At 38.2% G+C, this 72,089-nt stretch overlaps 3 protein-coding genes and 1 non-coding gene across 12 annotated transcripts; 1 reads left to right on the top strand and 3 right to left on the bottom strand.

The window, feature by feature from the left end:
• The first annotated feature begins 39,677 nt into the window (after positions 1 to 39,677).
• On the top strand, positions 39,678 to 47,829 carry LOC107821256 (sucrose nonfermenting 4-like protein). Of its 6 annotated transcripts, none has more exons than XM_075256567.1 (14): positions 39,678 to 40,095; positions 40,219 to 40,306; positions 41,125 to 41,268; positions 41,453 to 41,563; positions 41,664 to 41,723; positions 43,061 to 43,150; positions 43,960 to 44,097; positions 45,687 to 45,828; positions 45,933 to 46,109; positions 46,188 to 46,251; positions 46,365 to 46,434; positions 46,905 to 47,001; positions 47,079 to 47,194; positions 47,406 to 47,829. In XM_075256567.1, the coding sequence occupies exons 1-13, from the start codon at positions 40,028 to 40,030 to the stop codon at positions 47,168 to 47,170; spliced, it is 1,341 nt and encodes a 446-aa protein (XP_075112668.1). In that variant the 5' UTR covers positions 39,678 to 40,027; the 3' UTR covers positions 47,171 to 47,194; positions 47,406 to 47,829. The 6 variants fall into 6 exon arrangements, 5 of the variants coding, with proteins under 5 accessions (XP_075112668.1, XP_075112666.1, XP_075112669.1 ...); XR_012711144.1 differs by having other exon boundaries at positions 39,679 to 40,095; positions 41,086 to 41,268; positions 41,429 to 41,563; positions 46,188 to 46,272; positions 47,406 to 47,732; XM_075256565.1 differs by having other exon boundaries at positions 39,679 to 40,095; positions 41,086 to 41,268.
• LOC107815124 (pentatricopeptide repeat-containing protein At5g61800) lies at positions 47,719 to 49,563 on the bottom strand. Its single transcript, XM_016640643.2, has one exon. The coding sequence runs from the start codon at positions 49,540 to 49,542 to the stop codon at positions 47,719 to 47,721; it is 1,824 nt and encodes a 607-aa protein (XP_016496129.2). The 5' UTR covers positions 49,543 to 49,563.
• TRNAS-AGA (transfer RNA serine (anticodon AGA)) lies at positions 49,455 to 49,536 on the bottom strand. The gene has a single exon. It is a non-coding gene; the product is annotated as a tRNA-Ser (tRNA).
• A 9,498-nt stretch (positions 49,564 to 59,061) lies between the features above and the next one.
• Positions 59,062 to 70,713, bottom strand: LOC107815125 (calcium-dependent mitochondrial ATP-magnesium/phosphate carrier protein 2). Of its 4 annotated transcripts, XM_075256560.1 has the most exons (10): positions 70,543 to 70,713; positions 69,814 to 70,223; positions 66,186 to 66,971; positions 66,014 to 66,104; positions 64,156 to 65,900; positions 61,781 to 62,022; positions 61,472 to 61,684; positions 61,294 to 61,386; positions 61,096 to 61,197; positions 59,062 to 59,431 (listed from the first exon to the last, which is right to left on the bottom strand). In XM_075256560.1, exons 2-5 carry the CDS (start codon positions 70,211 to 70,213, stop codon positions 65,708 to 65,710), a joined length of 1,470 nt encoding a protein of 489 aa, XP_075112661.1. In that variant the 5' UTR covers positions 70,214 to 70,223; positions 70,543 to 70,713; the 3' UTR covers positions 59,062 to 59,431; positions 61,096 to 61,197; positions 61,294 to 61,386; positions 61,472 to 61,684; positions 61,781 to 62,022; positions 64,156 to 65,707. The 4 variants fall into 4 exon arrangements, with proteins under 4 accessions (XP_075112661.1, XP_075112662.1, XP_075112663.1 ...); XM_075256561.1 differs by having other exon boundaries at positions 59,062 to 59,423; positions 69,814 to 70,712; XM_075256562.1 differs by lacking the exon at positions 61,781 to 62,022 and having other exon boundaries at positions 69,814 to 70,712.
• Between the last annotated feature and the right edge of the window lie 1,376 nt (positions 70,714 to 72,089).

The following is a 72,089-nucleotide window of genomic DNA, read 5'->3' as shown; positions in this document are numbered from 1 at the left end:
AATTAAATCAGGACAAACTAGTTTTCAGGGAAACAAGTAAAGGAAAGCAGTAAGTCTTGTAAAATAGGCCACAGTGCAGTCAAGAAGAGAATATTATTATGAGAGAGTATGAGTTCAGAAGGATTCTGATGTTGTAGTGTGTAAAGAGGGTTGTGCCTTTTATAGTGTAAAAATCAGGCAGAAATAAGGCAAGAAAAACAGTTAAGGAACTGATTGCCAATCAATTACATAAGGCTTCCCTTAATTAAGGGATTTAGATTCAAGCGGGTGAAAACCATTTAAGGAAAGAAATTGAGTAAGCACTTTGTGCACAACATGCAATCAGAGGCAAATACATCAAAAGTTATTTAAGGACAAGGTTTTGAAATACACAGTTTGTGCAAATAAGGTAAGAAAATCAATTAACAAACAGTAAATCAAAAGAGTCTGAGATTTTGCATGAATGAACCGAGTCAGAAAAGATGAAGAAAGGCTTTAACTTAGGCCAAGTAATAGGGAGATTCAGCAAACAATGGAAAGAAATCAATCAAGCCATATTCAGAAGGAAGTTTGGACTAATTGCAAATTTGAAAACCATTTAGAGGAAAATTCATCATATATAAGGAGCATGTGAGCATGAAAGAAGACTGTCGTGTAAATCAGTAGAAAAAATCCAGTATAGAAGAGTTTAGCAAAACGTTCAGCATTGTATGAAAACAAAGATGTCCAAACTCAGTTCAGAGACTCAAAGTCAGTCTGAAAGAGTTAAGGGTTCTAAAATAAAACCCTAGTTCAATCAAACCTCGGCAGAACCCCCCAAATTCTAGGATTTCCTCCTTGAATCAAGTACAGAGATGATGAGGCAAACAGTCGAATCGAAATATATTTAGAGGTTTCAGAAAAGAACTGAAACTTCTACCATGCTTCTTCCAGCAACAGAACTCATGAATAGCATGTAAATACAATAGAGGGGTTCAAGGCAAACAGAGTAAATAAACTAATTCGAAACATGATGAGAAAAGACTGATAAGAACAGTAGAAGAAAGCATGCTTAAGAAGATCCTTTTAAAAGAAACTTAAACAAAGTTCAATAGAATAAAAATAGTAAGAACGCTTAAGAACACTGTAGAAGAATACAGTAGGTGAAACATACCTGAACATAGTAGAAGAAAATAGCAGGACATAGTAGAAAATCATACAAGAACATAGTATAGAAATCACAGTAGAAGAACATACAAGAACGAAACATAGAAAGCACAATAGAAGAACATATATGGTAGAAGGAAAACATAGAACACAGTAGAGGCAAATACACATAAAATAAAAGGAAAAGAAAGTCAAAGAAACACTTAAGCATTTTCAGAAAACCCTAAATCGTAAAAGGAAGACTTTGAAAAGTAATTTTCGAAAGAAAATTTAGGGAAATCGTTTGAAAACTCAAAGAGAGCACAGATACACAACGGATCTAAAGAGATCGGAGAAAACCTCGAAGGGTTAGGGTTTCAGAAGAACCCTAGAAATGAGAAAGGCTTTGAAAAGTTCACCGATTCTGAGTTGGAGAGGAGAGAACTAGGCTCAAAACACTATAGTATGCCAGAGCAAGGTCGGCGATGACTCTGGAACCTTGAATCGGTAGAGGTATGGGTGAAAACCTTCAAGGTGAGGCCTTGAATCTTCAGAGATCAGGTGTGTAAGAGCAACAGGAGGTAGGTATAAGATTCCTATAGCCCTGGAAGACATGGATTCCGGTGGCTTTCAGGGTGGAAGCGGTGAGAGGTGGCTAGGGTTATGAGAAAGCTCGAGAGAGTTTGAGAGATTGCAAGGTTTCGTAGGAGGCTGGTGTTGTGAAATGGTTAGGGTTAGGGGGTAGGTAGGGATTAAAAAAGAAAAGGGTATTTGGTGGTCGTTGATCATTTTATCAACGGCCTGGATTAATTGAGTAGGTAGTGCAGTTTAACAGGGTTGGGTTTGGGTCATTTCAAATAGGTATTGGGTCAAGGTAATTGGGTTTAAAATTGGGTTCAATTGGAGGTTCAAAAAAGGCTAAATTGAAATAAACGGGGCTAACGTTTAAATAGCCATTTATTTTATAAAAATAGTAAAATAATTTCTGGAAATAAATTAAAGGTACTAAAATGATTAATAATACATAATTATCAAATTAAAAATACTGGAGTCAATTTTATAATTATGAAAACAATTAAATCTTAAAATAGGCTAATATCGTAATTATACGCAATTTAGCTTTAAAAATACTAAACAAATTTGTAAAAAATATGCAAAATATGCCAGCTATATTTTAATATAAATATGGGAATCCGATAAGTGAATCACCCAAAATGATAATTTTGGGGATAATTATTGGATTTTTCTTGATAAAATAGGGCAATAAATAGATTTAAAAATCTATAAAAATTAAGAGAAAAAATAGTAAAACCTTGGGACATACTTATATATGTATATACCTACTATTTTGAAAGTATTTTGCATATAAAAATATACAGGAAAAAATTGGATATCAACAGTTGTCCATCTTTACCCATGAAGGATGAAAGAGTTATCGGGTAAAGATATGATGGCCAATTTTGATCAAAAGGAATGGTTTGAAGAATTTGACCGAGCTCTGGCTCCTTAGATACCTACATGTCCCTGGTCTTACAGGAATCAGGCCATATGTAGTCAAGGATCCATCGGCGGAATATGCCGATGGAGACTTTCCAAGACGGACGCGATATTTAGGTTAAGATGGATGGTTAAAGTCTAATAGGGCTGCAGGAACTGGAGCGGGATTGATCCTGCTGAGATGGCCATTGCTCGTCGGTTTACCTACAAATGAACCATATGTTGTGCGGAAATTTAAACATGATGCAAGTTCCCGTCGGACCATGAAATGTTGTCTTTGGACGATTAGGATGACGTCCTGGGCCATGAAGCGTATAATAAGGATTCGCAAGCCATGAAATGGTGCTCTCGGGCTATGAGACTGATGCCTCCGAACTATGACGCCTTTGAATAATGATATGCAAAAGATAAAAGGGGTCCTCAGGCCATGGCATGGCATTCTCGGGCTATGAAAATGGTGCCTCCGAACAATGACGCCTTCGAATGATTTGGCGATCTTTCAGCCTATGAGATGTAGTAGGTGGCGATATTTCAGCCAGTGCAAATGTAAATAAGGTGGCGATCTTTCAGCCAATGCAAATGTAAATAATGTGGCGATCTTTCAGCTAGTGCAAATGTAAATAAGGTGGTGATCTTTCAGCCGATGCAATGTGTAAATGAAGTTGCAATCTTTCAGCCATGCAAGATGTAAATGAAGTGGCGATCTTTCAACCGATGCAAGATGTAAATGAAGTGGTGATCTTTCAGCCATGCAAGATGTAAATGAAGTGGCGATCTTTCAGCCATGCAAGATATAAATGAAGTGACGATCTTTCAGCCATGCAAGATATAAATGAAGTGGTGATCTTTTAGCCATGAAAGATGGAGGTAGAGCTTAACCTCGGAAGGTAAATGAAGTGGCGATATTTCAGCCATGCAGATGGAGGTAGAGCTTAACCTCGAAAGTTAGAATGGTAGCCTTATGCGATGTAGAGAATGCAGATGGAGGTAGAGCTTAACCTCGGAAGGCAGAATGGTAGCCTTATGCAATGCAGAGAATGCAGATGGAGGTAGAGCTTAACCTCGAAAGGCAGAATGGTAGCCTTATGCAATGTAGAGAATGAAGATGGAGACAGAGCTTAGTCTTGGAAGGCAGAATGGTAGCCTTATGTAATGCAGAGAATGCAGATGGAGGTAGAGTTTAACCTTGGAAGGCAGAATGGTAGCCTTATGCAATGTAGAGAATGCAGATGGAGGTAGAGCTTAACCTCGGAAGGCAGAATGGTAGCCTTATGCAATGTAGAGAATGCAAATGGAGATAGAGCTTAGTCTCGAAAGGCAGAATGATAGCCTTATGCAGGAAGTAAAAATGGAAAATGGCAATAGAGTTTTCTTAGCTGATAGCGGATTGTGGTATCGTGATTGCTGGGGATATTGTGCCTGCTGGGGACATTGTTGTGCGGATAGCAATTGCGAGCAAGTTCAACGGTTCGGAGAGTTGTATTCCTGAACTTTGTGAGTGAGTGTATAGTATATTTGATGATTTTTCAACTCAAGTGCCTGCATCCAAAGAAAAATCGTGAGTTTGTAAAGGGGGAAAAGTTAGTTCGTATACCCGCTGGCTTTGCTTGACCTGTTCGGCTTTGATCTGGTGATATTGTACGTATTATTGGGGTAGCGTTGCTAAACAAGGCAATTTTTAGTAATAAACATGCACGATTTAGTAAAAGCATAACATGAGTGCATAATTAAGAATAATTTTCTTTAGATGAACCGACAACTGCGACGTGGTTCAAAACATTGCAACTTCACTTGCTCTGGAATTTTGAGGGTCCTCCTCAAAATTTTGCCCCAGTTTACTGGGTTGCTACTCCTGACAGCTATTAACGATAAATGGCTGGAATCGACTTCGGAATTTTGAGGGTCCTCCTCAAAATTCTGCCCCAGTTTCCAATAGCGGGGGAAATGGAAATTTTATAGAATTGTGACTGAACCCATAGGGCTACCTACGTATCCCCTCTTAAACAGGAATTAGTTCAGGCATAGTTCAAATTACATCATAAAAAATCATAAATGTTACACATAGAATCGCTTGACTGCGTCTAAATTGATCGGCTTTGGCCAGATTTCTCCGTCCATTTCTGCAAGTATGAGGGCTCCTCCTGTTAGAACCCGGTGAACCATGTACGGACCCTGCAAGTTGGGAGAGAATTTCCCTTTGGCTTCATCTTGATGTGGAAAGATTTTCTTTAACACTAGCTGCCCCGATGTGAACTGTCTCGACTTGACTCTTTTGTTGAAGGCTCTGGACATCCTGTTCTGATAAAGTTGACCATGACAAACTACATTCATTCTCTTTCCATCTATAAGAGCTAGCTTCTTGTAACGATTCTTCACCCATTCTGCATCGTCTAGCTTTGCTTCTTGTATGATTCCTAATGAGGGAATTTCCACCTCGGCGGGAATGACTGCCTCTGTACCGTAAACCAGCATATAGGGGGTTGCTCCTATTGATGCGTGGACTGTGGTACGGTATCCCAATGAGAGCTTCTCGTGCCACTGCTTATGCTTGTCTATCATTTTCCTTAGTATCTTCTTGATATTCTTGTTGGCAGCCTCTACGGCTCCGTTCATCTGAGGTCTGTAAGCTGTAGAATTCTTGTGTTTGATCTTGAAGGTTTCACACATGGATTTCATCAAATCACTGTTGAGGTTGGAGCCATTATCAGTAATGATTGACTCTAGAATTCCAAACCGACACATGATACGGTCACGGACGAAATCTGCCACGACTTTCTTAGTCACTGCCCTGTAAGATGCTGCTTCAACCCATTTAGTGAAATAATCAATTGCTACTAGGATAAATCTGTGCTCGTTTGATGCATCGGGTTCGATTGGTCTGATAACATCCATTCCCTAGGCGGCTAACGGCCACGGCGAGCTTGTTGCATTAAGCTCATTTGGAGGCACCTTTATCATGTTTGCATGTATCTGGTAGTGGTGGCAACTTCGGACATATTGGATGCAACCTGTTTCCATAGTCATCCAAAAGTAACCAGCTCGGAGTATTTTCTTTGCTAAAACAAAGCCATTCATATGTGGACCGCAGGTCCCTGCATGAATTTCCTCTAATAGCTTGGATGCTTCCTTTACATCGACACACCTAAATAATCCCAAATCAAGAGTCCTCCTGTACAGGATTCCTCCGCTGTGAAAGAAATTGTTGGATAATCTCCGAAGCGTGCGCTTCTGAATAGCGTTTGCGAGCTCTGGGTATTCTCCTTTTGCCAAGTATTCCTTGATATCATGAAACCAAGGCTTTTCGTCTGCTTCTTCTTCGACATGAGCATAGTAAGCTGGCTGATCATGGATCTTTACCGAAATGGGATCAACGAAATTTTTGTCTGGATGTTGTATCGTGGATGATAGTGTAGCCAGTGCATCGACAAATTCATTCTAGACCCTGGGAACATGCTGGAATTCTGTCTTTGTGAACCTCTTTCTCAACTCTTGCACATGATGCAGATAAGGAATATCTTGGAGTTCTTGGTCGCCCATTCTTCTCGGACCTGATGTATAAGCAAGTCTGAATCCCCAATTACTAGTAACTTTTGGATGCTCATGTCAATGGCCATCTTGATCCCTAAGATGTAGGCTTCATACTCGGCCATATTGTTGGTGTAGGGGAACCTGAGTTTGGCAGACACTAGATAATGCTAACCGGTTTCTTATACTAGGACCGCTCCTACGCCAACTCCTTTGAAAGTTGTTGCTCCATCGAAAAACATTCTCCAACCGTCATAGGATTCTGCAATGTCTTCTCATATGAATGATACCTCTTCATCAGGAAAATATGTTTTTAGGGGTTCGTATTCTCCGTCCACGGGATTTTCAGCAAGGTGATCTACTAGTGCCTGTCCTTTGATTGCTTTCTGAGTCACGTAGACAATGCCAAATCCACTCAACAGGATTTGCCATTTGGCCAGCTTGTTAGTGGGCATGGGCTTCTGAAAGATGTACTTCAAGGGATCTATCCTTGATATGAGATATGTAGTATAGGCACAGAAATAGTGCCTCAACTTCTAAGCTACCCAAGTCAAAGCACAACAGGTGCACTCTAACAGAGAATATCGAGCCTCATACAGGGTGAACTTCTTACTGAGGTAATAGATGGCTTGATCCTTCCTACTTGTTTCATCATGCTACTCCAGAACACAACCGAACGCTCCATCCAATACTATAAGGTAGAGTAATAGAGGTTTACCCAGCTCAGGCGAAACTAAGATTGGTGGTGTTGATAGGTATTCCTTGATTCTGTCGAAAGCTTTTTGGAAATCATCAGTCCATGTGGTAGCGGCATCCTTCTTCAACATCTTAAAGATCGGCTCACAGATGACCGTAGATTATGCTATGAACCGGCTGCTACAGTTAAGTCTTCCTGGGAAGCTCCTTACGTCCTTATTGCTCTTTGGCGGTGGCTGTTCTTGAATAGCTTTGACCTTAGATGGATCCAGTTCTATCCCTCGGTGACTCACAATGAACCCAAGTAGTTTTTCGATAGGAACCCCAAATGCACATTTCGCGGGATTCAGTTTTAGGTTGTATCTTCTTATTCTGTTGAAGAACTTTCTCAAATATTCCATGTGGTCAGTGGCTTTCTTGGACTTTATGATGACATCATCTACATACACCTCAATCTCTTTGTGTATCATATCATGGAAGATAGTAGTCATGGCCCTCATGTAGGTGGCCCTTGCATTCTTTAACCCGAATGGCATCATCTTGTAGCAGTACATCCCCCACGGCGTAATGAAAGCCGTTTTCTCAGCATCTTCTTCGTCCATCCAGATCTAATGATATCCAGCGAAGCAATCTACAAATTATTGTAGCTCATGCTTGGTGCAATTGTCGATCAGGATGTGTATGTTCGGCAAAGGAAAGTCGTCCTTTGGACTGGCGCCCGATTGAGATCCCAATAGTCAACACAGACTCTGACCTTCCCATCCTTCTTTGGCACCGGCACAATATTGGCTAACCATGTCGGATATTCTACTACCCTGAGGACCTTAGCTTTGACCTGCTTAGTGACTTCTTCCTTGATTTTCAGACTCATGTCGGGTTTTAACTTTCTGCGCTTCTGTTTTACCGGTGGACATGTCGGATCAGTTGGCAGTTTGTGGTCCACAATAGATGTTCTCAAACCAGTTATCTCATCATATGACCAGGCGAATATGTCCTCATATTCCTTCAGAAATTCTATATATTCTTCCTTTTCTGACGGTGACAAATGAACGTTGATCCAAGTTTCTTTGATATTTTATGCATCTCCCAAGTTAACAATCTCGGTCTTGTCTAGGTTGGACTTAGGTCTATTCTCAAAATTCTTGACTTCTTTAACAATCTCTTTCGGTATGTCATCTTCTTCTGAATCTGTATCCATTTGTTGCATTGTCTCGTTACATGTCACAGCCATTAGTTCATCAAGATAGGTAATAGTAATGTTGTATAAGTAAAGTAATGAGAGAAAATAATAAGAGTAAGATTTGTAAGAACACCGAAATGCTTTGATAAATTTCATAACTATTTTGAACATTGGAAGATCTTATTGCGAAAATTCAAATATGCGAAAGGAAAATCAACTAGTAAAAATAAAAGATAGTGCATGATGCTTTATTCGGCCTTGCTACCCCGAGGCTTTTCGGGCTCTAATGGTTCTAATGGTCCAATTGTTGAGGCATGCTCCTCAGCTTACGACCTGTATGGAAGGGCCTTCCTCCCCCTCCTCCTCAAAAATGACACAACAATCCATGTCATCATCTTTTAAGAACAAATTCCTTACTGCTGCCAGTGCTTCCTCTTCTTCCGACCCATAGATAACATCGGCCGGCTAGAAAGTCTGCTCCAAATATGGTATTGGCTACTCCAGTAGGCAGTATGGACCGTGCCATGGTGGCGACTAGTTGTTGAATTTCTCCCAAGTATACTTATATCCCAGACCAAAAGTGGTGCCATGTTTCTTCAGTTTGATAGGCTTGGCGATTCCTTGGAGGTTCTTGCCAAGTCCTTTGCCAGGTTTATATCCGCACCAATTTAGTATGCTCTCAATTTTATTGCCCCGCCATTTCTCCTTGTCGATGGCATTGACTCGCTTGATATAGTGATAGGTTTCCCCACCTATCTTTATTTTTCCTCCGATTGCTGGGATGGTTTGGCGACTATATATGGGATTGCTACCGTCGCCGTGAATGATCACCTCTTGGTGATTCCACTCAAACTTTACTGCCTGATATAGTGTTGACGCTACATCCCCAGCGGCATGAATCCACGGCCGTCCCAATAGCAAGTTGTAAGATGTCGGCATATCTATTACTTGGAATTCGACATCGAACCAAGTAGGCCCCATTTGCAAGCACAAAATAGTTTCCCAATAGTGGACCTTTGGGAACCGTCTAAAGCTTTGACGTTGATGGCCCCATCCTTGATCTCATGCAGCCCCTTCCCCAATGTTCTGAGTGTTACCAACGGACAAATATTGAGGCTGGACCCTCCATCAATCAGGATCTTAGTGATAAAATAATCTTCGTATTGCACGGTGATGTGCAATGCTTTGTTGTGACGCAACCCTTCTGGTGGCAGCTCATCTTCATGAAAAGTGATCTTGTGACTTTCCAATACCTGCCCTACCATGTTTACCATTTCTCCTCCGATGATTTTGCTTGATACATATGCCTCACTCAACACCTTGAACAAGGCATTCTTAAGTGCATCGGAACTTTGCAACAAAACTAGGATAGAAATCTGTACCGGTGTTTTGTTCAGATGATCAATGACTGAGTATTCCTTGGCTTGTATCTTTCTCCAGAGATCATCGGGCTCAATTTCAGTGTTGGTCAAACAACCAGAGGCCTGCTTACTCGACTCAGCTAAATGCTCCGGAGTATAAACCCTGCCGGTTCTTGTCATGCGCTCGGTCGCAACTATCTCCCCGAATTTAGCTTTCCCTTTCCTTCTTGCCTCGGCTGTGTAATCCTAAGGTATGGCATTTGTATGGAACAGTGTTACGACCAACATTGCTACTAGGATGGGCACCTTTACATCGAACGGAGCATGTGTTTTGGAGGGTAAAAGTGCAACTTCAAACGGTGCGTGTGCGTTTGCTGGAGACCCAAATTTGACTTCAATTGGTGTTGGCGTCTTTGTAGGGGTGGTGCTTCCAATTCAAGTGGTACAGACATGTTTACCTCGACATCCCCAGAAGGCTGAGTCTGGACTACGATCGGATTGAGGGTGACTATCGGCTTCTTTGGTTCGTCACCTTCTGTGATCAAACCGATCGATCCTTTGGGATCCCAATCATCCTTTATTTCAATCATGTGAACACCTCCACCCTTATGGTCCGGCAGAGGGTTGTTGCGGATATTCGAAGTAGGCTCCTTAGCTACAATGATCTTGTTATCGATCAGAGTCTTGATCTTATCTTTTAGAGAGCGGCATTCATCAATGGTATGTCCCTTCATGCTGGAATGGTATGCATAGGATTTATTTGGATTGACCCACTGAGAAGGGTTTTCAGGGGTTATAGCAGGGATAGGGGTGATATAACCAGCAGCTTTAAGCCTTTCGTACAGCTGGTCAATCAGTTCAGCAATAGTGGTATACTGTTTGGAGGGTTTGCGGTCGAAATTTGGTCGAGGTCTAGGAAAGTTTTGACGTGTGGGAGGTGATTGATAGTGAGATGGCTGAGCATTGTAGGCTTGGTAGACATGTGCAGGTTGGGAATATCTGGGTGAAGTAGGTTGATATGTAGGAAGTGGGGTGATTGGTAAGTAGGTGATGGAGCTTGGTAAGAGGGTGAGGGTGCTTGGTAATTCGGGGTAGGCTGATATGTGAGTAGAGGTATCAGATAAGCTTGGTATTTGATAGGGGATTTGGCTCTTTGTGCAACCATTACGGCACTTACGTCCCTTTTCTTGGACGTACCACCAGACTGTAAAGCCTTATTGGTAGCTTGAAAAGCTTCAAAGTTTGTAACCATACCACTTTTGATGCCTTCCTCGATCCTTTCCCCTAGTGAGAAGAGAAATGAGAGAGGTCAATTGGCGAAAACCCGCAAAGGGACCGTTGATCAAAAAGAAGAAATCCCTCACCACTATTGGTATCGAAAGAGTCCTGGCAAGGTTTCTCAGTTTAAAAACACGGGTCGCTGATACGCTCAAATTACACTTTAATAAATAGTGTAAGGCGGTCGGTGTCAAATATAATAACCCAACAAGGTTGGGGTCGAATCCCACAGGGAATAGGTGTGAAAAGGTTACTCTTATAGTGTGTTGCTCGACTAAAGTCGTATCTCTATTCGGTTAACAGTAACAAGAGAATGGTTTTATAGTAACAAGAGTATGAATTGAGTTTGTTTGGAAGTATCAACTAATTGGAATATTTATAGAGTAATTAATTGGATTAAAGAAACCAAGGTTGTGTCCCCTTTAATGGAGTGTAATGCTTATCGGTGTTAATATGATATATTTCTAATGGAAGGTTCTTTTGATATGCAAATGATGTCTAAGTGACTACCCAATATTTCCCAATAGTTGAGTAGTATTTCCTCTTTATAATTTTCCCAAATATAAAAGAGTTGCAATTTAGAACCATCAATATATGCCAAGTAAAACCCACTTATTCCTAAGCGATTCTATTAAACAAGGTTTAAAGCCTTGAGTCATTGATATTTACTTCTACCAAATTCTAACCCACTTTCCCAAGCAAAGCAAGAATTTAATGGCACTTGTTAATATTTGCAACCACCAACAATAAATGAAGAATGAGAAGTAAACAAATATCAACCAACCATTATATATATTCAATGTTAAACATCCATTAGCATAACACCCATTTAGGGTCCACAACCTTAGTATTTAAAGTTAGCTACTCATACTACAATACAAAAATCAAAGAGTATTTAATGTCATAAAAGCTTACAAAGTAGAGAATCTTCACCCAAAAGCTTCCAAAAGTGAAGAATATTAATGTCTTGGAATGTGGTTCAAAGACTAGACAAGATGAGCCCACAAAGACATCATAAAACTTTTATAGCGGACTCAAAATCGGGACAGAAAATGGACAAAATGCCCTTTTAGGTCTGATATGCCATCGCATTCTTGTCGCAGAGCACGTATGCGGTCCGCATCTTGAACATCCTCATCGCAGACTGGAACCCTAGTTTACATTCTTCGCATTCCAATTATGCGGATCGCATTGCAAAAATGCGATCGCATTTTGTATTGCATCTTCGTCCTTCAGTGACCTTCATGCTTGGTTTGCGGTTCACTCTGCGGCTCACATGTTGGTTCTGCGGTCGCATAATGGACCGCATTCTTGAATTGATATTTAACCCAGTTCTCTGCTTTAGTCTGCGATTTGACGTGCATTTTGCGGCTCGCATGTCTGATCTGCGATCGCATAGTGTATCGCAGACCAACATTTTTGCTACATTTTGCTTTTTTCTTGTCTTTTTGCTTCCATTTCCATGTTCTTGGGTTCTCAATCCTTATGTACCGTAGAAACAACAAAACTACATAAGTAACGGATATAATTGCATTAAAACAAGCTAAAATCTAAGCAATTAGTATTGAAATATGCCGAAATTCTCCGGCACATCACATATTCCTCGAATGTTTCCGTGGGCTTCTTCTTTAAGTTTTGAATGTAGAACACATCTGCTGTATTTTCTATGTTGAACCTGAACCTGTCCATAAAGTTGGACGTCATACTCACCCTGTTCAACCATTTCTTCGGGTCTTGGCTAATGTACCAAGACAGAGCATCTCCTTTCAGACTCCTCATGAAAAGCTTCATATGAATCCTTTCGTCTTTCCCTACTCCGACCAGCTTGGCTCAGTATGTTCTCAAGTGGACTCTTGGATCCCCTGTACCATCAAACATCTCGAACTTAGGAGGTTTGTACCCCTTGGGCAGTTCGACATTCGGTTGTATGCAAAGATCTTCAAAGTTCAACCCTTCAATCCCCTTACTTCCTTCGACACCCTGAATTTGACTAGTCAATTTCTTGAGTTCCGCAGCTAGGTTCCTGATGAGTGAGTCTTTATCATCAGACTCGGGTGTGCTTGAGACAGGTTGGGTGGAGGGTGGCATGGTTTCCACATATATGGGGGTGTTATGGTGGGCGTGGAAATGATCATTTGTGGAATTCAGAGGTTCTAGAATGAGTAGTGAAGTGTGGCAAGTATTGCAGTGGTGGTGAGGAGCGGGATGGTTTGTGGTTTTAGGATGTATTGTAGAGGCGTGGGGTTCTGAGCGTTTGGAAAATTGATATCGGGAGTGGTGAGGGAAAATGATAAGTTTGCCAAATTCCGAACCTGATCAAGTTCCTCCTGAAATTTCAATAGTTTCTGCTCGAGTTGGGACGCACTTTCTTTGGAGACCTGAGCACCATGAGTGACCTCTACCCGTTCAGTTGAGTTTTCCTTTCTGGTGTTGTTCAAATCTTCCATCTTTCCTTTGTTCCTGCTTCTGATAGGACTAAGAGGAGGAGTGGGTAGAGGGCCCTTTGATCTTGTGAAATATGATAACGAAGCCAAAGTGCACGAACTAACCTTTGGGGAGGGGAGTAAATAAAAAAGTAAAAACAAAAAGGTAATAACTCAGTAGGGATTATAAGAAAGTGTTGCGATATTTAAACACATAGTGCAAGAATGTAAATCACGTCCTAATTTGGGGAGCCTTGTTGTGCCTGAGATAGGCCTAGCGATAAATTGATTTGGAGAACTTAGAATGTTAAATGCCTCCTTCGATTGATAAAAGTAGACGATACTAAATAACAAGGAATAAAATGTCACTAGTCGCCATTGGCCTTATTACATTTCATAAAGTAAAAGAAAACTCCTATCTATTTGGTCTCAGAAGGACCTTCCCCAGACTCGGCATCTTTGGCTCCATCGAACAGCTTCACCAGCTCGCGAAGTCCCAGCAGCAGGTAGGCTCTAGCCAGGTGTCCACCCTCGTTTCCTTCAGTATTTTGGCAGTCCTCGATCCTCTTGAGAAACTTCCTTTCCAGCTCCACTAAACCTCGTTCTAGGTATCCTAATCGCTTGTTGGCACCGACAACCATGTCTTTCCACTCTTCAATCAGTTTTTGGTGGGCTTCTTGAATCTCATGGTGCTCTCTTTCACATTCCCAAATCCTCTTGCACAGTTGGTTGTATTTGACTTGTGCTTCAGCCCTTTCATTGATGATTCTGTGACCTCGAACAAACTCGGGTTGGCCCAGACCATTGTGATTATCCTCCAGCCAGCCTGAATAGTATGGGGTGCAGCCAGCATGGTATCTGTCTGGTTCGATAGTATCTCTTCCCATGATGATCTTGCAATGCCACATATGCTGAGCTTGGCACTTATAAGGATTGTCATTAGCTTGGAATTCAGCCCGAAAGTGACTTATCTTGTCGACCCTTGGTATAACCTGCTTCCTACCAGCCTGTCTTATAACTCGGAGATGGACATAAGGGTAGGTTCCTCTCAAACCGATCAGTATCAAAAATGGTGCATCCCTGGATCGGGCGATGAACTCTTCAGTAGGGAACCACTCGAACATCCATTGTATTTGATCCTTAGTTAGATTTTCAAACAGCTTCACCCACCCCTTGGCATCTTCTGACTGAGCAAACATGTTGGGTATGTAGTTTATTCGCCTTGGTTGATGGAAGGCTATATGATCGTCCCAGTCTCTATGCGGAATCTCTTGCCGATATTCACCCCTTTGAAGATGCTCTATGAGCCAGAGCTGGAGTAGCAAGTTGCAGCCCTCGAAGTGTGGGGCTTCTTGTTGACACTTTTCCAAGGCTCGGTATATCTCTGTGATGATCATGGGCACTATGCTAAATGGTTGTCCACCAATTCCCTCCATCAAATTTTTGGTGACCATGGCTATCCTGGTGTGGATCCTTGCTTTCTTCATTGGAAACACTATCATCCCCAAGAAGCAGAACATGAAGACAAAGACCCTTCAGTGAATATGCCCCAACAATGTAAGGGTGAACTCATCCGGATATGTACGGTAGGAATTGCTGTGACCGTACCTCTCGTACAAATAATCAAAGGGAATGTAGGACTCCTTCAAACATATCAAGTCTGGATTCTTCTTTAGGCCCATCATTTTGAGAAAACCTCTACCCTTGCGATTTTCTGGCATTAACAAACCCAGGGTCTCCCATGGTATACCAGCCAATCCTCTTATTTCCTCTAGTAGAGGTATCATCTCTATCTCTTCGAAGCGAAACATAGACCTATCGCAATCCCAGAACAGAGTAGAAACTTCTACGATTTTGTTGTTGGGTTGGACCTCCAGGAGGGAAGGTATATTTACTAGGTATTTCCGGACAAGAGTCTGATCACTCGAATGAAGATCCTCCCACCAGCTTAGCAACCTTGGGTTGATGTTTGTGACCATGCCAAATCTGGGGACTTCGTGCCTTATGTTTCTGCAAGACAAAAGGGTTAGCCCCTTACCCCCACCAGACTCAACTATTAAATACCAATAATTGGCATAAAAGCATTTAGTTCTCCAAATAAATGCACAAAACGTGATAGTGACCGTTTGGGTTTTTGGGAAACCCACTGGACTTTGGACAAGGCTATCTTAAAGAGTCATTATGCGGAAAACATAACTGACTCGACTAGGTTTGACCATGATGCATGCACAATTTAAATAGAGTAAGGTTTCTATGGGGTTTTAGACTAGTACCCTTGAGCGGACAACTCAAGAGGGAAAGGCACAGAACCGTCGACTACACCGTTGATTGACAGGTTTTACCGCAAATACGCATTTGCCGTATTTAAAGGGTGATAATATCGTAAGAGCGCAACCACTCATTATAAGTGTTGCTATGGTATTTGTTTGGCACGAGTAGAATATGATGTTGGAAACATGCATATGCAATAATTAAAACAAGTTGTCATGTATTTGCACGTTCATAAAGTAATAACTACAATAATTTAAAACAGTAATAAAGGAGTGCAGTAAAGGAAAACAGTGAAAGAAACAAGGGAAAAAACAACAGACAAGTTAGTTTTTTATGCAGTAGAAGAGGTAATTAAATGCTTAAAGGTATTAAACAAATAAGGCACATAAGAAATGTAAAGTCATAGTAATAGCTTGAAATGGTATAAGCCTAAAATATATCCCCAGCAGAGTCGCCACGCTATCGCGCCCCCCTTTTTCTCGCGAAAATCGGGTTTGTGACATTTGGGAGACAACTCGTTCCCTTTCAGGAATTGGGTTTGAAATGAAGAGTCGCCACCTAATGATTTAAGTGCATTAGGACACTAAGAAAGGTTTGGTTTGAACAACCAGAGATTCGGTAAGGGCTTGAAATTATCCCAAAGGGAAGGTGTTAGGCACCCCTTAGGATCCACTAGTGTGGTTCCCGGCCAATCTATTGTTGTGACTTAAGTGCAAATAACACATAGGCAAATAAAGACTTCAAATAAGAGGGGATTTTCACGTAATGGTTACAAATAAACAAAAGTAATAAAAATGAACTAAAAGGAGTTGATTTTCTTAAAAGAAATGGTTTAAAAAGATTTAAAAGAAACAAAGAAAACAAAGGAAAAGGGTGTCCTAGGTTTATTAATAATATGGATCACCCCACACAACATCCGGTAATCACTCCTCAATGAGGGGCTACACGAGATGTTATCCTGTGGTCATCATATCCATATCTAACCTTTCCCACCCCGTTGAGATATTAAAGTGCGGAATGGTCTCGCTTACTTATTGCATGCTATTACCCATCCCCATCTTATCAGCCCCGGAGGCATTTGGGATAACTAATCCTAAAGGGAGGAGGTATTGGGCTTATTTGTGGTTTCAAAAGGTAAAATACTAAGGGGACAATCAAAACACGTATGGCAAGTATGGGGAAGTATATAAACAAATGAAAAGACTCAAACATACCTCTTTTAAGCAGAGAAAAGCAAGTAGTTAGCCAACTTACACATACTATTTATGGTCTGATTAAACTTAAAGGATTGAGGCAGTTTGTTTTATTACATCAGATAAGAAGCCCGAATCTGGCATGCCTGCTAGTTGTAGCATATTAAATCTGATTCAGTTTATAAACTTTCATCATATGGCTTGCCTAAGTGTTAGACGAAGACCCCTATAGGCATGATATCTACTGATTCCAAAAATAATGAAACAAACATGAATACATACTGATTTAAGAAAATCGTCTGTTATTGAAGAAAGGCGGGTTTTAGCAAAAGAGCATGTGTCATTGTTACTGGTTTTAGACCTATAAGAGAGTGAAACGATTCAGATTCGATTAGGCTCCTATAGGCATGCTTTCTATGTGTTGTCGATTTTGGACACTTTTATAAATGTAGTAAAAAAGCAGAAACTTTATAGGCATGACATCTAGATGCTGAATTTCGTTTAAAGCCTATGAACATGATATCTAATTGCAGTTGATTATTTAAGACCTACAAACATGTTTGTCTGATGAAGAATGCATATGCAAGATTCAGAAAGAACCTATTGGCAGGGTATCTACATGATGTGCAGAAATTCAGAAATTCCTATAGGCAGGATATCTATATGCTATGCAGAAGTTCAGAAATAAACTATAGGCATGGTACCTACATGAGAATGCAAGATTCCTATAAATATGGTATCTATATGAGAATGCAGAAATTCTTATAGACATAGTACCTATATGAGAATGCAAGATTCATATAAACATGGTATCTATACATGAAAATGCAGAAATTCTTATAGATATGGTATCTAGACGCGAATGCAAGATTCCTATAGACATGGTATCTATATGAGAATACAAAAATTCATAAACTCCTATAGGTATGTTATCTACCCCTTTTGCATACATAGTTACCCTCCCTCTTCACTGACCATTTCCAAGAGTTTTGTTACAAAATTATTACAACTTAGAAAAAGTAAAGTAAAGGAAAAATACATCAGAAATTAAAAAGTACAACCAAGGAGAGCCTGATTCAGACTTTCTATCTGAAGTATGAAGTAAATCAACTCCAAGATATCATATTTCAAAGCATTTCTTTTATTTGGGGTGTGTCAGAGTTCCCTAAGAGTCTCATATGAACTCCGGGCAGTGCTTACACCTAAATGTATCACGGATTAAGCCATAGTGTAGTGTGGAAAGGCTATCCCTCAGGTGTCTAAGTTTAGAGGGAGCTCGAGGTCCCAAGGCAAGGCTCACAAGAGGGGGCAGAACTTAAGGACTAAGAGAGAGTGCAAGTGCAGAAGTAGGATTCTGAAAGGGGAAAAGGGAAAAGGGAAGCAGCTCACATCATTACACACAAGGGTATAGGGGAATGGGAAGTTGCAAGAGGCAACAGAAAAGAGGGCTGAAGGGCATACCCAGCAATGGGAGATGCTGGCACACCCTCTGACATCTTTGCTTAGAGGTCAAGACCCCAGTTGTTCAAACTTAATTCATGGACAATAACTTACATTGCCATGCCTTAAGTCACCACTCAAAACACATAGTGGTGATAGAAGAATGGGGGTTCATAACAAAACACACATAAGGAAATCAACATGCTAATTTAAGTGCTAAGATCTACAAAAATAGCAGATGAACATGGATACAAAAGCAGTAAGTACACATTGTTATGGTCCTAAGAATTAAATCAGGACATACCAATTTTCAGGGAAACAAGTAAAGGAAAGAAGTAAGTCTTGTAAAACAGGCAACAGTGCAGTCAATAAGAGAATATTATTATGAAAGAGTATGAGTTCAGAAGGATTCTGATGTTGTAGTGTGTGAAGAGGGTCGTGCCTTTTATAGTGTAAAAATCAGGCAGAAATAAGGCAAGAAAAACAGTTAAGGAACTGATTGTCAATCAATTACATAAGGCTTCCCTTAATTAAGGGATTCAGATTCAAGCGGGTGAAAACCATTTAAGGAAACAAATTGAGTAAGCACTTTGTGCACAACATACAATCAAGGGCAAATACATAAAAAGTTATTTAAGGATAAGGTTTTGAAATACTCGGTTTGTGCAAATAAGGTAAGCAAATCAATTAACAAACAGTAAATCAAAAGAGTCTGAGATTTTGCATGAATGAACCGAGTCAGAAAAGATGAAGAAGGGTTTTAACTTAGGCCGAGTAACAGGGAGAATCAGCAAACAATTGAAAGAAATCAATCAAGCCATATTCAGAAGGAAGTTTCCACTAATTGTAAATTTGAAAACCATTTAGAGGAAAATTTATCATATATAAGGAGCATGTGAGCATGAAAGAAGACTGTCGTGTAAATCAGTAGAAAAAATCCAGTGTAGAAGAGTTTAGCAAAAAGTTCAGCATTGTATGAAAACAAAGATGTCCAAACTCAGTTCAGAGACTCAAAGTCAGTCTGAAAGAGTTAAGGGTTCTAAAATAAAACCCTAGTTCAATAAAACCTCGGCAGAACCCCCCAAATTCTAGGCTTTCCTCTTTGAATCAAGTACAGAGATGAGGAGGCAAGCAGTCGAATCAAAATATGTTTAGAGGTTTCAGAAAAGAACTGAAACTTCTAACATGCTTCTTCCAGCAACAGAACTCATGAATAGCATGTAAATACAGTAGAGGGGTTCGAGGCAAACAGAGTAAAGAAACTAATTCGAAACATGATGAGAAAAGACTGATAAGAACAGTAGAAGAAAGCATGCTTAAGAAGATCCTTTTAAAAGGAACTTAAACAAAGTTCAATAGAAGAAAAATAGTAAGAACATGGTAGAAGAATACAGTAGGCAAAACATACCAGAACATAGTAGAAGAAAATGGTAGGACATAGTAGAAAAGCATACAAGAACATAGTATAGAAAGCACAGTAGAAGAACATACAAGAACGGAACATAGAAAGCACAGTAGAAGAACATACATGGTAGAAGGAAAACATAGAACACAGTAGAGGCAAATACACACAAAAGAAAAGAAAAAGAAAGTCAGAGAAACACTTAAGCATTTTCAGAAAACCCTAAATCGTAAAAGAAAGACTTTGAAAAGTAATTTTCGAAAGAAAAGTTAGGGAGATCGTTTGAAAACTCAAAGAGAGCACAGATACACAACGGATATAAAGAGATCGGAGAAAACCTCGAAGGGTTAGGGTTTCAGAAGAACCCTAGAAATGAGAAAGGCTTTGAAAAGGTCACTGATCTGAGTCAGAGAGGTCAGAACCAGGCTCAAAACACCATGGTAGGCCGGAGCAAGGCCGGCGATGACTCTGGAACCTTAAATTAGAATAGTCATGTCGCAAATACACTTATAACATTACCATCAAGATATCACAAGTAATCAAATCACTTCAAAAAATATTGAGCTTAGACCCATATAAGCATCTTTCTCAAAATATCTTTCACACTAAGCCTAACAGTCTAGAGGTATTTAAGATATTGTTACCTTACACTTTATACTTCTGCGTCAAATTCTTTTCTACTCCAAATCAAACTCATAACATGGAGTTGTATCCACAACTTCAAATATTGAATATGTCGCTCCAAGGAAAAATCGAATCCTTAGATCACTTTACAATTCACACAGATTTTCAACATTCAAAAATTTGACTAACTCTCAAACCCCCCCCCCCCCCTTTCTAGTTCCACTTCCTTAGATTGAATTTTATATCACTCTCGTTATAAACACATAAAAAAACAAGGTGTATAGTTGAAAGTCTTAAGGACACAGCAAGTCTATATGCCACTAATCTAATCTCATTCAAAATCTCATAACTCCTTTCATGATAAAATCTTCTAAAAGATTTGTTTTTTTCACCTCAAGATCACAAGTATGGGTGTCTACATACCCATGAGCAAGACTCTATTAAACACCGCTCCATGACCCAGGACTTAAAGTCTAAGATCTGATACCAACTTTGTCATGACTCAAACTACCCCCTAGACGTGATTGACACCCAGCTAACACCACCTGCCAGGCGACCCCCTTTTTCAAACGTTTAACCATTTACACAAATACTGAGAGAAAAAGTGCAGGCCTAAAGTATTATTAAAACCAACAATCACTCATATAATAAAACTTTAGCCCAAATCACACACTAAGACCGTGGATCATCTAACAGAGTAATATGAGTTTTATTGACGGGTATGCAAACCCCAAAAAAAGGAAATAACTAACACGAACTAAGCAAGTCTGAAATGAAAGCCTCCACAAACAATGCGGTAGCTCACCTCAAAAATAGGATCCACTAGAACAAACTCGTTAGTCACTAGTTCTATCTCTCACAACGGTATCTGCATTGAGATGCAGGTAAGGAGTGAGTTATACGTAAATATAACCAGTAAGATCCTCGACCAGCCACTTTAAATACCTCTGGAACAAGTATTAGAAAATACGAACACACTACATCACGAATGATATAGTATATATGATAATTATATAATAACTCAATATATGTGTATCAACAGAGTTATTAAGAATTAACTAACAAGGATACACACTAAGGATGTATCATAATTGTAGTGAAAGAAATTTACCAACACACCTCGAGTCCATAACGGCACCACAATGCCTCAAATATGTAACAGAGCATACACAATGCTCGGGTGATGTACAAAGGCTTACACAATGCCCCAACATTATGGCGCACAGCCGTATCAAACTCAACATCATGGCGCACAGTCGTATAAAACTCAATATCATGGCACATAGCCGTATCAAACTCAACATCATGGCGCACAGCCGTATCAAACTCAATATCATGGTGCACAGTCGTATCAAACTCAACACCATGGTGCACAACCGAATCAAACTATAAAACTCAACCTCATGAGGCACAACCGTATCACACTATCAAACAACTTATAAAATAATATTTTTTTCATAAAATAATATATTTGTGGCTAGTGTAAGACCACAGACTCTGCCAAGCGCACGCTTGTCCCAACACATGGACCAGGCAGAGAAAATACACTTTCAAAACGATTTTTAGAAAAGCAAGTGTCAAACCTTAAAGTCTCACTTACTTCGAATTTCACAATCCAAGTACTCTTTCCGATAACTTAGAACTATACTCTCAGGAATCCGGATCACCTCAAACTGAGCAAAGGAAATTTCCTTTCTTTGTTGGATAAAGAGAGGAAGAAACAAGCAATTTGCTTCTAGATAAACTCTTATTAGTGTTGTCAATGGAAAAATAATTCCAAGCATCTACATCTCTTAATGTACCGCCGCCAATTCCGATCCCGAAACCTCTTTTTTTTTTGTTTACTCCTCTAATGAATAAAAACCCTAAGTACCTATTTTCTATCTTACACGTGAGATTCACAAGGTGGGGCTAGGCCCATCAGTTTCTCTTTTTTGTTTATTCATTTATTCATTAAACACCTAACTAAGTTAATTAATTTATCAACAATAATATGTGATACTTATAAATTTGGTCTACTAGCAAGGTACTAGTTTACTATTTTATATAAATATATAATAACTTTCACTTAATAGCTTAGTATTTGATCCAATAGCTATATATAATAATTGATTCTCTAATCCAATAATTAATAAGTATATTAAGATATTTTGGGTTATTACAGAATACATGTAAATAAATGCGCGTACAGCTGGACTGCCCTAATTTTATGTACTTTTTGCTGATGTATTCATGAATACATGGCGCGAATACATGTGAATACATGCACGTACAGCTAGACTACCCTAATTTTAGGCACTTTTTGCTGTTGTATTCATGAATACTGCAACGGAAATACAGTGAATACACTACCGTAACAACTAAGCAGTAGCTATAGGAAGTAATTATTAATATAATAGCTATAGGAAGTTAATAACCACTAAACAATAGTGGTTTCTGAAAATACTTCAAAATCGTACGTAGGTGATTATGGTTTATGGGTTGTAGTCCAGCAATGCTCATTGGGTTGAACCCAACAAATTCCAAAATTCAACATGTGAAAGTTCCAATGAACGCGCGCACTACATTCATCCCTGTTGTTAGTGTAATTTAATACCCCTTCCGATCCACAATAGGTAATCATTTTATATTTGACCCACCAATTAATGAAATACAAACTCCTAAAGAAAAAAAAAAGATACATTCACAAAATTAATTTTAATTAATTGTTATTATATTGGTCAAAAATCTGACCACAGTGGTCGATCAAGTTGGGATCTCGCCTAAGTGGATAAATGGCGAGAAGTACCACGACCAACCTCAGTCCAATCATCGACAGTGAATGCTAAGTAAGAACGATACTTGAATAACAACGAAAAGATTATCACATAAAGAACACGTTGGTCAAAGAACACAATAAAGTTCCGAGAACTATATATAGAAGGGGGTTTTCGAAAAAAGGGGGTGGATTTTTTCTCTCTATTCTTTCTCCAACAATTTCTTTTTGTGAAGAATGTAAACTAATTTTTCTCCCTACCTCATCAAAGATGAGATAGTAACAACAATAAATATTGATTGTTCTTATTTTTTGTTCGTTATCTTGCTCTACATTTTTAGATCCGGAGTTGATTACGCTTGACTAAAATTTACCCCTTCAGTATCATTAGTTGATTTAACCAAAAAGGTTTTACTATCTTTTGGTGAAACAATTTGGCGCCGTCTGTGGGGAATTTCCTAGCCAAATTTCCTAGTCTCCTTCAGGTCTGAAATCGGTGAAACATAATCACCCACCAGTAAGTGAACCCCACGTGCTAATCTAGATCTTGATGCCATATGAAAGTAGGAGTTACAATCAATATCCACGAAAAGCTCACAAGAGGAGACGACACATGTTGCGCGATCCTATAGAAAATTTGACATATCTTGCCTTACTCTGACGTTCCCCCCTCCCACACACAGAACGGCCCACGAGCGAGATAAGACAAACCCAACCCACACAGAGCCAGGGCATTGAAAAAAAAGGGGGAGAGAAGAGAGTTGAATACGGCTGCCGAATCCACAAACCACCATTCCATCAACCACTTAAATACCTGGCAGAGTGAACAATGATGTAAGTCTACCCTCGTTCATCGACTCATCGGATCGAGGTAAGGAAAATCTTATCATGGTTTACCTTCTATTGTTTGCTTAAACAGGAACGCAAGTGTCGCATGGGCAAGCGATCAAAGAAGCATTCCAACTGGAGTGGAAGAACTGTTACAAAATAACTTGAATATTGCCTATCTCAAACATTCCAACTGCTAGAAAATGACGTTCCCTAAGTTATATTCCTTCTCCTCACCCTGGTGTTGTCCCAATTGGGTTCTCTAAGGGAGGTTTTGGACGAGGCAATAAGAGAGACGTCACAAAGTTCAAAGTATAATTTATCATCCCGCCTATCGATAAACTCTCCAGGCCGAACGATGAAGGGGTTGAACAGGAAAATTCCAACATATACATAAAACAAACATGAGCAAGGTAGCAACGTTCAATACTCTCTGGCATCACACTCTCCAGTACAGACAAAGTTAAGCAAACTGGGATTCACCCAGAAAACACACAAGTTAAGCAAAACTGGGACTCCCCCAGAGGAGACCCAAAACTCTCCAAAAAACTAGGACTCACAAGGGGTTAACATTTCAATGACAACTCAAAATAACACCCCTACGTCCAAGGGCCACCAATAAAAAAGAAGAGCTCGACCTCGCTCGAATTATAATGGGTTAATATTTCGACAACAACTTGAAATAACACCCCTACGGCCAAGGGCCATCGCCAAAAAAGAAGAGTTTGACCTCCCTTGAATTATAATGGGTTAATATTTTGACGACAACTCGAAATAACACCCCTACGGACAAGGGCCATCACCAAAAGAGAAGAGTTCGACCTCGCTCAAATTATAATAGGTTAATATTTCAATGAAAACTCGAAATAACACCCCTATGGCCAAGGGTCATCGCCAAAAAAGAAGGGTTCGACCTCGCTCGAATTATAATGGGTTAATATTTCGATGATTGCTCAAAATAACACCCCTACAGCCAAGGGCCATCGCCAAAAAAGAAGAGTTCGACTCGCTTGAATTATAATGGGTTAACATTTCGACGACAGCTTGAAATAACACCCCTACGGCCAAGGGTCATCACCAAAAAAGAAGAGTTCGACCTCCCTCGAATTATAATAGGTTAATATTTCGACGACAGCTCGAAATAACACCCCTACTTCCAAGGGCCATCACCAAAAGAGAAGAGTTCGACCTCACTCGAATTATAATGGTTAATATTTAGACGACACCTCGAAATAACACCCCTACGGCCAAGGGCCATCGCCAAAAAATAAGAGTTCGACCTCGCTCGAATTATAATGGGTTAATATTTCGACGACAGCTCGAAATAACACCCCTACGGCCAAGGGCCATCGCCAAAAAAGAAGAGTTCGACCTCGCTCGAATTATAATGGGTTAACATTTCAATGACACCTCAAAATAACACCACTACGGCTAAGGGCCATCGCCAAAAAAGAAGAGTTCGACCTCGCTCGAATTATAATGGGTTAACATTTCAACAACAGCTCGAAATAATACCTCTACGACCAAGGTCCATCGCTAAAATAGAAGAATTCAACCTCGCTCGAATTGCAATGGGTTGACGTTTCGACTAGCTCGAAATAACACCCTTATGGCCAAGGGCCGTCACCAAAATCTAAAAAAAAAGTTCGACCTCGCTCGAATTGTATCGGGTTAGCATTTCGATGCTAGCTCAAAACAACATCCCTACAGTAAAAGGCCACCGCAAAAGGAAAAGTTCGAACTCATTCGAGCCCAATAATGCCTTTGCAGCTATCAGCCCTCGTCGTGCTTTTTTCCTTCTGCTTATTAAAAAATTGATTTCGCTATAAACTCCAAGTTCGACCTTGTTCGGATGCATAAAAAAAAGAGAAAAGTGACCTCGTCCGAATTAACGACAGTTTGATCCCACATGAACAACTCAAGTCAAGACTAACTTCGTCCAGAACAATAAAATTATATAAATTTAAATCAAAGATGAATCTACTTAAAAGCAATAAGTTACCAGTCAATTCCTCCCCAAATAGGTGAAACGAATGAGACTCCATTCGGACTCACGATGAAGTCCTACTCAGTCCGGTTAAAGTTGGTTCCCTGAGAAATCAGGAATCCACCATACGAATATCCGATAATTTGCGCCAAAGATATGTAAGGCAAAAGGGGGAGATATACAAAAGATTTACGGCAATAAAAACTCCTTTATTCAAATGGTTGCGCAAATGGCTGCAGATTATACACGACTAAAACTGGTACAGTACAAAATTAAAAAAAGGAAGAAAACAACAACACAAACAACGACAAACAAGAAAAGACAACAAAGACAACTTTTTTACTGGGCGCCATCACCGTCGTCCTCCTCATCGCCATCTCCAGGAAACTCCCCAACAGCATCATCATCCTCGCCGGCCTCCGGTGTCGCGGGATCATAACCACAGTTAACACGAGCCTCTCGTGCCTTCGCCCGAGCTCTTTCATAAGCGACCTTAGAAATATTGCTTGCTTCCCACAAACTCTTGTATATGTCCCACTGGGCTTCGGTATGAACACAGAGTTCTTGCAAATGGTGAGGAACAGCGGCAGAGGCAGATTCAACTTGGGCAAACAACTGTGCCTTTTTTGGCCTTAAGAACAGCGACCCGATCTCCCAAAGTTGAAGCTTCCCGGTCAATATCGCCATACACTCTTCGAGCCTCGCCTCCCTAAGCGTTGTCGTCTCCCTCTCAGACTTTTGCTCGGGTTGAAGGACACGGATAGCGTCCTCTAAAGTCGTCGCCCTAGCTGAAGCCGACGCCCAGGCACTCTCGATGCACTCCAACTCGGAGACCTTTCTCTCCAGCTCGGCTAATTTTCCCATCCACTCAGCGCTTAAAGCCTCGACTCTGACGACATTAAGATCCAACTCGGACTGCAATGACCGCACCTTCGCCTAGAGATGCTCGCACTTTACAGTGACCCCTTTGCCTAATTCAAGTTCTTCGTCCTTTACACAAAGTTGTTGCTCGAGCTCGCTATTCCTGCGAATAGCCTGCATCAGCTCCTGATCCATCTTTTCAAGTTCATCACCAAGAGATATATCACCAGCATTCGCCCTTAGCCGTTCATGCATCTCACGGCACTTGTTGCGGTAGCGCCGATACTTCCCCAACATTGTTAGAAAATTTTTGGCCTGAGTGTCGGCCCTACGAGCACTTTTATTCTCCACCATATACGTCTAAAAGACGAAAAGGTTGGTTAAGATCAAGGTCGCCAAAGATGAAAAGAACATAAAAGAAAGGAGAAACTTACCCTCAGGCGCATAGCGGCCACTTCATGCATCAAATCAATATCACGGATGTCCCAAAGAGACTCGCTCTTGGCGGCAGAGCACAAAAGGTCAAACTGCGGTACCAAGTTTTCCGTATCCCCCAAAAGGTTAATCTCCGACGAGATTTCAAGTATACGGGACGGGCCTCCCGCATGCACCACTATACGAGTAAGGCCTTTCTCGAACATCCTGACATCATCAGGATCAAGGTCGGACTCGGACTCATACTCATTCACCAAGATACCTTTTCCACTTTTTGCGATCGAGGAAGAAGCATGACCCGATCCGAAAGATGAAGGCCCGCCCAAAGTAGCAGTAGCGGCCTCGGGATTCCGACTCCCCATCGCAGTAGTCTGTTGGTCAATCATAAGGGTCGAAGTCTCTATCGATAGTTTGGTCATGGTAACCGGCCCTACCTCTATAGACGGGTTAGCATCGTCCCCCATCTCAGACTCCGTCAAGGGGATACCACCCTCTGAACATACCATGACTGAAGGATCCAATTCGGACTCCACTCGTCACCTCTTTGACAGCTCTTCCCCGTCCTCAGCATGGGAAGACTCCCCCATCGAGCAGGTAGTAGGAGTCGGAGCCCCAGATTGAGGAACAGTTTCTGTGCACACGGCTACGGCCGTAGATTCAACTTGAGCAGCCCTTGCCTTAGGTCGGACATCAAACCTTGGTGCGGACCGAGCAGAAGATGTCGGCTGACAAAATCCAAGCGGAGGAGCCCTCGCCCTTCGCACTCTCCCTAATAACGATAAAAGTCATATACACAACAAAGCCAAATTGCAAAGAGCAAAAATAGAAATTGCGGCAAGATTACTTACCAGTAAGGGGCTTACGTCCATATTTCTCATAGAAGGACGACCATTCTCGAACTACCGCCGTATGAGGAAGAATGACATTCACCCATTCGCGGATATCATCGACAGGCGTAGGGGGTAGTCTCGCGGCTAAAAAAATAAAAACAGGTCAATACTGCCCAAAGAAAAGCGGTCGAATATCACTCCGACAAAAGATAAACTTATGTGCAAAGTTCCATCTCTCGGGGAACCTTGTAGAATCCGCCACAAGGTGCCCAGTCCGCACATAAAAGTAGTTTTCGTAGAAATGATGGTTGGCTTTATCGTCCATCTTTACCACTAGGCTCTTCGTCCCTTGATGGCGCATGTGAATCATCGTTCCTCGAATGAGTTGAGGGGTAAAAATATTGAGCATGTGTCTCAGAGTGACCTCCCGACCAGCAAGCTCCGCGAAACTTGAGTAACATGAGGAACAGCTTATACAGGTACGACGAAAGTTAAGTCGGGCACACCTCGTAGAAATGGAAAAAATCTGCCACCAAGGAAGGGGGAGAAAGCGTAACCCGACAATAAAAGGATATGCGTAGAATGCACAATATCCTAGACGGTCGAAATGTATGACATCATCTCCCACCGTTGGCAACATCTCGACGTGATGCGGAATCCCCCACCTAATCTTCAGTTCCGCAATCGCCGCCTCATTCATAATAGAGGAAATATGTTCTGGTTCCTCACCGGCAAGGCTATTGAAATCGGACCACGGCTTCCCGGGATGAGGCAATATTTTGGTCGTTGTTGGAACCTCCTCATCCTCTATTACTTCCACTTATTCGGGAACAGGAACACCATTTTTCGGCGTCGAAACTACGGCAAGATCATTAGGACGGGGAGAAGAACCAACCATTTGTCTCAATTAAACAGAATGAATGAACAAAGGAGGTAAGAGAGAAGACGAAGATGCTAATTTCTGACCAATAATAGAGAATCGAAAAGTCTGAAGTGTCGGGGAAGAAGAGAATTCGCAAAATTCTTTTGATAAACCAAGAAAGTGTGTCAGTGGATTGGTGTTTTCCCACTATTTATAGGTATATAAATGCCCCAAGCGGGAAACCTAAGAGTCACCAATTAGCACTGATAAGGCATGAAACGGTTCAATCCCCGGGAAACGTGTCATAATGTCAATAACAATAAACGATGTTTCCAATCAACACAACGTTTCGATTCCGAACGGATGCGGCGAAACAAAGGCATCGTTGAAGCGTTGCACCATCGCCTCGATCTAAAAACCTCGTTCAAGGCCTGAACAGTCAGATTTCTCCTAGTCTTCGAATCTACAAGTTCGTCCGCCAAGCCCGCCAAGGAACGACCTCGACGGACGGAAGCACTAACTGTATGGGTCAAAATCTGACCACAATGGTCGACCAAGCTAGGATCTCGCCTAAGTGGCTAAATGGCGAGAAGTACCACGACTAACCTCAGTCCATTCATCGACAGTGAATGCTAAATAAGAACGGCACTCGAAAAACAACGAAAAGATTGTCACGTGAAGAGCACGTTGGTCAAAGAACACAGTAAAGTTCCGAGAACTATATATAGAAGGGGGATTCTCGAAAAAGGGGGGCGGATTTTTTCTCTTTATTCTTTCTCCAACAATTTCTTTTTGTGAAGAATGTAAACTGATTTTGCTCTCTATCTCATAGTAACACCAATAAATATTGATTGTTCCTATTTTTCGTTCGTTATCTTGCTCTACATTTTTAGATCCGGAGTTGATTACCCTTGACTAAGATTTACCCCTTTATTATTATTGGTTAATTTAACCAAAAAGGTTTTACTATCTTTTGGTGAAACAATTACCTTGGCACATTGGAATATGTAAATAAGGACAAATTTTGAAAAAATAAAATTAATTCCTTCTTGATTATGTAAATGGACACTTATTTTGGATCAAAACAAAAAGTAAAATAATCACTTATTGTGGACCGGATGGAGTATGTTATAGTAAGGCTACTTAATATTTATTAATAAATTACCAATAAATACTTATTAAATAAAGTTAAACGTAATTACCTTTGAAATAAATCAATCCTTTAAATATTTCAAACATTGTTACTGTATTAACATTCCAATTCCTAAATATTGTGGTTTGATGTTCGGCTATAATTTCATATTTTAGTAGATTATTTACCTTACATTTTAAGTGCTTTAATATTAAATTATACTATATTTATACTTAATTGAGTTTATTTTATGTGTAGGCACATTAAAAATAAAATTGTGAGCAAAATAAATATTTTGGAACTATATTGTATGTATTTAATGATTTGCATGCAATTCTGGATAAAAGAAGACAGAATAGCCTAATAGACACTTGTACTTGTTCTCATTTGTTATCATGGTCCCTATAATTAATAAAGTTTCATCCAAGCACTTACACTTATTCAAAGTCAATATTTTAAACCCTTCTGACGTGTCTCTCAATCGCGTGGATTATGCCACTTCAGCATTTTTTTTTAAAATTACATGAAGAAAAAACTTTTTATCTTTCCTCCCTCTTTTTTTCAAACCTTTTCTTTATTTTTCTTTCTTCTCCACCATCATCCTCTCCTTATTGTACTGCCTGAATCTAGAATAACTTATCTCCACCTTATTCTTTTCTCTCTAAAATACAGTTGGTCAACCATAGTAGCAATCCAATTCTGTTATTCTTCTCGCCATTTTCATCCTATCTTCATTCCTTCACTCATTCACGGTTTCACTAGCTTTAAATCTCAAACCCTCCCCTGTTAAGATCTTGCTTTCCAGAAAAAGGTACCTAATATTTTAATAATTTTAACTTCATCCTTATATAACAACAATCATACAAGAGTAATAAAAATTAAAAATTTCTATCAATTAAATTACACTATTTTGTACTAAAAACAAATATTCACAAAGCAAACAAATAATGGCAAACAGATAATTAACTAGACCATACAAAGGAAAATTAGATCTATAAAAGATATTTTAAAAAGAAGAAAAGAGGCAGGGGTGGGGAAGAACAGGAAAGGGAAAAAAGAAAAAGAAAATGAAATGGGGCAAGGGATGGGGAAAAACGAGAATGGGAGGGGAGAGAGAAAAAGAATTGGGACTAGGTCTGGGGAAGAACAAAGAAAGGAAAGGGATAAAGAGAAAAAGAACAGGTGAAAAGGTGGGTCTCGGTGAAAACGAGAAAGAAACATACTATGTTTTTGTTTATTTATTTCTTTTGTCTTCTTATTTTTCTTTTTTTTTAATAAAATTTTTTATATTCACACTCGTTATACGCGTGAAGTATACACATTTTGTACAACTCAGTCATCAAGTTGCTATATATGCTCGGTCAATGATCAGAGGGGTTTAAAACATTAATTTTGAACAAGTTAAAGTGTCTGGATAAAAAAAGTGAAGTAAGAGGACACAAAGTAGCACAAGTATAGATACAATAAAAAAGTGAAGGCTTGGAAATTACCTGGCAGCACCAAAAGCAACGAGCTGCAATTCAAAAATGAGAATTGAAGCAAAAAGTTAGGCAACAAGGCAGAGAAGCTGGCGACGCGAGCCAATTTCCTTGCGTTTAAGGCAGCGGCGCCAGGCCTTTCGCGAGGTGCTTCGCGCGTTTCACGTGGCGACGCATGATCCGGATTTTAAGCCTATTTTATCTCCTTTTTAATTTTGAACTTATTTATTTTGTCTGAGGCTTTTCTCTACACATATAAATAGTCATTAAACACAAATTTTGAGTGGAGACCGATAAGAGACTGACATTAGACCAGGGATTTGACCTAAGAAGGCAAGATCACACTAGGAGCAAGGTGGAGAATTCTTCTACGAGTTTTTCACTTTCTTCTTCCTATTTTCCTTATTGGTTATGAATTCTAGTATTGTAGTTATGCATACTATTATAAATAGCTAATTATCTAGGGTTTTGATGGAACCTATTGGAGGATGATTTTTCTGTTATGTTAATATAGATTTGCTGTAGCTTTTTCTCTGTTTGTTCAACTACGTTATTATTGTGGTTGGTTGAAGAGCTCTCAATCAATTATGCCCATTTAGTGTGTATTACTCGGAAGAAAGTGTATATTTAGGTAGTTGTTGAACAACATCACTCCTAACGTATATGAGGGATCAATACGGAGGTTTAAAGGTGGAATTAGGGATAACGAAATCTTGGTGCATCCGAGTGAGCCGTAACTTAGTGTCAGCTAGCGTAGTTCGAAAGAATATGTCTAGTAAATTGTGGCAGTTACTCAGGAGAGAACTACGACACTCAGAGCGTTCATGATCAGTAGAGAAGACTTGGGCAAATTTATAGGAAACATAGCGAAAAGGATTCCGACAATAAGGAAAATCATAACTCTAGACCTCATTAATATTGTCTCCAATCCTTATCCTTGTTAATTAATAGTTTTACTGCTTTCTAGTATTTGTTAGTTAATTAGATAAAAAATAAACATTATAATCTTTATGATTAGGAAATTGTTTGGACTTGTGTTTCTTAGCGATATAGAACAATTGTAGCTAAATCTTAGTTCTCTGTGGGATTTGACTTCAGACTTATAAACCGAATTATATTTGCAACAACCGTTTAGTTCTTTTTATAAGGCATAATTAAGCGTCATCATAGTTATATGTTACGTGATAAAATATTAATTTGTTTGAGGTAGAGACAGTTAAGACAATCATTTTTGTCCGTTCTGTAAACTCGAACACGAAGTATTTGATGTGTGGAAAAGTAAGAATAATGGAGTATGTATTGGTCAAAATCTGACCGTCACGACCAGGTTACCCACGACCCCTTTTTAGCAATCGGGTAGTGGAAGTCAATAGGGTCCACTTCATTTCTCCTCCAAGATATCTGACACCTCGAAAAGAGAAATGCCTAGAGTTACGACCAGAACGCATCACTGACCCAAGCGCACCAAGTCACAATGGCGATCAAGAGGTTTCGACTATAAATATATCCCAAGAAGGCTTTCAAGGGGGGCTTCTCGAGGTTTATGCAGAAAAAATAGAGCTAAGAGCTCCATTCTGGTATTCAAAGAAAAAGCAATTATAGCTCTCTTTCCTCAGAAACTGGGGAGGAATGCAATATCTTAATGAGATTGGCGATATCTTGTTCATCTCCTCTATATTCATCACTACGAAGTTGCTCGGTTTGGAATCAATTAAGTTTGACTATGATTTATCCCTTCATCTTTGATTGATTTGTTCAAAAGGTTTTAATATCTTTTGAGTCAAACAATTTGGCGCTGTCTGTGGGGATTTCCTAGTGAAAACTCCTAGTTTTTCCCAGATCAAAGCTGAGAAACACGATCATTCACCGAAAGAAGCACGAAGGAAGAATCTAACTCACGCGAGACATGAATACAGCACGTTAAGAGAAGGAAGGCCGAGTGAGTCCACCGAACTCGGAACCCGTCACCCCATCAGCTACAAATCTTCTAAATTAGACAAACGGTGCTCCGGAACCAGCTCTCCCCCACCGAACCACTGGACGGGAGCGAAGAAAACCTCATCATCACCTCCTACCCTCCTCTAGGGCAAGCACATAAGGCCCTCGCGAACGAACGAACACAAGGGCATCTAGATGGGAAAACAAAAAGTACTACGATACAGCCGAAGCCATCCCAGCCGGCAGCATCTCCCAGATAAACGACCGAAGTCAGGCAAGAAAGCTATAATGCACATACAGCGCAAGCCTATATGAAACGCTGACACCTCATGTCCACCAACGTTGCACCCTCTGATGCAAGCAACACCAAACAAACTGGGATTCCAACGGAGGATTCCCAACTCTCCAAAAACCGGGACTGATGACGGTTTGTTATTTCAATACTTCAAAATAACACCCTTTAAGGCCAAGGGCCTTCGCCATCAGAAAAAGAAAGGTTCGACCTCGCTCGAACTACGATGAACTATTATTTCGATAAGCTCGAAATAACACCCTTTAAGGCTAAGGGCCTTCGCCCTCAGAAAAAGAAAGGTTCAACCTCGATCGAACGACGACGGGTTGTTATTTCGATAAGTTCAAAATAACACCCTTTAAGGCCAATGGCCTTTGCCATCAGAGAAAAAGAAAGGTTCGACCTCGATCAAACAACGACGGGTTGTTATTTCGATAAGTTCGAACACCTTTAAGGCCAAGGCCTTCGCTATAAGAAAAAGAAAGGTCCGACCTCGATCGAACAAGGACAAGTTGTTATTTCGATAAGTTCTAAATAACACCCTTTAAGGCCAAGGGACTTCACCATCAGAAAAAGAAAGGTTCGACCTCGATCGAACAATGATGGGTTGTTATTTCGATAAGTTCGAAATAACGCCCTTTAAGGCCAAGGGCCTTCTCCATCAGAAAAAGAAAGGTTCGACCTCGATCGAATGACGACGGGTTGTTATTTCGATAAGTTTGAAATGACACCCTATAAGGCCAAGGGCCTTCTCCATCAGAGAAAAAGAAAGGTTCAACCTCGCTCGAACTACGACGGGCTGTTATTTCGATAAGTTCGAAATAATACCCTTTAAGGCCAAGGGCCTTTGCCATCAGAAAAAGAAAAGTTCGACCTCGATTGAATGACGACGGGTTGTTATTTCGATAAGTTTGAAATAACACCCTTTAAGGCCAAGGGCCTTCGCCATTGGAGAAAAAGAAAGGTTCGACCTCACTTGAACTATGACGGGCTGTTATTTTGATAAGTTCGAAATAACACCCTTTAAGGCCAAGGGCCTTCGCCATCAGAAAAAGAAAGGTTCGACCTCGATTGAACGACGACGGGTTGTTATTTCGATAAGTTCGAAATAACACCTTTTAAGGCCAAGGGCCTTCGCCATCAGAGAAAAAGAAAGGTTCGACCTCACTTGAACTACGACGGGCTGTTATTTTGATAAGTTCGAAATAACACCCTTTAAGGCCAAGGGCCTTCGCCATCAGAAAAAGAAAGGTTCGATCTCGATCGAACAATAATGGGTTGTTATTTCGATAAGTTCGAAACAACACCCTTTAAGGCCAAGGGCCTTCGTCATCAGAAAAAGAAGGGTTCGACCTCGATCGAACTATGATGGGTTGTTATTTCGATAAGGTCTGAATAACACCCTTTAAGGCCAAGGGTCTTCGCCATTAAAAAAAGAAAGGTTCGACCTCGCTCGAACTACGACGGGTTGTTATTTCGATAAGTTCGAAATAACCCCCTTTAAGGCCAGAGGCCTTCGCCATCAGAAAAATAAAGGTTCAACCTCGATCGAACGACAATGGGTTGTTATTTCAATAAGTTTAAAACAACACCCTTTAAGGCCAAGGGCTTTCGCCATCAGAAAAAGAAAGGTTCGACCTCGATCGAACGACGACGGGTCGTTATTTTGATAAGTTCGGAATAACACCCTTTAAGGCCAAGGGCCTTCGCCATCAGAAAAAGAAAGGTTCGACCTCGCTCGAACTACGACGGGTTGTTATTTCAATAAGTTCGAAATAACCCCCTTTAAGGCCAGAGGCCTTCGCCATCAAAGAGAAAGAGAGGTTCGACCTCGCTCGAACCACGACGGGCTATAATTTCGATAAGCTCAAAATAACACCCCTTTAAGGCCAAGCACCTTCACCGAAAAGGAAAGAGTTCGACAACCACCGGAGGAAAAGAAAAACCGGGACTCGTCGGGCGAGCCCCTGTCTTGCACCACGACCACGAATAGCTAGAATAAAATTGACGTACAAGGAAAATAGTGAAGAGGAAAACTTTTATTTATGCAATGTCATAGTTCGGGCTATCGCCGCTTACATATGGACCAGGCCAACCAATAAAAAAAAAGAAGAAGAAAGAAAAGACAGAACGAACAGACGCCAATCAACAAACGAAATAAAAATAAAAAACAAAAGACCACATTATTCATTCGGTGTCATCACCGCCATCATCATCACCACTGTCATCACCATCTCCACGAGGTTCATCATCATCACCATTCGCACCCCCATTAGCTTCGGGTGTCACCGCATCGTATCCACAGTTGATGCGAGTCTCGCGAGCTTTTACTCGCGCTTCTTCATAAGAAGCCTCAGCCACGGTGCTTGCTTCCCACAAACCGTTATATATGTCCCACTGGGCTTCGGCATAAACCCAGAGCTTATGCACTTGATGGGGAACGGCATCGGAAGACGATTCAACCTGAGCCTTTAGTCGCTCATTCTCCGCCTCCAGGGTCGCAACCCGATCCCCCAAAATCAAAGCCTCCTGATCAATCGTGCTAATCCGCTCCTCGAGCCTCGCCTCCATAAGAGTAGTTGTCGCTCTCTCCGACTCCTGTTCAGATTGGAGAACGCGGATAGTGTCCTCCAGGGCCGCCGCCCTCGCCAAAGCCTCAGACCAGGCTCTCTCAATATTCTCCAAACTAGCAACCTTGCTCTCCATCGCGGTTAACTTCCATCTCCACTCTGTGCTCATCGACTCAACTCGGACCAAGTTCGGGTCCATCTCTGACTGCATAGACCTCAACTTGCCCTACAAATGCTCACACTCTGCAGCAATCCCCTTACCCAATTCAAGCTCTTCGTCCTTGATGCAGAGTTTCTCCTCAAGTTCGCTCTTGTTACGGATCTGCATCAATTCCTGATCCCTTTTCTCCAACTCCTCACCAAGAGCCCGGTTGCGGGGATCTGTCCTCAACCGCTCGTGCATCTTGCGACATTTGTCACAGTAACGCCGGTACTTCTTTAGCATCTTCAAGAAGATCCTTGCCCGGATGTTGGCCCTACGAATGTTTTCCACTTCCACCATGTATTTCTGAAAATCATAAAGACGGGGTTAAGCTAATGCTTTCGAACAAGGGAAAAGATTAAAGCGAGAACCAAAGGCAACGTACCCTCAAACCCATAACGGCCACCTCATCCCTCAACTTGGCATTAGGGGTATCCCGAAGGGACTTATTCTCAGCTTCTGAACATAATAGGTTGAACTGCGGCACCAGATCCTCCCATTCCACCAAGAGGTTAACGCCTGAAGGGATCTAAAGAATACGGGCCAAGCTCCCCGCATGAACCGTCGAATGAGTGAGACCCTCCTCGAACATCCTAACATCATCAGGATCCAGGTCTGACTTCGACTCATACTCGTCAATCGCCATGCCTTTTCCCCTTCCGTTTCCAAAGGAGGAGCGCGACCCGCTGCATAAGAGGAGGGCACGTCTGACGTCACTACAGCGGTGCCTGAGGTCTGGTTATATGCCACGACAAGGCGTTGATCGCCAGTAACAACAGGAACTTCCGGCTGAGCCGTGATGGTGGCCGTAACAACACCTTCTCTTGAGCCCGTCGGGGTAGAATCATCCAAGTGAATCACTATCGGAGGCGCCATGTCAAACTCTACTCTCCGTCTCTTCGACGACCCTTCCTCCTCTCCAGTCGACAGTGACTCGTTCGTAGGACGGACGTCATTGGTCAGGACCTCGTCCTGAGAATCGGCCCTCGCTGGAGTAACTAAGGCCCCAGATTCAACTGAAGCAGCCCTCGATGAAGGGCATACAGTGGGTACAGCAAAAAGACGAGCGGATGCGGCTGGCTGGCGAAAGGCTAGCTGAGGGGCCCTTACTCTCCGCACCCTCCCTGACAACAATGAACAATGCATACAAGGCCGAACAAAAAAAAAGAAAAGAGGAAAGACAGTAAACAGTGACGCCATCTCACCTGTAAGAGGCCTGCGTCCAAACCTCTCGTGAAAAGTCGACTAGGTGCGAAATCCCACTATGTGGGGAAGAATGGCCTCCACCCATTCACGAATCCCTTCGACAGGTGGCGGGGGAAATCTCTCAGCTGCAGAAAAATAGAGCAGTTTAGCATTCATAGAAAATTGTAAAACATTTCATTAATTAAAGATGCAAACTTACGGGCAAAGTTCCATCTCTAGGGAAATCCCGTCGGGTCTGCCACAATATGTTCGGTCCGCACATAAAAATAATTTTCATAGAAACGATGGTGAGTTCTGTCGTCCATCTTCACCACCAGGCTCCTCGATCCTCGAGGACGCGCGTGAATCATCGTACCTCGAATCAGTTGTGGAGCAAAAATTCTAAGCATATGGCCCAAAGTGACCTCACGACCGGCAAGTTCTGCATACTTAAGCAGCATAAGAAACAACTTGTACAAATAAGGCGAAAGCTGAGCAGGGCACACCTCATAGTGACGGCAAAAATCTACCACCAACATGGGAAGACGAAGTGTGTACCCTACAATGAAGGGGTAGGCGTAGAACACACAATATCGGGGGCGGTCGAAGTGAGCTCTGTCGTCCCCCTCCGCCGGCCGCATCTCGATGAAATCGGGGATTCCCCACAATTCCCTCAAATCTACAATTCCCCTTTCTCTTACAACGGAAGCGACAGGTTCCGGCTCCGCTCCACTGCCGAAACTGAAGTCAGTCGCGTCCCTCCCGGGGCGAGGCAGAATTTCATCTACCGAGGGAACCTCTTCATCCTCCACCGCATCCACTTCTTCGACGATCTAAACGGAACTCTCTGGCACTGAATTAGCGGTAGGGAGATTATCATGAGAAGAATCACGAGCCATTTGTAGCAAGAAAACTCTCCAAGAGATGCGATACGAAGAAAAAAAGAAAGGTTTCAGTGAGCAAGAAGGTAAGCAAGAATTCGAGGTATCAGAGAAAGTGATATCTTAAGAATTCCCTCAAACGAATGTTGAAGTGTATCAATCAAATGACAAGTTCCCCTATTTATAAGAGACATAAATTCTCCAAGCACGAAACCCAAGAGTCGCCATTTGAATCTGATGGGGCACAAAATGTTTCAGTTTCCCAGGAACGTGTATCATAATGGTGGCATACACGAACTAACACTTCATTTAACAAACCGGCTTTTCGACTCTGAAACAATCCCAACGATCCACGAGTGCCGAAAGAACACCTCCACTCCGCCAAACAATCCATAGAACGCGACTAAGGAACGGATAATTGGGGGTTAGATTCCTCTCAACTACGCTGCAAACATGATCCGTCCGTCGAGCCCGACAAAGGACGACCCCGACGGACGGAGGGACTAACTGTATTGGTCAAAATCTGACTGTCACGACCAGGTTACCCACGACCCCTTTTTAGCAATCGGGTAGTGGAAGTCAATAGGGTCCACTTCATTTCTCCTCCAAGATATCTGACACCTCGAAAAGAGCAATGCCTAGAGTCACGACCAGAACGCACCACTGACCCAAGCGCACCAAGTCACGGTGGGGATCAAGAGGCTTCAACTATAAATATAGCCCAGAAAGGCTTTCGGGGGGGGGCTTCTCGAGGTTTATCTAGAAAAAATAGAGCTAAGAGCTCCATTCTGGTATTCAAAGAAAAAGCAATTGTAGCTCTTTTTCCTCAGAAACTGAGGAGGAATGCAATATTGAATCTTAATGAGATTGGCGATATCTTGTTCATCTCCTATATATTCATCATTACGAAGTTGTTCGGTCTGGAATCAATTAAGTTTGACTATAATTTACCCCTTCATCTTTGATTGATTTGTTCAAAAAGGTTTTAATATCTTTTGAGTTAAACAGAGTATATATCATATATCATATATCATATAGAAACAAATAGACATCTATGTTTGAAGTTCATAGGAGGAGATGTCAAGACCGCCGTAGTTTCACACCCCACTTTAGGGGTATTTTGATTGGGAAATGAGTTATGACAAGATTAATTATCTCGGAATTAATTATTTTATTTTTCCATTAAAATAAAAATAATATGATAATCCTGGAATAACTAATCTCGAAATTAATATACTATAATTTTATCCTAACCAAACATAAAATAAAATTATATCAAATTTAATTTTAAAATTAATTATTTCTTATTTCAAATACCAACGAGCCTCACCGTACAATCATACACCTCAAAAGATCAAAGAAGGACAAACACATAGGACATATGAAAGAGAAACTAAATACAAATGTCATTCTTGCTATATAAAGCCAAACAACCTAAATGACAAAACGTAAAAAACGTTGAAAAAGAGAAAGAAATAGAAACCAACAGAAAGCATCTGCAACTATTTCAAACATTAAAATACACAAACATCATAGTAGTACTTCCATGTCGTATCCATTGTTACATTTTCATTTTCCACTGTTTGCTTACTCTAGTAGTTTTTCTTTTAATATAATTTCCGCTCTTTGCTGGCTTCTTGTCATTCGGGTATACCGATGCTCTTTGCTCCCCTATTTCCCCTCTTTCCTCTGGAATTTCCACTGATTTTTTCTGTCTAATTTGCTGACTGTGTCTTCCCGTAAAACCATGTATATATACGAAACCACAAAAGGGAAGTTTTGGGTCTGAAGAGGAAAATGGTACTAATAACCTTTACATGGCGATATGGTGGTAGTCAAGTTTTCCTCTATGGTTCCTTCAATGGGTACTTTTAATTTCTCATTTACAACTAGTCTTTTATTTTTAAGCCCCTTGTGTTATGATTCAACAAAGTGCACGTTACATGCTTGTTATATTGCCTAAGTGCCTGTGATTTTGGATGGTGCAGCTGGACTGATCAGTTACTGATGAATTTGGTGGAGGGTTCGGCCACCGTTTTTCAGAGGATCATTGATCTTCCACCAGGTTATCATCAGGTATTCCCTTAATTCTATGTGATGATTGTGTAACGAGCTAATGAATTTGTGCCAAAGTACACCTAAAAATCAAAAGAAAAGGCGGCTCAATGACAATTGCCTTAGGTGCTGTATGCGAAAATAGTTACTATCATCTTTTTCATACAGAATATCTGTTCACAGAGCTAGAAGAAGTTTTGATAAAGTAAAGAAATAGATAATCAGGGTTGGTCAAATGAATTGGATGGATTATAACTGAAAGTTAGCTAACTAAATTGAGATTGAGGGAATACTCCGGGAGATATGCTATTACTCATTGTGATCCATCTTACCGTCTAAGTCCCTTGTACTCCTTTTCTGTTGCTGCACTTTAACTGCCTCTAAGAAGATGCATCAATATGCTTATTAGCGTCTAAGTATCAGCAAATCTTAAGCATGCAAATATATTTCCGAGATTTAGTATTACTGTACAGGCATAGGTTTAATGATTTTTCATGTCTAGTTCCTGAGGATTACGGTATTCTTTGCTTTTGATGCTTTGGCTGATGTGTAAACTGATCCTATTTTGTGTTTAATATGTCTATTCTGGTAAATAATTTGATTTTCAGGAACATCCTTGCTTTCTTAACAAGTTAACCATTAGCAAATGTTACCTCTTCACAAGATATGGAGTATCGTAAAGTTTTACATATTATAGCTGTTACTGATGTATTACACACGTACAGTAACACCTGCTTAAAATAAAAAAAGTGCACATTTTGTATGGAGTTGAATTTACTGGCTCCAAATGAACTATGCAGTACAAATTCTTTATTGATGGAACCTGGCAAGTCGACCAGGAACAGCTTTGTGTTCAGGATGAATATGGTGCAATCAATAACTTGATACTTGTTAAGGAATCAGATTCCACACCTTCTGCCTTACTTAGGGAGGATACTCAGTCGAAGTTGGTCTCGGGTTTTGCTAGAAGCATGCATCTAGAGGTCAGTGCTGACCAGAAAAGAATTTCTTACTTGATATGGTTAATGACCATACCTCAATTTCCTTTTCCGTCCCTCATTCTGACAACTACTCATAATGATTTCCTCCAACCACTTTCCTTAACATTTTAATTCCGTATAATTTCTTTGTCATACCAACCAGGCTTCATCTTCATGTGGACTACAGCTTGAACCAGTCATGCAGTTGTCAGCCAATGAAATAGATGTTTCCCGCCGTCGTCTATTCATGTTGTTGTCATCTTCCCGAGCAGATGAGCTGATTCCAAATTCAGGAAAGGTTTGGAAGTCTTTATCTATGCTTTCCTCTTGTATTGTGCCATTACTTAATAATATCTCTATTTAAATTTACTGACTACCTAACTGGTGATTTTTCATAGGTCTTTGCATTAGATTCTGATGTGGCTGTGAAACAGGCTTTTCATATCATGTATGAACAGGTTCGGTTTTCTATGTACACTATTGACCGTCTTCTTGGTTCCTCTTGGGTGTCAGAGACACCTTTGTCCTCAAGCTCAAGGTTGTAGCTAATAAGTACTTGCTCAGCAAATTCTGGAAGTTGTAATTTGTCTTGGAGATTTGCATATGAGTTAACTCGAGTAAATATCCAAATTATACATTTCAATTATGGACTTGATTATAAATCTACAACCAAAATGTCTGCACTTTATTAAGACTAGTTTATTCTTGATTTCGGTATGGTTTGCCATCTGAGATGAATCTATCATTTTGCTTTGTTATTTGTTATTGAATTGCATGGATCGGCAAATAATAGTTGGATATAGTTACTCACCTCCTAGCCCAATTTCCTTTATGGATTATATACCAGCGGGAGTTGCTGCCTGAAGGACCAAACCTGACTGCTGGGACATACAAAATTGACCTAGAGTTACGTGGAGGGATATTGTCTCAAAGTCATTCATTTTTCCAGAATCTATGTGGACTTGGCAAAGAACATAACATTATGGAAATGAAAGATTCATATACGCAAGATAGACTAGTTGGAGTTAAGACTTTGTCGTGTTTCCACATTTACACTATTGTTTGGTGTTTTCCACGATGTTTTTTGAGATTTGTATGTAATAGAAAATACAGAGAACCTCTTCAGCTAGTGAACACTAGTTTTCCTTAAATGATAAATTATTGAGTATTGGGAATGGGTCCAAACAAAACATAATGGATATTGAGAATTAATATAGACGACCCGACTAGTTTGCGAAAGAAGCATAGTTGTTTCTATTATATGAAACCACTTTGTTTTACCCTTTGGATTCTTGCTTATGTGGCCTATTCCAAAAAGTGACTTGTGGAGACCTTCTTCATGTACAGGGTAGGAAGATCTATAGTATGGCACCTTATCCATTTATGTTTCAGATGTTCTTATAGTTTAGGTTGTGGAATATAGCCGTGTAATATTAATTTGTCAACTTTCTCTGTGATGGGGAAGAGAGTGTCTTTCCTTTAATCTGCAGTGCTTTAGAAAATCTATTTCTTGGGCTGGTTTCATTGAAGAAAACATAGGATGGAAAAAATATTATTCAGTGCAGGTGAATCCTGCCAAAAGTATGGCTCTTGAGCCTGTAATGTTCCCTGGATATAGGTTGGGCATCAATGCAACTGTGTTGGTTGAAAAATTCTAGTGTCCGGTAATAGTTCATGCAATCTTACTATGTCTTTAATGTTTTGTTACACTATATTTCTCCATTCACTTTACATGTTGATTTTTGTTTTATGCTTGGTATATATTTTGAGGTTCACTAGTTGAACATATGTTTAGGGACTTGCTGTGATGCCTCTTTGGGATGAGCGGAATGCGATGATATCGGGAATGCTTACTGCTTCTGATTTCATTTTGATATTGTTGAAGGTACTATTTAGTAGTTGTTAAGCACAACTGGCAACTGATTTTAAATTTTTTATTTTTCCAAATATTTTTGAGGCCGTAGGGTTTTGATATAATGGTAAGAGTGGAGCACGTGGTGTGTGAGTTAGGCACATGTCACCAGTTTGACTGTTGCGGTAGACAAAAGCCTGGTCTTTAAGTGGAGAAGGGCAGAGGGATGGGTCCATTGTCCACCGAGTTTTTAACCTTTTTGAGCTTTGAATTTAAGTGCTGAAAATGAGCCGGAGAATAATATTTTCTTGAGGAAGATTTTCTTGCTTGGTTTCTCATTATCTTAATAATCAAAATCCATGTTTCTAGTAAAAACTCAGAAACTCCATTTTTATATGGCTAATAAGTTGCTTGTCCATGGACTCCATGCCCGTCCACCTCATGTCAAAGCATTTGGTCTTTCTAATGCAGCAAATAGTGAAGAGTGAATCCTATGTCGTTTGAGCGATTTTTCATTTATATTTGAAATAAGTGACTTTTCTATGTTCAATTGAGGATCATAAACCTGCAGATGAATGTTCCTTGCATTGTATTTTATGGGGAGAATTGATATAGTAAGGTTTAATCACAAGAAGATAGTGCCTTTCTTCTGAATTCCATCTACTATGTATAATTTTTATGCAGTTGAATTCTCCTATTGGATGCCTTTGAGGCTGTCTTTTGATCATTAATGATAAATTTTATTACTACTATTAGATTTGTATATAACTAGTGCATTGTCGTCATGTATCATCTATGCTTCATTCCTATATATCATGCCTAAGGTAAACTACTTTTTGCAGCTCCATGGAAGTCATTCAGTGCTGACCAACGATGAGCTTGAAAGGCACACTGTTTCAGCTTGGAAATACAGAAAATTCCAACTGCATGCAGAAGTGTCAGGGCCTATGATACCTCCAAACAGAAGGGTGTTACTGCAAGTATGTAATTTTATGTGTAGTGTAATATCTTAAGAAAGAATTTCTGCTATTAATTGGAACTAGTAGTCGTACCCGCGCGATGCGCGGTCAATATTAAAAAAATATTAATTAAATTAAATTATGATCAGGCTTGTTTGATCCTATTAGATCGTATTGCTTTAATAAAATTCAATTGTCATCTTGTTTGTCAATACGATATACCCAATAATGAAATCTTTATTAAATCAAACGTACTTATATAGTCAGTGAATAACTTTTTTGTTCTATTTTTCTTTATTATATTAAACAATATTTAGTATTCGCTTTCTTTTTGTAATATATGAGAAGATATATAATTTATTACTATTGAATTTTTTTTTTTAAATTTTATTATGTTCTTAATAATATTATCTAAATTTTAGTGAATAAAATCTATGTTAAACTAACGGGACTTATACAGGCAGCGCATCGAATAACGTTTTTGTTATGTATTTTTCTTTATTATATCTTTCAATATTTAATACTATTACTTTGTTAATAGAAAGTTTCATTAGCATATTACGTTATTTAATATTTTTCTCTGAAGTTTTTTTTTATTACTTTATTTTTGTTTTTTTATTTTTAAATAATTTTAAAACTTCAACTTAAAACTACTCCCCAATTTGAATTGGTAATTTATTATTTTTTTAATTTTGTTTTTATATTAAAATTATATTAAAATTCCAACTTGAACTACTCCCCAATTTGAATGGGTAGTTTTTTTTTCTCTTTTTTTCGTTTTTTATAGCTTTTTTATTTTAAAATAATTTAAAAACTCCAACTTGAAACTACTCCCACCCAATTTGAACGGGTAGTTACTTTTTTATATATTTATATTTTCATTTTCTAATTATAGTTAATTATAAGATATCTATTTTTATTTTAAAATTATTTTAAAACTCCAACTTGAAACTACTCCCCGATTTGAATGGGTAGTTTTTCTTCTCTTTTTTTTTGTTTTTTTTATATTTTTTTTTTTGCTTTTTTATTTTAAAATAATTTAAAAACTCCAACTTGAAACTACTCCCACCCAATTTGAATGGGTAGTTTTTTTTTATATTTATATTTTCGTTTTTTATATAGTTAATTATAAGATATCTATATTTATTAATTCAAATAAAGTAATCAATTAATATATATATATATATGAATATATTCATATATATGGTAGTTTTATATTTTTTTATTATTTTCGTTTTTTATATATATTTAAATTCAAAAAGAATAACCAATAATTAATTATTAACTAAATAATAAATTTAGTAACTAATTATGTCATGTGGCTTTTTTTTAAGCTGCCACTTGGATTAACGAAAGGGCTTTTTCCTCTCCTTTTAGTAATATATAGATTATCTAAATTTTAGTGAATAAAATCTTTGTTAAACTAACGGGACTTAGAGGTACGTTTTTTTTTTTTTTTTGGCCTTGGGGGTGGGGTGGGGGGGGGGGAGCGGTTACGTATTTGCAGGTTATCCAACCATGATAAATTTTTCTTTCTTTTCTCTCAGAGTAGCTTTTATCCAGAATCTTATTCTTTCTATTCATTCCTCCTACTTTCTCTTCAATCACAGGCTGGACCTGATGACTCACTGAAAGATGTGGCCCTATTATTATTACACAATAAGATCTCTGCAGTTCCACTTTTACATTCACCAGAAGACGAGTCGTGTGTGCAGTTGTTGCATACTGCATGCCTTGCAGGAATATCAAAGCGTGTGTTTTCTCTATAATTTGCTTTCCAATTCTGCAGTTTTTTCCTCATAATGTTTTTCGCAAGGGCTTATGTTTGGTTTTATCTCTTCCTTGGAAAATCCTAGACATATGCAGGCATTTTAGGCACTCTCTTGAGTATCTGCCTCTTCTGCAGCAACCAGTGGGTAATCTTCCATTAGGTACATGGGCAAGAGAAGTTGGTGGAAGGGCAAGCAGCCGTGTATTGTTAACATTATACAGCAGAGATCCCCTTAGTTCTGCTCTTAAATTACTAATAGAAGGTTCACAATATTATATGAGTAGAACAAAATTGTTTAACTAAGACGTGTACTAAGCACGTCTTTCTCTTGCTCTGACAGGTCAGATAAGTTCAATACCTATCCTTGATGATGATGGAGCCCTTATAAATGTGTACTCTCGGAGGTAATTCATGCGCTTCTGATGGTAATTGCTTGAGATTTTTCATTTTCAGCATCATTGAAGTTGGTTTGTTATTTTAAGTATTACAAACTTGTGATTTTGCTGTCTTTACATAGTGACATTACCTCTTTGGCGAGAGGCAATGTGTATGCTCGCTTTCGGCTTGACCAGATGACAATGGCCCAAGTAAGTGCATTTCAATCCACTGTCTCTTGTCCCCTCAAGATTATCATGCTTGCTAATATAAGCGAGGTGCTGGCATGCAAAAGAATTCTATGGGCTACAAAAGTTGGTGAATTTATTTAAAAACATTTTTCTTGTCTCCAAACTTTCTTTGGTATGCAGAATAACTCTATGAAGACTTAAATGGACAGTCATACTTGTATGGTGATATAAAGCTGCTTAAACTTTAGTTACCATTTGGTTTTTACTTGCTTCTTGGAACTCTTTCATCTTGATTAATTCAAGATATTATGGGTAAAAGTACTGCAGAATCTTTTTGGTAAATAGTGTTGGCGTGGTGATGATCCTTTTAGGGCATGCGGACATTCTATTACTGTGTGTGTAAATCCGCGTAGATTGAAGTTGTAATCCTGCTGTTACCTAAGGTTTCTTCTACTTTTTCTGCATATAATGCATATTCAATTTCACTGCAGGTCCTGGAGGTCATAGATGAAGTATCTCGTGATCGTTGTAGGACATGCACACGTTTCGATTCACTCTATAAGATAATGGAGCTCATTTCAGATCCAAGTTTGTACCTCTTCTTTTTTCTTCTTCTTGTGAGCCTCATAATCTTCTAATATGAATGCCTTCTCTTTTTGATTCAGTTGTCCGGCGCATTGTGGTTATTGATCCCAATTCCCGGCAGGTAGAAGGCATAATCACTTTGAGAGACGTGTTTAATCTTCTTTTAAGCTGAAATATTTCTTGAACAATTTCACAGGTATTTAGATTTTACTTCCTGAAATAGCCACAATCAATTTGCATATTATATTTTGCAATCGCTTTATGAGCGTTTGTGTACAGTATTGACTAACTAAAAGAACATAAAAGTTACTTTTAAGAGAAGTAGTGAACTGGATCCAATCATCTTCTTTGCCATTTCTAAAGGTTTATGCCAATGGCAATTACAGTTCACTGTTTTGTTTTGGCAGGAGGGAATAAACTAAGTATGATGACTTTGTAATGGCTGCGCATTTGCTCAAACAGAAAAGTCCCCAGTATGTCGTTTGGCTAAGTGGAAAAGATGAATACAACTATCACCAATAAAGCATAATCCAGCGATGTATTGCCTGAAGTAGCTCGTGGAAGAGAAATGCTATTTAAGAATTGTCTATAAACAAACGAAGTTTGTGTAGTCGAGGAAAAAAAAGAAAATACACAGAACCTGGACTGAGATGTTACTCAAGAACTTTTTTACACGTCAAATGACAGTAGTATAGATGTACCAGTGAAAAGAATGTATTGTTAGTTCATCAAAACCCTATCGGCAATAGAATGCTTCAAATTGAGTTGTAGACAATTTAAGACGGAATATATCTCGTTACTTTGAGGGTGCAAGTCATCCCATGAAATAAATTCATGTGTCATCCCATTCAACTGAATCAAACTACAACCAGCACTCTTCTTGATCTTTGCACAATCTCTTCTTTTCCTTATACTGACCAAATCATCCCAACGACCAGCATCTGCAAACACATTTGCCAAGATTGAATACACCCCACCATCTTCTGGTTTCACCTCCATCACATTTTCAGCAGCTTTAACAGCAAGCTCAACGTGCCCATGTATCCTACACCCACCAAGCAAACCACCCCACACAAACACATCACCAGCCATTGGCATTGCCTTTATCATCTCCATAGCTTCTTTAATCAACCCTGCACGTGCCAGCAAATCCGCCATACACCCATAATGTTTTAGTTCTCGACAAACACCATAAACCTCTTCCATTTCTCCAAAGAGCCTTCTAGCTTCCTGAACAAGACCTGCATGATTACATCCCACCAACAATGCCAAAAAAGTTACCCCATCAGGCCTGACATCACCTTCCACCATTCTTGAGAAGTAATCAAACAATAACTGGCCATGACCATGCATGGCTAATCCAACTAGCATAGCATTCCAAGTAAACACTTTCTTTTCCAAGCTTGTCTCAAATATCTCCCTAGCAATCTCAATGCACCCACATTTGGCATATAGATCTACCAATCCAGTAGACAAGTATGAATCTATGTGAATACCCTTCTTCCTAATATAATCATGTATGGTCTTCCCCTTCTCTAGATCCCCAAGTTGGGCACAAGCTGAGAGAGCAGAAACCAATGCAACATTATCAAATTTTACGTTTAATGAAACCATTTGATAGAATAGTTCAATGGCATCTTTACATTTGTTCATTTTTGCATATCCCGCCAAAAGGGTACCCCAAGAAACCGCATCTCTTTCAGTCATTTCGTCGAACATTTCTCTCGCTTTGCCCATCTCACCTGCTTTGACATACCCATCAATGATTAAATTATAAGTAACAACATCTCTACAACAACTTTCATCAAACACCTTATGGGCGTCACTAGTATTACCATTGACGGTATATACATGAACAAGATTATTACACACGAAAGCGTCAGCTAAAAACCCAAACTTCAAGGCTTGAGAATGAAGGGTGTTGCCGAGGGACAGAGAATTTACTAAACCACAAGCTTTGAGAACAAAGGGGAAAGTGTAGGAGTCTGGTGGGACTGATTTTCGACGCATTTTGAGGAAATATAAAAAAGAGGTATTTGGGGAAATGAGAAGTGTGTGGGCTCGAATGATAGTGTTGTAACAGAAAGATGACGGGTTGTGAATAAGGCTGAAAATGGAGGTGACGTAATGAGTGGCATAGCGATGGGTGTTGGGTTGTAAAGGAAGAGAAGAGAGAAGGGAAGTGAAAGAATGAAGGATCTGAGTGAGGATAAGAGTAGAGTGAAAAGAAGAGAGGTGGCCATTGGTAATGGCTCGAGCATGGACTTGTTGAATTTGTGAAATGGTTTTGCATTGTTGCTTTAGTGTAAATATCAAGAACGATGATTGTTTGTACCTTACTTGAACCTTACCATAGGAGTTGTTGTTGTTCATTGTGGAAACCAAAACCATAACTAGCAAAGTGGCAGTTCTTTGTATATGCAGGCACAAAGTGGGAAGGAAATTTTTTTTAAAAAAACGTGCGGCAGGATTCGAACCTGCGCGGGCAAAGCCCACATGATTTCTAGTCATGCCCGATAACCACTCCGGCACGTCCACCGACATGTTTTTTATTCTACAGTTTTTAATCTAGTATTTAACATAGCTCATAGCAAGGAAGAGAGAAAACGAACACATAATAGTTGGATTATAGAGCAAATAGAATTTGCTCGAGATCTACTGATAACGTACTGTTTTGGCTACTAATAACGAAAGTCTCAATAGAATTTGCCCGATAACGCATGAGCTTATCACTTGCTGATGTAGCAGTTAGTCATATGATGATTCAATAGTTTATCCCCTTATCAATATTAGCATACTTCGGACGTACAAATTCAATATTGCAGAAAAAGAGAGAATTCTCTCAATTCCATTGTAAATTCAATATTACTTTTCTCCTATAAATAGAGGGGTTTTATTCCATTATAAATCATCCCAATTCAATAAGAATTCTCTCTCTCTTTTTCTGCAATATTGTTCTTGTTCTTAGCTTCTTGAAGGTTGATGTTGATAGAGATTTTGTGAACAAATCAGCCATATTATCACTTGAATAAATATGTTGCACCTTGAAATCATCATTCTTGTATATATATAATGCATTTATATAATGTCGCGGAATAGCCTTTTCAGTGTCTCCATAGATGGAAAAATTCTCACTATCACATTATCATGCTTATAGTTATAGCAAGATACATATGTGCACAAATTGCACGTAGGATGTAGTACTTCATGACCAAGAATTTTATATGTTTTTAGCAATATCCTTCAAGAATTGTCATATAAGTCATATAATAGACTTTAATTAGATGCATATCAAGTTTTCATGTCATACTAGACAAATAAGATATCGAAAAGTGATTGTACATATCATTGACTTTATATTTTCAAGTGTTTGAACTGCAGGTCCAAATACTTGTCTTTCATATGAAACCAATTCTATTTGAATTGCGACTCTTCTATTTGGCCAATATTTTTTTGGGTCTGTATTCGACAAACTTAAGATCCTCATCGATACTTAGCGCTATGAAAGATGTCGCCGACGAACATTTTATATCGGTTCCAATATTATCTTTTTCATAAAGACATAACATAGAGATCTCTTCATTCATATTTTCAGGTACCTGAACCTAGATTTATGAAGTGTTATGTCATGTGATCTTCTAGATCACTTGCCTCTTTTATTATGATCATTTTGATCATTTGCTCATCTTCTTTATCAAGAAGTTTATTTGAAACCGATCAGTCTATACGCTTTAAGCGTGCCATAGACTTTGTCCTTCTAGGACTTATTCTAAATATGAGCATTTTCAGTGAGAATATAGTTACTTTCTTTGGGTCAGCAAATGCGTCTGGCATGCTTTGCAATATATTGCAGATGAATTATATTTTTATGAACTTCAAGTTCATATTATCTTATTCGAGGATCTAGATGGACAAATGATAATTCTTTCCACGTAACTTTTTCTCAATTGTTTATCATGTCTCTCCCTCATATTAGAAAAACTAACTTTATTCCTCAATTTTGGGAATCCATCTTTGTGCATTATGGTGTTAATCAAAATATACACCGCACATCAATAATAATAAGATGGAATTATTTGGTTCCTGGCCCTGAACCACTTGTGAGGGGAGAATGTAATATACTTTCGTATATAATGTATATCAAACTGATATAAACAACTTAGTTCTCATAAGTAATAGTTTAGCTATTAAGTGGATGCACTCAATAAATCATTTTGCTAAATCAATTGTGGTATAACCAACTTATCAAGATAAAGTCTTGAATAGAAAATCTGGAAATTATGCTCTGAATTAAATTATTGAGCAAGTTATCTTGCAAACATCAGGTTGCGTGTTAATAATAATTGCACATGTAACCATCTCATAGATGCATCTTATGTGGTATACACGGCAGGTGAATGGGCCCATATTCACCTTTTCTATTTCCAACATTCATGGGATTCAATCCCAATTTCAGTTGGTCTATTGATTAATGAGAACAAGCAATATAAGAGAATTCGTAAATGCGTCTGCATTTGATTTGCTATTTATTCTTTGCAAATTGATAATCTTTTGCACCTCTTTTTCACAAATAGAGGTACGTGGATCAAGATGAGACAATGATGGTTTTTTCCACAAAATTTCTCGTTTAGTTTCACCAATTTCTCCCCCTAATTTTGGGAAAAGTGTCTCATCGAATCGACAGTCTGCAAATCGAGCAGTGAATAAATACCTCGTTAATGTTTTGAGGTAACGAATAATGAATGGCGATTCAAACCCAACATATATTTCTAAGCTTCTTTGGGGACCCATTTTGGTGCGATATGGCGGTGCTACTGGAACATATACTACGCATCCAAAAGTTCTTAAATGGGATACATTAGGGTCATGACCCGAAACTAATTGCAACGGAGAATATTTATGATAATTTGTCGGTCTGAGACGAACTAGCATTGCAGACGTTTAATTAAAGATTCTGCAAGGCCATTTAAGTGTGAACATGAGCTACATGATGTTCCACTTTTATCCCAATTGATAGACAATAATCAGTAAATGCTTGGGATGAAAACTCAGCAGCATTATCAAGTCTAATAGACTTAATTGGATTATCAGGGAATTGCGCCCGTAATCGAATTATTTGTGCCACTAATTTTGCAAGCGCGAGGTTGCGAGATGACAATAGGCACACATGAGACCATCTAGAGGATGCATCTATTAAGACCATAAAATATCCAAACGACCCACTAGGTGGGTGAATAGGTCCACAAGTGTCCCCTTGTATACGTTTCAAAAACGCAAGGGACTCAATCCCAACTTTTGTTGGTGATGGTCTTATAATTAACTTGTCTTGATAACAAGAAGTGCAAGAAAATTTATTATTTAAAAGAATCTTTACATTCTTTAACGGATGCCCATTTGAGTTTTCTATAATTCGTCTCATCATAATTGATCCAGAAATGTCTCAATCGATCATGCCAAAGTACAAAAGTATTGGAATCAGTAACCTTTTGATTTACAATAGAATGTGTCTCAATTGCACTAATTCTTGTCCAATACAGGCCACAAGTTAAAGATGGGAACTTCTCAATAATCTTCTTTTGGCTAGAGACATTCTTGGTAATGATAAGATATTCAAGATTATTCTCATCTATTGTCTCAATATGATATCCATTTCGGCGGATATCTTTAAAACTCAACAAGTTCCTCTTGGACTTGGAGGAAAACATTGCCTTCTCTATGACAAGTATTATTCCCTTAGGCAGAGTTATAGTAGCTCTTCCAGAGCGTTCAATTAATTTACTACTACCAGAAATTGTAGTAACATCTTCCTTACACATACTTAAATGCAGAGAAATATTTCTTTTATTTGAATATTGTATGTGTCGTACATGAATCAACTAAACAAATATTTTTACAATTAGACATTGATCCAAGTTTTCTTTGTGAGATATCCATATTTGTTTCCCGTGGTTTTCACGTACAAAAGGAAATATACAAATACATATTAATATTTCCAGAGAAAATGGAAAGAAAATAAAGTATTTTATTTCAAAGACGTTCTAACATCTAATACAGTGAAGGACAGTACACATTGCCAATTTGAAGCCAAATCATACCAAAACTACAAATCCAGAAGCGAAAGAGGAAAGAAGGGAATGCGAGTAGGAAATCAGTGAAATATAAGGGAAAAGTAACTTAACCACCACGTAACAAATCCTAGAATCTTTCTAGAATATAGACATTCACCATAAATAGAATTCTGTTTATAACAAATATAGTTAAGTCCCAATTTTTTTAATAGTGGAGTCTTGTAATATTCCTAGAAGCCTCTAGCTCCAAATTCCAAGGAGCAAACATCTCAAATCTCTAAACTAACATAAAAGCTCCATTATTCAACCCAAGATTGCTATACATATTCAATCCCTTTAGTTCCTTTGTCTACCAAGAATTTCACTTTCAAAAGGAACATAATGGAAAATGACATATATTGTACACTTTCCACATTTAGATCCTTTTTTCGCTGGGATAATGTCTCCTCCCCACTTAATGAATTAGTGGCTTTCAGCTTCCACAAGATTCCTTAGAATCATTTGAATTTTTTTAATGAGTTATTAAAAACGAACGATGCAAAGTAATTGTACTTTTTTTTAGAAAAAGCCAATCTGCATCATATTCCACTTTTAGTAGGTTGGAGGGTCCTTTGTTTTCTTCTTTTAGCATCCTTTACTTAATTTTTAATGTTATATGGCCTCCGTTAAATGCTTTTTAAGTTTTAACCAAACACTTTCCACTTACTTATCCATCTGAATTGCATCTTTTTACTAAGCGCATTCCACTTTTCAGTTAAAGTATCGATTTGTTTATATCCTTTTTTCTGCTTTTATCCACATGGAGAGTGCATAGATTTCCTCGCCTTTATTAATCTAAATCCGTTACTTATCGGTCGTGATGAAGCCTAACCCACTTAGTAGACAAGTCAATCATAAAAGCAAGAACGAAATATGATACTCTCTTCGTTCCAATTTATATGAACCTGTTTGACTGAGCAAGGAGTTTAAAAAATGGCGATTTTTTGAATTTGGGGTCCTTAACAAGATAAAAAGAAGCCCAAAGTATTTGTGTGGTTATAAAAGTCTCTCATTAAGGATAGAATTGTAAGTTTAAGCTAAATTGTTTCCAAATTTAAAAAGAGGTCATTCTTTTTGGAACGGACCAAAAAGGAAATAGGTTCACATAAACTGAAATGGAGGGAGTAAAAAATAATACAATAAATACGTTTGAAAGACAAATAACCATAGATAATGTCAAATCATTATACAACTTCCCAAAACTGTTAATACTGAGTCATGAGTTCTACCGTACGAATATAAGTCTGAAACATAAAAGACTATTTGAAACAACAACAATAAGGAAAGGTAGGAAGAGACGCCAGGCAGGAAGTAGCTCTACCTCGGTCTCCACAGTACAGCAAACAGCTCAGCTCACAAAGCTCGACTAGGTCTGACTCCAAAATCTGCACAATTAAGTGCAGAGTATAGTATAACTACAATCGACTAGGGGCGGATCCACCCTTATGGGTAGGGGTGGTATGGCACCTGCTCGGTTGGTAAAATTATCATATATTTATGCATAATTTTTTTTTAACTAGTTTAAATATATGATCCTGCCACCTCCATCCGTAAACTAGACAAAGGTGCCATGGCTGGTAAATCTTTTTGAAAGTTTTTTTCGTGTGTAAAATTCAAGTTCGAATTTATCTTGAACCTTGTTTGACTTTCCCTTTTCGTTGTGTTTTTATTTCTTTTCTCTCGGTCATTTTCCTTTTAGGCTACCTCCTAATTTCCTATTTGTCGTTTATTATTTTTATTTTTCCCTCTATTCTATTACTTTATCTTTAATATTTAGCAAGAACACTCAAAAAAGAGCCTCCAAAGTTTAAAATTTTTATAATATAAGTATTTCTCTTAATCTCAAATCTTTTTGTTTTCGTTTTTCAAAATCAAAAAACTTGGGTCTTGATATTTAGATTGAGATCAAAATTAACTTATTATTTCTTTTTTATTATAACATAAAAAATTGTGTTATTCTATGATTGTTAAATACAATTTAAATCTCTTGAGTAATAAATTATGATGAATATTTCTCAATCATTAGATTTATGATTTGAAGTTTTGAGATCTTGTAGTTTATCTAATTCTGTCATTTACTTATGGGGTATAATTTATCTATTGAAGATATTTTTATTTTTATTTTTCTTATTCTGATCGGTAGAGCTCCCTTATTAAAGATTTTATTTTACTTGTGCAAATTTATTTTTAGCATACAAAAAATGCAGTTCCCTAGTAAAAATATTGATTTTACTTGTGTTATTAATAATAAAAGTGTGATTCCTTCTTTAAAATGTTAATTATATTTGCTTCTTAATTCTGAGATGTAATTTTCATGCGACAACAATAATATATATAACCAATGAAAGTTCATAAGTAGGGTCTAGAAAATTGATGTAATTTTTATATTTGCAAATAAAGTGCTTATTAAATTATCCAAATAAACTAAAAAAAATATGAACCGTACAAATGTTCCGAACAAACTATATAGTAATAGTTATTATAAGATGTACATTAAAGGAAATTTTGGCACCCGCCACATTTAAATCCTAGATCCGCCTCTAAATCGACCTCATGTTATATAGCTGACTTCAACTTGCTTGGCATTGAGATATAATTGTTCTTTGTTGTTGTTATCGTATCAATTCAAAAAAATTCAAAGAGAGAATATATAAACCCTTAGTGGTGGATACGCAGGACGACCTAATACAACAACAACTACCCAGTAAAATCTTACAAAGTGAGGTCTGGGGAGGGTAATTAATGTGTACGCAGACCTTACCCTTACCCCGATAGGGCAGAGAGACTGTTTTCGATAGACCCTCGGCTCAGAAAGATGGAAATAAAAAATAAGGAAAGACAATTCTTTAGTAACTCCAGTAGAAACCGTAATATAGTAACATAAGCACAAGACGACCTAATACAAAAAGAATATTGCTAGGAGGGGGGACCATAAAAATTTGCCATTTCTTTATGTTTCTAGCCCTTGGCTACAGTCTACAGATAATATGGTGGACAAATTCTTGGCTTTCAAGATTGTTATATAATAGGACTTCCAGAGACAAGAGAAAACAGCAACTCAGCTCCTATAATTAGTTGCACTATAAGGCTGTGAAGCATAAGAAGATGTGGAGAAAGAAGAAAAAGAAGTATTTGATGGAGTACTCGAGGATGAAAATGGCGATCACTAAAACTTTTCAGTGAACACTAGGTCACACCCTTTGGTGCATCTGATGTGAGTCAGATACCAAGGTAAACAGGCAAGTCATAGCGGCAAAGGGAAGGCCACGCCTTTCTTCCAGATTTTACCTTTTTCTTATTGTATTTTCATATTACTTCTCCATCATATCATGGATCAGCCTGGCTTTTGAGTTTGTTGCTTTGCTATTATTAGTCATTTAGCTTTTGATTAAACTACTGTTCAACCAATGTCCTTGTTCAGTTTGTTGCTTTGCTATTAATGGTGTTGGAGGCAATGCCTTCTTTTTAAGAAATACAGTTGTGTTCTTACCTTTCTAGTCCATTAAGTATAATGGTGTTTATTTTCCCTTTTCTCCCAACTTTTCTAGCTCCATATCAAGGATTTAATCTATATGTAGTGACAATATGAAAGAAATTTTACACTATAAATGCAACTTAACTAGCTACAACAAGTTATTACTCATATTTTTCTCTGTACCAGTTAACAGTACCATAGAAAACATCATGCTTGGATTTGTTTAGTGCAATCACAACGCTATTTAGAGTCCACTCCGGGTAGGGGTAAGGTCTGCGTACACACTAGCCTCTTCAGACTCCACTTGTATGATTTCACTGGGTTGTTGTTGTTATCGCATTCAGAGTCAACGGAAAGCCCCTATTTCCCAGATTATATATATGGATGACCGAAGAACTTAACGCCCATGTATAGACTATTCTTTTCACAGGAACAAAATCGAAAGCCAAGAAGATTAATCGCTTCAACTTGCAGTAGATTAATACAACAGCCAAACTATTCATAGTAATAATGTTTTCACAAAAAAAAAAAAAAAAAGTAAACGGAAAACTTATCTGTTGACTAACACATCCTTTAAGTACGTATATATGTCACCTTGGTAGTTCAACCAAGTATAGCTAAATATCAGGCAAACGATCATCTTAGCATTCTTTTTTAACCCTAAAGGAACAACCTTCTGTAAGCTTCGATCTCGTAGATGATGGTGTACATGTCTGTTGTTGGCAGCTGGAGCATAGAACAAACGGTTGTGCACGACCAAAATTCGTAGTCCTGTAAGAATTTTAAAGAAGTTAGTAGTAGTACCTTATTAAATCAGTAACTAATAGTAGTTAATTATCAATCAAAAGAACACCTATAAACAATAATATAAACCAAGTTCTTGTTACTTACATAATGAAGCAGTATTGACATTCACACTCTGCAACAGTTCATTAGAGTTAAAAGAAGATAAGGAAAAAAACAAAGGGCGTGATAACGGATCAAACGATTACCACAGAACAAGTAGGTCCTTGGAGTACAGACTTTAGCTTATGTGTTTTTGTCCCCAGCGTGGCATAGGAGGGCTAAGCAAATCAATATCATTCGGAAGAACCTGAGGAGAACAAATGATATATGGTTCAATGGCATTAATGCAATTGGTATTAAGAGGATGAGGTTCAATTTTTCACTCACCATTTTAATTTGTGCAGAGATATCGATCAGGTGTAACAAGTTGCTGTCAGTTAACGAATGATGTTAGAAACTTAACAAGTATGATCAATAACACATATTATCAAACACATTGGCAGAGACACTCTCTGGTAGAAATTAAACCTTCTCTATATGTGCGCGTAAATGATATTAATTATTCCGAAAAACATGTGTATATACAATACATAGGCCAACACCATTTTGATAAAAATGCAGAATGAATAGTAATTTGTTACAGGAAACCAATAGTGTTAGACCTAAACACTAGCCACAGCCCACACACCTAACAAAAACTTATCAGCACCTAAACTAATAGAGATTAAAGGCGTAGGATTATATGGTTTTTCGAGAAACAAAACATCAGGTGAAAAAAGATCGTCTATATTAGAACAAATTCTCTTGGAACACGTGTCTATTGGTATTAGCTCCAGGGACAGACAAGGTGATGATTTCAGTGGTTGAAACCTAAGTCCTAAACCTAGGATTAAAATCCCAGATCCGGAACTGTGAATAATATAAGTAGATTATTGAAATATCAGTAATATCTACGCAAAAAATACAGTACTTGTATAAATCAAGAGCGCATGAGTAACACTAGCATGTTGAAATACACAGGTATATGATTCGAGAGAACAAACGAGTTACAGCAGAAAAGGGCACCCTATCACTCGCTTATTAAAAAAACATTATTTATAGTGTTTTTGCTCCCAGACCTCGGCTAAACGAGAAATACTGACAGCAGTATAGAAAATTTTACGCCCCAAAATTAAATGGAGTAATTCATTTTTTTGTCTGGGGAAAGAACACACACTGCAAAAAAACAGTCAAATTGCGGCAGTTATTTTTACAAATTGCAGGCAGTCGGTAACTTCCGTAATTTGTTGTTGCAGCGGTTCACAAAACTCCTCCAAGGAGGCTCGCTGCAATCAATTTACAGTAGTTCTACCGCTGTAATTAATTAGTGGGAGTTAATTTGCGGCAGTTCAACCCCCGTAAATTGATTATTAAATTATTAAAAAATTTATATATTTTACAAGTTCCGACAGTCTGAACCTATGCAACATAGGAAATCATTATTTAGCAATACAAAAATTACGGCGGTCAAAACCCATGCAATTCATTGAACGTATTAATTTCTTTTACTGCATTTTTTACAATTATTGAACTTTGAATATTATCTACTAATGAACCTTTCCACACCATAATCTAACCAAAAAAGATATAATATAACACTTAGAAACTAAACTTTGAATATAATATAATACTTAGAAATATCAACAACATAGTTAGTATCACAAAAGTATTACTTTCATATATAAATGATGGGGCCACAAAAATGCTCCGATGGCAAAAATTCCTAAACAACTCAAAGCAGATTCAGCAATGTTTCTAGCTGCATACAGTAGCGTCGGAAGAGCTGTCTCCGATATAGCAATCTGCCTCTATATTTAGTTGCTCGAAACGAACTTAGTTTTCAAACTAAATTTTAACATAAAACATTCACCCTAGCCATTCTAACATCCGCTCCAATCACATAATTACATTGCCATAATCAATTATCTAATTCAATTATAAAAAACTTCAATTATTGTCACTTGGATTACTGCCATCAGGTGATCTTCTTGCGCCCGTGGGTGATAGGGGTCCACTAGCTGCATCTCTAGGCAGCAAACAAAATAAAACAATAAGATCCTTTAAATGCTAATTATAACTTAAGCTATTTCTTGAATAAAAATCTGAACCAATTCCATCCTTTATTCTGTAGTCAAAATTTTAACACACATGAAACTAGAAATTCAGCAATACATATAAACAGTTGGAAAATTAGTTTATCAGGGAAGCTCAAATATCAGCTCTTTCCTGCTTAAAAGGTTCCCTCGGGTCTTCGTTCTTGAGACATTGTCAAAAGCTACAAGTGTGTAAGAGATCAACAATTTATTTGTTTTCACTATACTGTTTTGACCTCATAGCACATCGTTGATGCAGGATAGGACATAAACATATGATTGTCCATCCAAACAAGAATGAAAACAGAAGTGCTCTGAGCATATTCTGGAGTGCTGCATTCAGCAGAAAAATCATGCTCAAGTTCATCATGTAAACAAGCAAACATGGATTTTACAGAGTGCCAAAACCACTAGAACGGACAAGGAAAGCATGTGTCTTTTGACACCAGGTCAGCTAATATCAGTTGATGCAGCTCCTGATGCAGATAATATCAGTTGAAAAAAAATCACAAGTTTATTTACTGTTGTAGGAGGAGAAGCAAAGAACTCCACAAATTGCTCCGGTATTGTCCCTTCTTTCATTATCTTATATGCCTTGAAAGCATTCATCATTTGTTTGTAGTTCTCTTGGCTTTGGTTGTGAGCATTCAACAATTTATTGTAGTTCTCTTGGCAATGGTTCAAACATGAAGCATCACTACTTGAAGCATTCATACCACCAAAACGAGGTCTTGCATGTTTAAAAGCTTTGCTAGGGACAACTCCTAATCCTAAGCACCTTACCCTTCTAGAGTGCTCTTTTCCTAGCACTTTACCAATAACATCATTCGGCGAAACTTCAAACTCATCCACCGCTCATTTTTTTCCTATGTATTGTTTGTCACAACATTAATAAGTAACTAAATGCACACCAAGACAAGCAAAAAAGAGATAGCTGCTGAAATGCATCAAGCCAGACACTTTAAAAGTATAAATACACCTAAAAGTTTCACCTTTACACCTACATTCCTTTCATACCTTGTCTTGCTCCTCTATAAATCTTAATGTTACAAACTTTGAGCTATCATTTATCCCATTAAGGGTTAGTTCTCTTGGCCTAATAACAAGAAAACTGACCTTTAATTTTTTTTTTATCAAAACTCCTGCACAATGGAGAGTTATGCTACATGTTCAAACCAGTACTCTTCACACATAGGAGTAGAAATGATTTTAGCACTTGTTTCAGCTGTTGTGTTATCGCCATTGTACGTAGAACGACGAAACAAAGAGAGCAGTTATTACGAGACAAGATAGAGCTCCGGGGGAATTGTATTGCCTGTGTTACTAGCTAGATTAATAGTTGCAATAAAACCACTTCATCATCAGGACAGAGATACTGTTGTTTCCAAGAAAAAGCAGATAATGTTTCAAACAAGAAAGGAAGAAACAAATTGTAGACTTATTTGACATTACAACCCATTGATAAATATCAAAAAAGATACATAACTAGTCTGGAACAAGCTGAAACTAATAGTGAATCAGACAGATACATATATTAGATTTCATACCCCAAAAAGGAATAACCTTCAACAATCACAAAGATAAAGAAGAAACTTACACATATCTCCTTTGCCGCTTCATTCACATATGTTCCATCTTGTTTCTTATGAGTATCAAGATAAAGCTGTGCGCGTCCAGGCCTTCGTCCAGTCTCAGCCATCTATAAATAAAATAACCAACAGAATAACTTAACTGGAATAGTTACATAAGTTAGTTTAATAATTAAAGTAAAATGACATGAATTAACATCTTTCACCATTTCAGCCCTTCTTCTGGAGTTAGGTTTGGAGCCACCTGTATGTGTAGATGTTTGTTTCTTTCGAATCTCAGTATTCCTTCTGCACATTTCCTTACAAAAAAAAAATACTTGAAAGTCAATCACACAAATAACTAAATATAATCAAACATAAAAGTTGAAGTAATTAAATAAATACCAAAGTTGTTTCTTTAAAACGGTAATCAACAAATGAAGTCCACTGATCCCGTGGAATCCCAGTCGGAATATTTTCCATAATCTGAGCTTTACTTTTGAGTGGATCATAGAATGCTCTCCACAAGTTTAGCCTATTCGCACTCCACTTTTTCCAAATTGAATTATAAACATAACGCCGTGCAACTGACTCGACTGTCTTAAAACAAAACCGTTTCTTCAAGAATAAAACATTGGTTAGCTTATCTACTACATGCAAATATGAAGTCCAACAATAAAATAGACATGTAGCAGAAAGAATTAAAGCTTATACCTTTACAATTCGATCAAATACATGGTCAAAGTATGATACAGGTAAATCTGGCCATTTCTCAAAGTGAATTGGAAATAAGGCGCAATCAGTTGCTAAAATTCCACAAAAGCCAGCAATAAGGCCTTGTGCTTCTCCAAATGGTTCGTCCAGGTAATCGAATTCAAGCACGATACGTTCTTCACCAGATAAATTTAGAACATCCCTAACTTTCACTTTGAGCCTCTTCCTATTTTCTTCTGAATCTTTAATAAAATAAAAGCCAAAAGAAAAAATGTTACTAAACTTCAGCAGTTATCATTATGTCTTTAACCCAAACATGCTTTGTTCCTTCTTTGGTTGTATATTGCAGCCTTTAACTTTATACTGATAAGATCTCTAGTTGGAGGTTCTTTCCTATTTTTCTTTCTGTGTCAAAGCTTTAAGATTAGAGACATATTTAAGATTAGAGACATATTTAAGATTAGAGACATATTTAACACTTTATAAGACAAAAAAAAGTAAAGGTAATGTTCTACTAATTATCTAGCATGATAAAACCAACTGAGAATGCTACAACAAGCTACTTAATTTCTCAATTGACTACATTACATCAAGCCTTTTGCATTAAAGTAATGTTAAGCAGCCATAAAAGATAACCATATTTACCAACTTATTACTCTCCTTATAACATCTGGTTGAGAAGCAGCTCAACATGATAGCACATCAGTTTAAGTACATATTCAAAGGACAACTTCAGTGGCATTAAAACACATTGCACATGCAGATCCCCACCATTATTATGATATGATGGAACACTTAGTATGTTTATGAAAGATCAGGTGATCAGCAGCAGCACTAAGATAAAATTATAAAATCTACTTCATTGTATTGTCAAGTCTTACTATTAAAAAATCTACTTCATTGTACTGTCCTCCAAAGGAAATTAAAATTCCAATCTTATCATATTCACTACCATTTTCTAGGATACGTTACACCATTCATTACTTGTCTATAGCAAATAACTGAAATAAAAATCAAAAACTCATGTACTGCATTGAATAAGCAAATGAAGTTGACTTCAAAAATATATTAAAGAAAAGTTTGTTTATTCTGCTTACTGTGTCAAGAATTAACAGAAGAAGTCTAGCTCCAACAAGATATGGTCGAACAATGCAAACAATGGAGAAAGGCAGGGAGAGTGACAAAAGGTTTACTGCTTACATTAATTGATTATGTAGAGATACGCTTAGTAAACACTTTTTTAATATGATTCCCTAGTTCCTTATTAACTAAAGGTTTCATTATCGGGTAAAGTTCACTGTATTGCACTGTTTCTTCCATCTGCGCCTTCTTCTTTAACAATTGAGAGATTAATGGTGCCTTGGGTTTGAGGTCTCTCTCAATGCAGAGAGGTGAATCAAACTAAATTGAAGGCCTACTACTTTGATTTAGAACCAATCAAACTTATTCAGTGATTGTGTACAAGTTATAATTTCACATTGTGAATCTGTTGTAATGAAACAATCACAGTAACAATCATACAATAAGTAAGTATCTGTTTAAAATTATAGCATATTAACCATAATACATCTATTGTACCAAGGGACAAACAAGAATCAGAATGTAACAGCTGCTGGAAGACAGTTTAGGACCCAAGACATTTAATCTTCTTCATATATTCAATACCATTGATTCATAAAGTCCAGCTAGATATGAAACAGATAATACTATGGACAACATGTTTCAACAATAAGATATTACCTCCTACTGGCAGAGAGGTGAATCAAACTAAATTGAAGGCCTACTACTTTGATTTTTATCATATCAGTAAAAGAACCCTATCATAACCACAAAATAGGAAAATCGACAAATCCCCAAGTTATAACCCTTAACTCCAATTCATATATATAATAACCAATAAAATCACATAATTCCCCAATCGAAAGAACAGAGCATCATCACAAAACCAAAATTATACATACATGTGCCTAGGTATCTGCCATAAATATGCATGTAAGAATCAAGTAAAATGAAGGTTAAAAATTAGGGATACCAGTGCAGTAATTAAAGAAATAATGGAGAAAAAGCTTACCACAACTGAAAAACACAGCGACAAATCAATTTTTTAGTGAATTTTTTTTACATTACAGAACATGAAAGAAGAAACAGAAAACAAAATTACATTAGGATATTGAGGCAATAAAGCAGATTGCATGCCGGAAAATTCTAGGTTTATAGAGAAATCAAGCTAATAAATTGCATATAATCAACATAGAAACCCCAAATCAACCAAAAAACTCCAAATAAATAGAGAAACCTTAAATCCAACAGAGAATACCCAAAATAACACAAAAATAAAGTGAAAACCCACATGTAATTTACAAAATAGTAAATACCTGGTTACATAAAATCAGAATTGGAGAAGATGAAAGACAAATTGCAAATAATCTGAAGAAGAACACCGAGAATTTTCTAGCAACGACACTCCAATTTGGTGAGAGAGAGGCTGCCGCTTGGAGACTAGAGAGAGAGACGGCAAAAAAATTAGAAGGTCTAAAGGTTTTGGGTAATAAGTCTAAAAGATTTTGGCGGAGAAAAAAATGAGGGAAAACAAAAATATTGTGGGAAAAATTAGAAGCTTAGCGCTCTTTTGCTTTTAATGTACCAGCTGATCCACAAATTATAATTAATTGCATCGATTAGATTAGAGAAAGTCCCGCAATTTGATACAATTTGCGGGAGTTACCGAGTGACCGCCGCTAATTGACTGCCGTGACTGTTTTTTTGTAGTGACATATAATAGTACAATATTTACAAATTTTACAAAATCTTAGCAGGATTGATCATTAATTAATATTTTTGGCAATTAAATATTAACATATCATAAAAGATTCTAATAGATCAAAGCCGTAAATACAACCCTAGATTATTCACTTCCTATGTTTTCGTTCTAAAATATTAACTTCTGTAACTGAAATATTAAAAAAAAAAAAAACTGAAAGTTATAAACTTTTAATGAGCTTCTGACGCAAAACTGAGGAAATGATCAAACATTATTTGCTAACGCGTAAACTAGAAAAAAAATGTATTTCTTGCTTCCCTGTCGGATACAGAAAGGGAATTTTTTTTTTAAAAGAATTACATTGTACCCTTCTCACAACCTTCATGAGAAAAATATATTGCACTATGACAATAAATTTTGCTTTTCAACTGTGATATTATACTATCACAATAAATTTTGTTTTCCAACTCTCCTACTCACCTTTGATTTCGTTTAACTTTATACTTCTACATATATACATAGCTCTGTCTTCTTTTGCATATGCTTTGGTTATTTACTTAATACAGTGGCACATAAAGTATGCCATGCTGTTTGATTAACTCAAGTATTTGACCCAAAAACAGATTGCTTACCATCCCACTTTACGAGAACAAGAAATCTAATGTCGAACCATGAATCCTGGTAAAACAGTAAGCAGCTTGTTATTTTGGTGTAACTGTTTCATCTGCTCCAAGGTGGCAAACGAGCCTATATACAGAAGGAAATGGAGCAAAATGAGTTCGATCATCCACGCAAATTATCCATATAGAAAAAATGGTAAGGTTTACACCTTACAGTATTACATTGTGTATGTAAATTAGCATTAGTTTACAGTGGGCATGCCTACAAAACTCGGACAGAAATCACCAAATGAAGACCATTCTCAATCACGAACATAGTTATTCTGTCAGGCTAAGAATAAAACTCTCGTTAAAGTTTCTTCAACATCCAATGTCGCATCAACCATGTGTATGTTTTGTTTTTTTTGTTAGGTAAAATGAAGTGCGTGATTTTGACAATCAAAGCACCTATGAGCCAAAAAATCTTAATTCATTTTCATCATCGTCGTCCTCAGCATCAGCTGTATTTAACTCCAAATGTGGAGCAGTCAATCAAGAATATATCACCTAATCGAGTTCTAGACTCTTTTTCATGGATTCATAAACGAGATAAGTAATGCTTGCTGCTGGAACTACTTTTAGAAGATTTGGAAAAAGTCCTTTGTAAAAGCCTCTGAAACCTTCATGCTGAAGTGTTCTTCGGAACACATCAGACATTCCTTTGTAAGCAGCATCAGCATTTGTAGGTTGAGCTTGCATTCTAGCAAAATTGAAGTTGTGTGTGAATAGAAAGGCAAATTGCATGATAACACATGAAGTATATACAAATGCGAAAATTTATGGTAGCAGCATCAGTTAGACATAGAGAGCTACCTCGTGCGAACGACCTGTAAAGGATAAACACACGTTGCTCCAAGCGCTCCGGATATTGTCCCACAACCCAGTTGCACAAGAGGGCCAGGTTCTGTATATCAAACTGTTAGAAAATTTTCCATTTAATTTTGTCGGAGAAAAGTGAGTAGCAGTTAACAGTTACAAGCTATACCGCTATCATGAAGAATATATATCTTGGACAAATCCTTCAATGTCTCATAGGCTGCCAAATCAATGCCTGCATAAGGTATAATTCCAAGAAGAGATGGTATCAGCCCTCTATAAAAGGCCCGAGACCCCTCCTTAACCCATATATCTTTTGATAGTTTTCCCAGGTTGGGAACCTTTCCACCTTCACATGCATGAGTTTGTAACCGAGTCTTAACAAGATCCATGGGATAGATAGCAGTCTGTGCTACTGCACCAGCCAAGCCTCCCGCCACAAGACGCCCAGAAGCTCCAATGTCACCCTGTTCCTCACCCTTGGTACTAGCAATGACATTTTTCAACATTTCGTAAGTGTAAAACTTGATTGCACTTTCAGGTGCAACCTTCATCACATTTAATCCATTGCCCCTAAAAAAACTCAATAAACCACCTTCCTTCCATATGTTTTTGACAGCAGGACCAATAGAAGCACGAGTAGTCTGAACTTGTAAAACCACCTTAAGCCGATCAAGGGGAGCTGTAGCGGTACGAGAAGCAGCTCCTGCAACTCCCCCAGCAATCAAATACTTAGCTGCATGAACATGCTTACTGATGCCTTCTGGAATAACAGCCTGTTCACCAATATCTACAAGACATACCCTCTCCCAGTATCGGTATATATTCTCCATCGTGGCCTCATGTGGATAAAGTAGAAGAAAATTTCTCCATTCTTCAAAAGTGATAATCCCATTATTATCCTTATCGACATGTTCCACAAAACGTGCAAGTTCATCATCATCTATTTCTATCCCTGCAAAAAGGAAACTGCCCTAACTTATAAGAGGAAGACAACTAATGAAAGGAAATGAGGCTTGGGAACAATTATGACCCAGAAACATATATCCAGAGGAGATGAATATTTGTAAAAGCAACCAAATTAGCGAAAAAAGATGGAATATTTGTTTGGTAGATTCAGAAAGCATAATCCAATTAATCAACCCAAACCCATTTAGGCATCTTATTCAATGTAGATGAAACTAAAAGAGATATTTACCCGACAAACCACGTAGCAAAAGTGAAAAGGCAGACAAAGAGTACTGATGTAGAGCATTTACATAACAGGTGAAACTTCACAATTAAGTAAAAAACTCTATACTATGAGTCAGAAAACTTCACAAGGCCAACTAGCACTGTAACGAGGAGTACACATATTTTTTCTATCACTAAAGAAGAAGGCAAACATAAATTACTAGACAGAGCATCTCAAGAACATACAACTGATTCTTCATCCGGAAAAAAAGAAGAAGAAAAACACACACACACACACACACAACTGATCATAACAAAGAAAATTCTGAATCTGCTAGAAATCGGTAGAGTGCAGAGAATGCTATGAATGGAAGACTGTTTGAGAAGCTTCATTTTTCTTGGAACTGGCTGTTTGAGAAGCTTCACTGATAAGCACCTTTACCTGCTGCTTGTACAAGATCAGTCTCAATCTCCAAAATTAGTCCGGACATTCAGAAACAGCAAGCAAGGCATCCCACAAATAACTTAGTTATACCCTACACATATAAGAATAAAGTATCCAGCTCAACGCTGGAACTAAGCCTAAACCTAATTTTGCTGGCCTCAGTTTCAATACTACAACAAATTTAAGTACCTATAGACTTAAACCTCATCTAAACTCAATTCCTTCACCAGAGCACGGAAGAAAAATAAAGAGTTGAAAGAACTAAATCGGGAAAAGAACAGTTTTACGCACACACCCCAAAGTAGTTGTTCCAAGTAAAAAATGCATAACAAGATAAATAAATAAATAACTTAGTTAAAATAATCAATAAAACATAAATAAGGAAATAAATAAATTATAGTACAAGTATTTACTTTAATCAGTGTTATACTACAGGTATTGATCACCACTTTCACACGTCAAGCCACCTTCTCACACAAAATTTAGCCCCAAAAGTCCACTAACCCAACTGCATTCGATCCCAAATTTTTTTAAGGTAAATAATTTTATCAATGATAGGAAATCCCCATATACAAGCCGTATATCAAAAAGTAGAAAACCTACACCAAGATATGGTTCTCCACGGAAGAAACTCAATCTTCTGTACAATTGGGAACGGTACACCAAAAAGAAATCAGAAACAAGAAGCTACTTTGCAAGTTAACTTAAAATTAATTGCACTTGATCCCAATATCATCTGCATAACCTTAAATTACAGGGTTTAATTTCATACAGGAATTGATCGATATCCATGTCCCAAAAGAACATTAAACATAATTTTAAAAAGAAAAAAATGGGCTGTACTTATCTAAGTGTTTAATACATTTAGGATTTCTGCTAATGAAATGTACTTTGTAGGCTACCGTATAAAGTTTTAAGAGAGATGACGGTTAGTGATAACAAGATAACGGCTAGCCTTCAGGATGGTGTCTTTACAAACAATGGACCAAAAATGGTGTTGGTGGTCTTGCAAAAAAAATGAAAGGCTAGACTTTTCAAGTGTTTAGCCCATTTAGGACTTCTACAAATGATATACACTTTTGAAGCTACCATGTAAAGTTTTAGAGAGATGACTGTTGGCAATAATGATCACAAGATAATGGTGCTAGCCTTCAGAATAGTGCCGCTAGTCATCACAGCAATAGTAGCCTTATCCCAAGAGATCAGGAGACCTGGGAAATAGGTGACAATAACCGGTCGACAAAATTTGACCCCTCCGGCAAGTCCCCAACACCTGCAATCCCTTACAATTCATCACCACGTTTGCTCCAATTCTCCATCATTCCATGCTATCTTTTGCTTCTTGTCTTTCCCTCCTTGATTATAATAGCCATTGAGGCTTCAATTCCAACTCACAAGACTGGGAAGGGAACTAGGAAAAGCAGATGTAGGATTGCAATAGAGGGAAGGGATAATCCTCCTTTTGATTCCTTTCTCTTTTAAACTCAGAAAGAGTTATAGGAGTACCAAATTCTTCCATTAGTTCAGACTTCAGATGGTTCTATTAATAGCCGAACTAGGACGCCATTTATATCTAACTTGAACGGAAAATATAGGATTGAAATCAGAGTTTAGCACTATGATAGGGAAGGAAACCTTCAGAACTCCAAGCAATACAACCCTTCAAAAAAGCACCTCATCTACTCTCAATGCTATTGATCAGACAAAAATTACCTACTTGAAGTTCTAAAATAGTACAAAGTGTCAACCTACTTGATATTCTAAAATAGTACAAAGCCTCGTACTTCTGATGTAGAGATTAAAGACACATGCAGGCAACACATGAATCATCCTATACATTTGTTTGCCCTTCAACAATATGAAAGGATCAGTACAGATCTTTAAGCTGTTTAACCATGTCTAAATATAAGAATTAAAGAATAAATACATACAAAAAGACAATAAGAACTTAATGAAAAGCAAAAAAAAAAAAAATGCAAGATAAAGATAAATAATAGAATCAGTCAATATTGCAAATTGTTAAGTCACCCCAGTGGTATAGACATAGTTTCCTTGCACAAACCAGCAGAAGTAATTCTACTACATTCACAGCACGTATTTACACCAGTAAACAAGAGAGCAATATTAACATGTACGATTAATCTCAGAGAACGAAATTGAAGAGGGAAATGATAAGTACCAGCTTTAACAAGGGCATCCCAAAGCTCCTCCGGCAAGATGCAGCCACTATGCTCCACATCAATAGCCTGAAAAATCCTATACAGCTCCAGCTCCTTATCATCCATGTACTTTCTGAACTCCTGATAACCCACCCTCCCATCCTTATCTTTATCACACACCCTTAGCAATTCTTTAGCAAACTTATAATCAGCTGGAATTTGCATAGCAAATAATCCTTTATCGATTTTCGTGTAATCCAAGTAACCGGCATTGTCCGAATCGAAAAAGCCGAATAGGCTTCTGATTCTAATGTCCCTTTCCTCATTAGTCTCCCTTAGTGCTGATAAAACGTGGTCCATTGAGACCGGTCCGGGCTTCTTCACCGGGTTGCAGCAGCCGGGCCGGTCCTTAGTTGCCATTGCTGGGTTTCTTCACCGCATGGAATTTTAAAAAGAATTTCAGATCTAAACGCAACAGTGCTTTTGTGTAGTAATTCTGTATAGAAGCGAATTAATTCCAAAAAAAAAAAAAAAAGATAGAATAAATGTGAAGGATCCGAGGAATAAACCCGGTTTAATAGGCCGGTTTTGTTGTTAACGAGTCAAGGGAAGAGTCAAAGTTTACCAAAGTTGAAGAAACTGATTAATTTATTGGGTACTGTACTACTGTTTAAACAATGCTTAAAGAAAACGTCAATGGCCGGTTTCGGACAGACATGGACAAAGAAACCAATTACCGAATTTCTTACTTCCAGTTAGGAGGGTCCAATGGGCGTCTGATAAATTGTAAGGGGGCGGTGGTGAGTCGGCGGAGCTGAAGCGGTAGCTACCGGTGATTTGTAATTCAGTGCGTGTGAAAAAATTTCCTAAGTGGGTGGAACTTGGATGGAATAGTCGATTTATATTGACGGGAACATGATTCCGCACGTTCAACCCACCCACCCCCACCCCCCCGGATGGGGTTTGGCCGTTTGGGTATGAGCCTGGTGTCATGTTCACGCTTTCGTTTTCATGCTCATGTTTCTTGTGCCTTTATTCCAAATTTAGAGCCAAAATTTAAAAAGAAAAAGAAAAACAGAATTTAGCATTGGTTCATGATTTTTTACCAGAGATTTTATGTTTGAGCCTTGAAAGTTGGAATTTTTTATTTTCCCTTAATTAGCTTATGCAGCAAAAATTCAAATTAATAAGATAAGTAAATTTCAAATATTGCAGTCTAAAACAAAACAAAAAAGAAACCTAACTGAAACGCCTTTTTGATTCCCTAAGTAGACATTACAATTAGCCTCAAAGAATAGTCGAATGGTAAAATGTGATAACTTAAAAATTTTGAACCACATTACACACTACCCTCCCCCGACCTCAATAGTAAATTTTGTTGGGTTGTTGTTGTTGTTCACGAATATAATTGTTTACCCATAAAACAGTACAATTGAATTTATAACGTTATTTATAGACAAGCGAATAAATTTGATCCCAAAATAATAAATAATTTAAATAAAATGCAAGACTTAGCGTTGAAATCGAGATAAGACAGCAAACAACTTAGTTCAGGGAGCAAGGCTTCCGAAGACATCAATAAGAATATCAATAGACAGGAAATAAAGTATTATTGAGCTTAGAATAATGTGTAGCATAAGTTTGTCAGAAATTTCGTGTCTTACAATGACTGTTGAAGTCACTATATATAGTCACTCCTAGGGAACAAGGTCCTAGGATCAAGCCTCTCTTAAATGACTATTATGAGAGCCATTGAAGAATGTGTAACGGTAGGCTATGGATGCCAAAATTCGTTGTAACGGATTGTGTATTTAATACTGAGGAATATTCTACATTGAATGTCATCGGGTGGCAAATATTCGTTTGTCCTTGTTAGCAATATTCCTTTTGGGGTCTGCTCGGTGCCAACCAAAGCTGTTGTCCCCGTCTTGGTTTCCATTAGCCTCGTTTTTCATCTATCTCCGGTTTCACGTATCGCTCTATCATTCGAGTATTTAATATAATCGCTATTTTACCCTATGCAGATAGTCCTCCTACTTTTTAGTGGCATATAGTTGTGTCATAGGGAAGTTGGTGAAGATACCTTTCTTGGCGAAAAATTTTCTGATCCCTTTTGAAAAGTTTCTAACGCTTGATTAGACGCACATCTCTCCGCATTTAATGCCCCGAACAAGCGTCACTCCACGATTTAACAATATTTTCGTTGGTTCTCGAAGGTAATCATGGCCAGGATTTTAGCCGCCTATTTCTTTACTTATATGCCTCATTCTTCTTCTTTTACACTTCACAGTTTTTC

The sequence above is a fragment of the Nicotiana tabacum genome, chromosome 6 (assembly GCF_000715075.1).
Source record: "Nicotiana tabacum cultivar K326 chromosome 6, ASM71507v2, whole genome shotgun sequence".
NCBI lineage: Eukaryota > Viridiplantae > Streptophyta > Magnoliopsida > Solanales > Solanaceae > Nicotiana > Nicotiana tabacum.
This window is presented reverse-complemented; position numbering and strand designations above follow the sequence as displayed.

Excerpts from the sequence above, each read along its gene's own strand:
- LOC107821256 (XM_075256564.1), top strand. The coding sequence starts at position 40,028 with ATGGTACTAATAACCTTTACATGGCGATATGGTGGTAGTCAAGTTTTC. Across the intron at positions 40,307-41,085 it reads TTCCACCAGGTTATCATCAG|TACAAATTCTTTATTGATGG; the intron begins GTATTCCCTTAA and ends TGAACTATGCAG. Across the intron at positions 44,098-45,686 it reads ACAGAAGGGTGTTACTGCAA|GCTGGACCTGATGACTCACT; the intron begins GTATGTAATTTT and ends CTTCAATCACAG.
- LOC107815125 (XM_075256560.1), bottom strand. The coding sequence starts at position 70,213 with ATGGCAACTAAGGACCGGCCCGGCTGCTGCAACCCGGTGAAGAAGCCC. Across the intron at positions 66,972-69,813 it reads GGATGCCCTTGTTAAAGCTG|GGATAGAAATAGATGATGAT; the intron begins GTACTTATCATT and ends TCCTTTTTGCAG. Across the intron at positions 65,901-66,013 it reads TTACAGGTCGTTCGCACGAG|AATGCAAGCTCAACCTACAA; the intron begins GTAGCTCTCTAT and ends CAATTTTGCTAG.
- LOC107815124 (XM_016640643.2), bottom strand. The coding sequence starts at position 49,542 with ATGTCGGTGGACGTGCCGGAGTGGTTATCGGGCATGACTAGAAATCAT.